Source organism: the organism of the source record quoted next, unplaced genomic scaffold (assembly GCF_019419815.1).
Source record: "Pyrus x bretschneideri cultivar Hongxiangsu unplaced genomic scaffold, Pyrus_bretschneideri_v1 Contig6, whole genome shotgun sequence".
NCBI lineage: Eukaryota > Viridiplantae > Streptophyta > Magnoliopsida > Rosales > Rosaceae > Pyrus > Pyrus x bretschneideri.
This window is the reverse complement of record NW_025999798.1, coordinates 10,370,977-10,440,405: the sequence shown is the minus strand read 5'-3', so window position 1 is coordinate 10,440,405 and position 69,429 is coordinate 10,370,977. Positions and strand designations below refer to the sequence as shown.

At 35.9% G+C, this 69,429-nt stretch overlaps 4 protein-coding genes and 1 long non-coding RNA gene across 6 annotated transcripts in view; 2 read left to right on the top strand and 3 right to left on the bottom strand.

Annotated features, from left to right (window-relative positions):
- Nucleotides 1-5,314, bottom strand: part of LOC103935986 — an 8,435-nt gene extending 3,121 nt beyond the window's left edge. Inside the window, exons 1-4 of the mRNA XM_009345821.3 lie at nucleotides 2,478-5,314; nucleotides 1,542-1,674; nucleotides 1,335-1,423; nucleotides 1-77 (exon numbers count right to left, since the gene is read on the bottom strand). The exon at nucleotides 1-77 is cut by the window's left edge and continues 147 nt beyond it. Of these exons, the coding sequence (XP_009344096.2) occupies nucleotides 1-77; nucleotides 1,335-1,423; nucleotides 1,542-1,674; nucleotides 2,478-4,640 (2,462 nt within the window). The 5' untranslated portion in view covers nucleotides 4,641-5,314. The remainder of the gene's footprint in view (nucleotides 78-1,334; nucleotides 1,424-1,541; nucleotides 1,675-2,477) is intronic.
- Nucleotides 5,315-26,425: 21,111 nt separating this feature from the next.
- On the bottom strand, nucleotides 26,426-30,188 carry LOC103935985 (probable serine/threonine-protein kinase WNK9). 2 transcript variants are annotated; one of them, XM_009345820.3, is made up of 7 exons: nucleotides 29,679-30,187; nucleotides 29,515-29,552; nucleotides 29,031-29,258; nucleotides 28,700-28,920; nucleotides 28,321-28,478; nucleotides 27,799-28,237; nucleotides 26,426-27,714 (listed from the first exon to the last, which is right to left on the bottom strand). In XM_009345820.3, exons 1-7 carry the CDS (start codon nucleotides 29,751-29,753, stop codon nucleotides 26,660-26,662), a joined length of 2,214 nt encoding a protein of 737 aa, XP_009344095.2. In that variant the 5' UTR covers nucleotides 29,754-30,187; the 3' UTR covers nucleotides 26,426-26,659. The 2 variants fall into 2 exon arrangements, with proteins under 2 accessions (XP_009344095.2, XP_048427830.1); XM_048571873.1 differs by lacking the exon at nucleotides 29,515-29,552 and having other exon boundaries at nucleotides 29,679-30,188.
- A 14,403-nt stretch (nucleotides 30,189-44,591) lies between these two features.
- On the top strand, nucleotides 44,592-49,014 carry LOC103935984 (5'-nucleotidase SurE). The gene is made up of 10 exons (XM_009345818.3): nucleotides 44,592-44,758; nucleotides 44,868-44,962; nucleotides 45,078-45,142; nucleotides 45,241-45,284; nucleotides 45,739-45,816; nucleotides 46,033-46,186; nucleotides 46,991-47,158; nucleotides 48,407-48,466; nucleotides 48,549-48,676; nucleotides 48,754-49,014. The coding sequence occupies exons 1-9, from the start codon at nucleotides 44,613-44,615 to the stop codon at nucleotides 48,657-48,659; spliced, it is 921 nt and encodes a 306-aa protein (XP_009344093.2). The 5' UTR covers nucleotides 44,592-44,612; the 3' UTR covers nucleotides 48,660-48,676; nucleotides 48,754-49,014.
- A 2,554-nt stretch (nucleotides 49,015-51,568) lies between these two features.
- Nucleotides 51,569-52,387, bottom strand: LOC125471656. The gene is made up of 2 exons (XR_007253754.1): nucleotides 52,138-52,387; nucleotides 51,569-51,905 (listed from the first exon to the last, which is right to left on the bottom strand). It is a non-coding gene; the product is annotated as an uncharacterized LOC125471656 (long non-coding RNA).
- A 12,140-nt stretch (nucleotides 52,388-64,527) lies between these two features.
- LOC103935983 lies at nucleotides 64,528-68,563 on the top strand. The gene is made up of 7 exons (XM_009345817.3): nucleotides 64,528-64,828; nucleotides 64,996-65,113; nucleotides 65,417-65,505; nucleotides 65,598-65,644; nucleotides 65,770-65,858; nucleotides 66,321-66,454; nucleotides 67,231-68,563. Exons 1-7 carry the CDS (start codon nucleotides 64,721-64,723, stop codon nucleotides 67,939-67,941), a joined length of 1,296 nt encoding a protein of 431 aa, XP_009344092.2. The 5' UTR covers nucleotides 64,528-64,720; the 3' UTR covers nucleotides 67,942-68,563.
- The last annotated feature ends 866 nt before the right edge of the window (nucleotides 68,564-69,429 follow it).

The window sequence follows — 69,429 nt, the reverse complement described above, 5'->3', positions numbered from 1 at the left end:
CTATGAACAAGTGTCCATGAAAATCCTGCTTCTAGTTCATGTTTGACCCCAAGATACTTCTTCAAATTCTCAAAAAGCTAAAGAAAAACAAAATTAAAGTTAAACAGTGAATTAAAAAGAGAACAAAAGTTACAAGAGGTTGCATGGGAAGAAAAATGTCATTTGTACATCAATCTAAAACATATGAGATTTTGTTAAGGAAAAAGGTCATAACAGGAAAATAATAACATGATTATTTCACAAACGATTTACCAACATTTACAGTTTTATAACACTTCATAACTTGACATTTAGGTAATTGATAAAAAAAAATTAACACTTTGCTTAATTTAAAAAATGCCTTCATGACTGACGAGGATGAAAATGTCAATATCCATGGAAATACTGATCATTCATATCTGCAGAAATATTGACATTGATGGAAACATCGGTAACAAAAACAAGGAGAAATTTCTTTAAAATATGAAAGTTGTGAATAAACTTTAAGATCGATGAAGCATCAATTTCACGGTAATCAAATCCCCAGTTATTGAAAAGCAAGAACATTTAAATCTAACACACAGTAACCAGACATCAAGAAACATTCATTTTCTTCCTCTCTGTTTTCTACTTTAGTACTTATTCTTCCTCTACTTCTGTTCACACTGGATGTGGTAGTTGGGTTTCTAGGGGCAAACCAAAAGCTACATTTGATCCTTCTACAGCTTTGGCTGATGGAAATATCATTGACGTTTCCACCAAAAAATCCGTCTTCCTCACATCTTTGAGCCCGAAATCAAACTAAAATTATACATGTTCCATTGGAATTTGGACAGAACTTTAGGGATCAACCCCTCAAACCCCTGAAATCCCGATATATCAATTTTGTCATCCTTGGTGGACGACATTTTGTCTCGTGACTTGATGTTTGCATAGAGGTTATATTTTTAGGTTACATTTTACATCAATTCAATCCTCAAGAATAGAACTGTGGCTGCTATAGAGATGAAAAGGAATCTCTCTAGGGCAATTAATGCTGGCCAGGGATAAATGGGAGATGGTTTGGCCAATGGCAATGACAATAACAAAGAGTAATAATGCTTGATATTTTTCAAGGTGACAAACCACATGTATTGTGGTCAACTACCTATTACGTGACAGACCTACATATATGGGAAGGCGTGTGATAACTGAAACAAAATATGGCCGGAAATTATTAGAAATTTAGGTATTACCCCCAACTGGACATTATTAGTTTATAATTTCATATCTAAGAACTTCGATACTTACAGTCGGACCTCATGCGCATACATATCAAGTAAATAAAATTTCTGAAACCACAAATGAAGTGATACCTCTCTGCATTTCTGCCCACAGAATGAAGAGTCTAAACTAGGAGGATCAGCAGGACTACCATCCATCTCCTGACAGCATGATATGTGACCTGCAAAAGCAGAAAATCATATTTCAAGCAGTGCATCTGAAAGCAGTGGAAAGAAATAAAAAAAACCATATGTGCAGATGCCAAGAATTTCAAAAGCAAGGAAACAAATGATGAGTACATTTTTTGCCACAGAGGCAGCAAGTGAGCAGTGCATCAACAGTTGTATCATCCTCTTCAACAACATTCTCATTTGCTAACCCACAAAATTTGCATGTACAATTTGGGCAGTGCCAATCACCTGGAGGAAGCATCTGCAATGAGAAAAAAAAGTATTAATACCTAATCATGAGTGTACAATCAGAATGAAATTATTTTGCAAGTTCACAAAACTTAAAAGGAAAAAAAATTGACAAATACTAACACTGTCTTAGCTTGCATTTTGGAGTAAACTGGATCAAATTTGTATCCACAACTTTCAGAGCCAAAACACATCTAAACAAGATTTTCCTTTCCAAAATTTACATGCAATATCTTTGAATTGATGACATGGTACTCTGAACAACTAAAATTACAACTGAAACACAAAAGCTCAATCATAACAGCAAAGTAGTTTAAGCATGACTGCAAAAAGGCAGTCTCCCTCTCCAAACATATATGAGTTACAATCCTGATAAAGAGCATCAGAAGTGTTTGGAGTGTTTGGAGCTAACTCAGATCATTCAACCTCTCTCTCCATTGATCCATAAAATTCAAGTATTATGCTACCCGTGTCTTCCCCCAAAAAAAAAAAAGAAAGGTACCTGTGTCAAGACTTAAGAAGAATGATTTCCCATGCCACAAAAAGACACAACAAATGCCACAATGCATATACAAAATTAAAGATGTTACTACAGCCTTCATCAAAATAAAAATAAAAAGAAAAAGATGTTACTACAATCTCTAAACCTTTTCTTTCAAAAGTAAACCTCACTTCACCGGACTTCATAGGTAGAAGGGAAAAATTAACCCAATGACCCAAAATATATGACAAAAGAAGATGATTGTAGAAAATGGACTGTTGAAAATATACAGCGCCAACATATGCTGCACTCTGCAGAAAAATAATGCGACATACCCGTATATTCAAGCAGCTCAGATGAAATGTTGATGGACAGCTATCGCAACAGATCAAATCCCCGCCATCCCCACAGATGCCACAAGTATCATCATCTGGATCGTCACCGTCGACTTCTACGGAGTGGAAGCCAATGTGTTCAGTAACCTTTTGTCTATTCCATGCATCTAATTGACACTGCAGAAGGGAAACGCCAGAGTCCAAACATATATTTTGAAATGGCTGGCGCAACTTGCTTCCTGCATGAATCTCAAATTTTGAAGTTGTGAGGATTTTACTACAGCAACCGCAGTGAATTCCATCTCTTGTAATCCACCCCTCCAGCATTACTTTAGTCCTTCGGCGATTCATATACTGCACCTTTTGACTCAATTGAACAGTTCCTGAGTCAATCAGCCAGGAAAGCAACGTCCGTTTCCCAGTATATGGAACAAAGCCATCACTTTCCGAGTTGACCCCATAATTAGAACCACGTACCAACAAAGTACACCTTCCAAGCTTTCTACTTTTCCTTTCATGTGGCATATGCGAACTTGATCCTGAAGACGGTTTTTCAATACTTTCGTGTGGATGATTTGAGTTCACATTGGCCAAACCATTTTCACTCATTTTCCCCTTGAACGACTTACCACCCTGCTTTAAGTAGGTGCTTAGTTTCTCCTCATAACTAACACTATCCATGCTCTCTGGATCACGCTTGATACTTGCGGATCTTTTCATACGGACTCCTCTCGCATTTTCACCCTCAGCATCAGCCCTTTGCTTCCTTTTCATTTCTTTCTCAATCTTCTTTCGAGTTTTCCTTGTTAATTGGCTGAGTACATCATCAGTTATAGGTTGAACCCCACTAGGTTTAGCCTCATTTTCCTCCTCATTCAATTGCTTTTGAAGCGCATCATAAGCCTTAATGATGGACCAGTAAGCTGTACCTGCTGGGTTAATGTACACAGCATCTAGATAGTCTCTGTTCCTTCTAGGCCTATAATCTATTGTCCAGCCTGCACTCAGAAGCATCTCTCGTATTCGTTCACGTAGTTTTTGCTTTTCCGTGCCACTACCACGTTTAACTTTACCTTCTTTGATTCTGGATGGAGTCTTTTCACATGAAGGAGCACCTTCATCTTTGCAAACCACCCTCTTCACAGGTTTAGAGGCTTCCACACTCTTTGGTCCTAGTTTCAATGATGTATCACTATCCTCTGAATCCCAGTCCGAGCCCTTACTGTTCAAAGAAGGCAATGATTTTCGCACATTCGGATGGTTTTTCACTGTCCTAACCACTGAAACTGGTTTCTCAATAAGCTTTGGTTCAGAGTAAAATGGAGGGATAATAGCACTTTTCGCAATATTGTCACTCAGAGCCTTTCTATTTTCTTCAGATTTGCGAAAATTATAGTTCTCCAGTGGCCCACCTGCATTCTTTTTCTTCTTCACCATGACCTTCAAAACACCATTTTTACCCTGCAGCCTAATGGATTCCTCTGATTGACCTGTGAACTTGTCTCTCAATAAGGGTAGCTGAGCTCCATCCCTATTCATCTCAAACCTACCCCTGTCAGTATGATCTCGGTTCAAGCTAGTTGTCCTGTCAAAGTACAAATTCTTCCTCTTGTCAACTACATGTCTTCTTGAACCACTTTCAAATTCCCTCTTAATGCCACTTAGTGGCACAGGAATCGCTCCTGAAAACCTTCTCCCCCCAAACTCACCCACCCCATCATTAAACCGTTTCCTTCTCGAAATCTCTGCATCATACTCATCGAATTCGTACACCTCCAACTTACTTCTCTTTCCACCACTCTCATCCAAATAACCTTTACCAATCATGCCATCCTCGCTACGCCTAACCGGATCAAATCTCTCCCGCTTTTGACTAAATTCACTATCTTCAGCAATGCCCTTATCTACAGCTCTTAAACCATTGGAAACCCGTATAGTTTCAGGTTCCACCTTTCTACGAGGAGGTATCTCATCACTAGACCCCGAATCGCTCAAGACCAACCTCGACCTCTTCTTGTCCTTGGGTTCAAAAACCTTCCGAGCACTCGAAGAACCAACAGCACCACTCAACCCCTCGGGTTTCTTCCTCACAATTAAACAACCAGAAGAATTTTTCTTCACCAAAACCCCAGAAGGGCCAACAGATCTCACACCTTCGTCCATCTACATCAACCGCCCGAAACCAAAAAACCCTAATTTTTCAAAACCCCGCCCTTCAATTCATCCCAAACCAAGCAAAATCCGACACAGAAACCCTAATTCTCTCACAGCAAAAATCCCCTAATCAAAACCCACCAGATCTGTACCAAAATATCATAAATGCTTATACTTCAATCTCACAAATCCCAAAAACGACACCGTCCAATTGAAAGGGCAAAGGAAGATTTCACAAAAATCTTACCTCACCGGAGAGTATGGAACTCCGCCGATTGAAGACGTCCGATCGCCGTCGCAATTCTTCGAATCAGAGAGGGAGGGGAAGGTTCAGACGGAGAGAGAGAGAGGGGGAGAGAGAGAGAGAGAGAAGGGGCTGGGTTTGGATTGTAAATATATGCAATTGCCACTTTGTAAATTACAAAATCACAGCCCTTCTTCCCTGTATTTATTTTATATTTCCATTTTTCCTCCTTTTATTTTTTCCCCTTTTTTCTGCAGATTTTGCATTTATGCGTTTACATTAATTTTCCCAGATTTCCCTCCAAATCTTCACACGAATGTGGGGCGCGACTTCATGAACGGTGCATGATGCGTCCACGTCGGATGAATCTACAGCGTCTGTTGGTCGGGCACATGACGTGGCGGGATTGGAGTGGGAGCGGGACACGGGATCGAAAGCTGTTTTTACAGTTTGATTCCTACTTTATGTTGTTTGTTTTGGATTCTCGTATGGAGTTCACGTATTTGTTAGGTTTATCAGCCTCGTTTTTTCACCAAGGAACTAAAATACGACGTCGACCAATGTCGTATATCTTGTTTAGAGAGAGAAAAACAAGTAAAACTTTAACCTGCGTTCCACGCGCGAAACAGAGAGGGGAGTGAGCGCGTGGGGGAGAATGCATAGGCAATTGGGATCTTCTGCTATTGGATAAAAATTTAAAAGGCTTTATAGCCAAAATGGTCTCAAAGATTTGCATAACACATCACTTTGGTCCCTGAGATTATCCACCATCCATTATTTTGGTCATTCTGTTAAAACCTCCGTTAAGTGGTCCCGGAGCTCATACCGAAAACTAAGATTTTTGGCTAGAAATTTGGGCAATTTTCAAATCTTCGTAACTCAATCGTTTCTTAACCAAATTCGACCTATAATATATCAAAATGAAGATAGGAAAATGTTGAACAAAATTATACCAACTTAGAAGCTCAATGGTTGCCAAAGATGGCTAGAAAATAGCATGAAAGGTGACTGGTCCATGGGAAAACAAGAAACTCGCCGGATACTAGGTAAACTTTAAACGTTCATAACTTCTTCAATACTGAACAAAATCGAGTGATTCAAACATGAAAATCATACTTCTCGACGAGACGAAGAGAATGGTACATTTCTCGGTGGCTAATTTGTCGTGGTTTGGCAAAAAAAATAGTCTAAAAGATGATTGATCCGTGAGAAAATTGGAAAACTCACCAGAAACTGGGTAAATTTTAAACGTTCATAACTTCTTCAATACTCAACGAAATCGAATGATTCAAAATCGAAAATCATACTTCTCCACAAGACAAAGAGAATGGTAGCTTTCTCGATAGCTAGGTAACATTCTCTTCGTCTCATCGAGAAGTATGATTTTCTTTTTTGAATCACTCGATTTCGTTGAGTATTGAAAAAGTTATGAACGTTTAAAGTTTACCAATTTTACGGTGAGTTTTCCAGTTTTCCCATGGACCAGTCAACTTTCAAGCTATTTTCCGGCCATGTCCGGCAACCATTGGGCTTCCAAATAGGTATAATCTTGTTCAACACTTTCCTATCTTCATTTTGATATATTATGGGTCGAATTTGGTTAAGAAACGATTGAGTTACGAAGTTTTGAAATTTGCCCAAACTTCCGGCCAAAAATCTCAGTTTTCAGTATGAGCTCTGAGACCACTTAACGGAGTTTTTAACGGAATGACCAAAATAATGGATGGTGGACAATCTCAGGGACCATTTCTATTGATTTTCAATCTCAGATACCAAAGTGATGTGTTAGGTTGAAATCCATTTTATTTTTTCTATATTTTTAAGCATTTTTTTATAACTTTTTATTAAATTAATTAATATGGACCATTGGATTTCAAAAAGGTTGAAATCCAACATGTCACATCTTGGCCTGGGCCGCCACCACATCTTGGGCTCGACTCCACCGTAGCATGATATTTTTCGCTTTGGGCCCTTACCACACCCTTACGGTTTTGTTTATGAGAACTCACATGAGAACTTCTCAGTGGGTCACCCATTCTGAGAATACTTTCGCCCGAAATCGCTTAACTTCAGAGTTCCAATGAAACCCGAAGCCAGTGAGCTCCCAAAAGACCTCATGTTAGGTAAAGATGAGAATATACATATAAGGTTTATATGTTCCATTCCCCTGGGCTATGTGGGATGTTACCCAACAGCCCAAAAGTGGACACGTGGCCAATGGTAACTTCATCTGACATTTTCAATTTTTTTTTTTAAATCTGGAAGGCGCTCCCACATGTGCATGTTTCCCACGCGCCAACTGCAAAATAATTTCCCTTACATGGCTGACGTCATGTGGCTCAGTTTCTTACTTAGTCCATTTTGTGTTGGGCTCAAAGCTGGCCTCCACTTTGGGCCAGCTAATTGGATGGGGTAGAGTGGATTTTTGGGGGGCTAGGGGAAAAATGGGCTATTGCCCAGCTCATTTGTTAGGGGTGGATTTGCTTTAATGAAGTGAGATAAAGGTTTAAAAGTTAAAAAATTGTCTAATTTGTCTAGAAATTCATCTCCAACCGATGGCTGGCTATAATTCTATAGAGCCCACTAGGCCATTATTTAGCCAAATGGGCATCATGCTGGCCAAATGTAGCCCTTCTCTTAGCCTCTTTTTTTGGGGCCCAGCTCCTCAGTTTCAATAATTTATTTAAATTCAACGGCTACATTTGAAAACATCAAATGGTAGTTTAATTACATTAACCCATAAAATTTAAAGTATAAACTTAAAACTAATAAATTATTAAGAAACTATGTTTAGCCTCTTCGGTTGGAGATGGTATATGAGTGTGCTCTGGTAGTATTCATTTTAAAATAACTTTTTACAAGGTTAGTGGTATTCCTCTTCACTTGGAAGTGAGAGGTCTTAGGTTCAATCTCGTGAATGGCGAATTCGATATTAAATTAGGCTACCCATTGTGTAGTTTAGCCAAACTCCCCTCCCCTCAATGTAAGAATATCAATGTACTAAAAAAAAAAAAAAATCTTTTTACAGGTATAAAATTTTGCATGAGATTATGTTTAGCCTTTTCTATGAGATAGCCTAAGCTTCTCTCAGTTTTGTTCTAGGCCTTGTTTAGGTAAAAGAACTAAGGCCTCGTTTGGCAGCTCGGACTGTATTGACTATTTCAGTCGGATATGATAGATAGTTGTCGGATAGTACTGAGTAAATTAGTCGGGCGTTTGGTGTTGTGTCGGATTAATTTGTCCATCAAATAATATGTCGGACTATAATAATTTAAAAAAAAAATACATAATAATTGTTGTTAAAATGAAAAAAAGGGAGAAAAACAGAAGGAAAAAAAAAGTAATTAAACATCATTAAGACAAAATTAAAAAGAAAATTTAGGGAAAAAAAAAAAAAGAAAGGTGAAAAACCCTGGAGTTTTCCCGGCTTGTCTTCCTTTCTTCACCATCTTGCCCACGCTTCAAATTCCACCCTCCCATACGAACCCACTTCCTTATATTTTCAATCACCCAAAACCCACATCGATTCACCAACCAAAACAACTACTAATTAAATTGAAGATCCAAATTGATGAAGAAAAGAAATCAATTTGTGGCATGGTCCAAGTCAACCGAAGCCGTCGGAGCTGGATCCAACACTGTCGGCGGCGAAATATGACTGAGCTGCTAAGCATGTTGTTGTTGACGATCAATCGGGCTTCTTGATCTCAACTACCTCTTCGTCCACATCTTCATGCTTTGACGTTGACGACTGAAACGTGACGGAACAGGAAGCGGCGACCAATTGTAGAGGAGTGGCTGTCGGCATTAAGAACTCGTCAAGGAACTTCTGGTGAAGATGGAGTGGATTCGCCAAGGAGCAGATCTGTGAAACCGAAGAAAGGAAGCAATTGTGATTTTGTTTAGCACCCCCGACTAATAATACCAAGCTTTTGGGTTGTATTAATTGTCCGGTGTCAGCCGTACTAAATTTGGTGCATGTATAATTAAGCAGGTGTCTATTTAGTACGAGAGTGCACCAAACAACTGCTACCGTATTATTAATCATATCCGATGCTTAATATGATGTGCTAAACGAGGCTTAAGAAGTTGCAGGCTTTTTTTTAGTTGGTGATTGATTGGCATCATAAAGGTTTTTTTTTTTTTTTTTTTAATTTTTATTTTTGAGTTTTGCACTCTCTCATTTTTTATTTTTTATTTTTTTATGTCTTAACAGTTGAAATCTGACTAAATCTCAACCTTTTTTATTTTATTTTTAATCAACTGGAACACCGAGGTCATGGATCATAATCATTCACGTTTCATCCAAGCTTGATTTTCATATTTTAGATTATTTTTCAAGTCTAGTTTTGCCATCGTATTGTATGAGGATGAGGATGATTCATATTGGAAACTCTTCTAAAAATGAAAGAGATGTACTAATAACCTACGAATGCATATCAAAATCCTTCCAAATAAACACTATTTAAATGATGGCTATTCTCCTCTTTGTATTTCTATATATAAATAATAAAAAATAGCCGTACTCGTCATGACTAGTACTCACTGAATTATTAGCCTTGTGATGTAATGGTTTGAACCCATGCTACGCATTTTTGTTTTGGTTCACATGTGTTAGTGATAGAAGGAAAAATGCATGGGAAAAAAAGAGAAATGAAGAGTGAATAAAGGATGGTGAGAGAGATGAGAAGAAATGTACAAGAAAATGCACACAAAAAATAAAAAAATCAAATACAACTTTAAGTTCCACTTTCAAGATTTTGTTTTCAATTTTTCTTGTTTATTATCTTCACTCGCTCATCACTCTTCTTATTCTCTCATTTCTCTCACATACTTTCATTTATCTAAACACACAAATTAAAAATTAAAACTAAAAGCTTAAAATAAAATGGTTACCAAACAGATGCTCAACTAATAAAGGGTGTTTTGGGGTTGAGTGTGTAGGTATAGCTACAAGGTAATGTCGTACACACACATCTTTTAACCTCTCATGCACCCCTTATTATTTTTTGCTATTTGATATTCTTCAATTCTTTCGATTTGATAGTCGAATATTGAAAAGAGTGCTTGAAAGATAAAAAATGATGTGTAGATAGCACTGCCACCCTAGTTAAAACTTCCCTTTATTATAGACCATCCTCATGAGACGTTTTTGCTGCACTATTTTAGGGCTCACTACAACTCAAATTTTTTTTTTTGAACAAACGATGTGGGCAAGCTTCACAATTGGCTACAACTCGATTTTAGTTTTACTCAATTTTTCTCATACAGTTGAGTATTATCTTTTAAAAATTGTTCAAATCAACTCATTAAATTTCTTCGAATTCTTGAGCACACATCCAATTAATATTTACTATAATTTTTTGTTGTCCTAACTCCGATTTCCACTTGACTAAACTGAAGGCTGACTATATCAAAATTAGGCCACCAACTCCAACTTGGAAGTTGAAAAATTTGGCTTGATAGTACCAGTTTCTGGTAAATTTACTAGTAGTTGATGTAGCTTAGCTTCCCTTATGCTGGCCACCACTATCAACGCCTCGTCTGCCTTCCACACACCAAATAAGTGAAACAAAAAACCTGTTGTGGAGATTTGAAAAGAAATATCTAAGGCCACGTTTTTTTTTTTTGGTCAAACTATAGATTTGTTAAATTAGATGTTAAATTAGGGAGCTAACAAGGTTTAAACCCACACTATTGTGCAATGACAACATTATTCTCTACCACTGTGATAGAGGGCCACTTGCATATCTAAGGCCACGTTTGTTTGGTGGAAACTACGATATGGAATAAGAGAAATAAATTCTCATAACAATTCGGCAAGCAAGCCAGTATTATTTGGTGTGAACCTGAAAGCGGTTAACAACTCATGAGAGAGCATTTTGTATTCCTTACTCAAAGTAGTTAAGAGCATTTATCCCATACATTGGAGCCCTTAGTTCGATTCCCCCTCCTCCAATAGCTTGTCTTATATAAAACAACAGAAATATGTGCAGGCAACTTATCAACTATGAAAAACATGGTATACAAGATCGCAAACTACACCAAAGAGTCGAGAAGAATTTTGGTCGCATTAGGAATGGTTTATGATCTCTTATTCACAAGTTCAAATCACTTATTGCTTGCCTTATCGAGAGCTTAAACATTTTGGAGTACAGAGAGGAGAAGAGCATTTCGATTCAAGTTAGTACAATTTCTACATTTGGTTTACAATTTTATATAGTTTGAATGTGATTCAGTTACTTGAGTAGATCGCGGAACTATGAATTTAGTTATGGATTACACATAGATCATGATGCATTGCCAGTGGAAACAGTATCCTAAATTGAGCAATATAATTAAATCTTTAGTATTTTTTTCATAGATTAATTGTCAAAATACTAATGAAAACAAAAAAAATGCTCGTGGTCATACATTTGTTCAAATACTGAACACTTGTATCCTCAAGAACATAAATCGGAGGGAAGAAATAGTAGAGAACAGACAGATATATCGCTCGAGTGTTGCTTAGCTCCAGGTTTTTTAGACCTGGTTTGGTACTGAGGTGATTCTGAAAAAAGCTGGTATCAAAAAAAGCTGGAAGCTGTTTTTGTGTTTGGTAAACATTCAGCTTCAGCTTTTTTTCATAGTTTTGTGTGAAAAAAAAGCCAAAAACAAGAAGCTGCAAAACTCAGCTTTGAAAAATCGGTTTTTTTTCACATCTGTTTTACATTAAAGTTTACCAAACACTATAATACTGTTTTTTTTTTCAAAAGCACTTTTACGAAAAAGTTTACCAAACACTCTGCTGCTTTATTTCATAGCCGCTTATTCTCACAGCACAGCAGAATCATCTTTTTTTCAAAGCACAACAATACCAAACCAGCCCTTAGTATGCCATAGTCGGTCGAGACTACTGTCAGCATGTCCCTAACAAAGAGGACAAAATATCAGACACAGACCTAATGGACTCTCAATGTGCAAATGTCTTCAAAGTATAACTTGAAATGTATATACAGACTAAATAAACACATAAAATTGACACATGACGATCAAGTGAAATTCTACGGTGGGAACTAGGAGTTTGAATTGATGCCATGTTCTTGGTGGCTTTTCATCTCTCAAAGCCATGTTTTAATTACACGCCTGGAAACAATAATATTGGTATTAAGTATCTATTCTACCAGTGTATTGTAATCTCTCTATTTAAAGGACTTAATATGTATATTTAAGGGAGACTTGAATGGATTAAAATATATTGCTTTGTGCAACTGAAGAGAGCATTTTTCTTCTTCTCAAATCAAGCATTTGGCTTGGTCGTGTGAACAAATCCATGATTAATAACTTCGAGCGAGATCCGTTACTTTTGGTTGAGTGATTTCCAAGTCATCTATCCCTCGTCTTTCCATAACCTCTTGGTTTGTCCAACATCAAAGACAAACTTGAAGATTCAGAAATTAGGGAAGAAAAAGAAGGTACCTTTGGTAAAACCGTAGCAGTAACGGCGGAGCGGATGAGATTGAGAGGAGGAGGAGGCGACTCTGGCTGAAGACCGAGAGGGAAACGAAAGGATTTCTTTCTGCTGTTCGCGCCTTTTTTTTTTAATTTAATTTTATTCCCTTTTTTTTATTTTTTACCACATTATCTAGTCAAGGCCCAAATGCCTCGTACCAAGGAAACTAACCGGCCCAATCCATCTGTAAAGGAACATATTGGATCATAACTCAGAAGCCCAATATACTTCTACCGAAATCAGAAAAAGCTTTATTCCTTCAAAAGGAGAAAGAAGTCGATGTAAAGGGAACACATCCAATTTTACACCTTTACAAGGTTCCGATCGTTAGAACTCTCCTAAAAAAATAGTGGTTAGTTAGTACCTTATTATCGTTCAAAAAAAGAGTTAGCACCTTATTAATTACCATTTGGCATTTACCATATAGGCACTCTTCCAAGAGAAAACTTGGCTTTTCAAGGATTAAGAAGAACTCTTCTTAAAACACCTCGTGGTCTATTCACAATATTTCATGTTTATGATCAGAAATGTTCATATTATAAATTACTATTTAAACATCAACTCCAAAAAAATCAATTAAAACTAAGATTGTTTAGTCATTAAACTGTTTAAAATTAGATGGACAGATTTAGTAAAAGCATTACGAATTTTCTATCTATATACCACAATTAATTAACTAAATAATCTTGGTTTAATTTATTTTTTATTTTTTGCAGATATGGTCTTTACAAAGTAGTTATAATATGAATAATTCTAATCATAAGCACAAAATTCTATACATAGGGCACAAAATATTTTGGGAAGAACTTCTCCTTAACGTTAAGGAGCCAAACTCTCCTCCTCCTTCCGTCCTATTAAGATATAAGCCGGTGAGGTCTTGACGCTTTACCCGTGTTTTGTTTTAAAATAACAGAGAGGCAATTGCAATAAAATAGGGGCTAAATACAAAGAGTTTGGATGAGCACATCAACCCCAAATATAGTAGGGTTCATGCCCTAAACATTAACAATAATAATAAACACAAAGGCATAAATAATGAGGAAAAATTAACATAATATCGGTGCCTGTGGGAGTGGAGCACTATATCCCCATATCCCATTCGTGTGCCAAATAGTGTTACAATTTTTTCCATTCTTATTTTGAGTAAACATCTTGACCACCGACAAAAAAGGTTGGTATTAGGTTATAAGGTAAGTGGTAGGAATGATTAATTTTTACCATTTGGCTGTATAAATGATTATTTTTTAGTAATGACGATATATAGATCATATATATTGACGACATAACGATAACATACACAAACCTAATTATTATACAACCAAATATCAAAAAGTAATCACTCCTCTTAATATTCTGGAAAGTTCTTTACCCGCATAACAAAGAGATTTTAGACTTGACTAAAGAGATTTTAGAGATGCCGCTTCCATTTGGTGAGGACAATGACATGTTTATTTGGAAAGCTTCTACGTTTGGAGTCTTTTCGTTTTCTGATGGCTATGAAATTATTCGTCATCGATTTCATGTTAAGAGTTGGGCTTCCATTATTTGGCGTCCTTTCATTCCACCTCGCTACTCTATTTTAATTTGGAATATTCTTTTCAAAAAGCTCCCAATGGAGGATTAACTTCAGCGATGGGGCATTCCACTGATTCCAATATGTCAACTATGCTACAAGAATTCTAAATCTATTGAACACTTATTTTTTAGCTGTGAATTTGCACAATGTTCTAGGTGTTGGCTAGCTACCCAATTTGGCACAATTCTTCCACTTATGGGTTCCTTCACATATTTATGGTTTTCTTTTGTGTCAAAGTAGTTTTCTCCACAACTTCGCAATATCTGGCTAACTTCAGGGTTTTTCTTGCTAATGGCTATTTGAAAGATGCGTAACAAAGTGAAGTTTGAAAGTAAGCCCCCTTTTTCATGCCTTTGCCATTCTATTTTGGCCTAGATTAGGCATGTTGGAGTTTTCACCCTTGGTTAGGTACGAGGTATTTTGGATAAGCAACTTTTAGTCTCTCTTGGAATTTTGGTTGAGTTTTGTAAAGCTCATTCTACAGTCCATGTTCTTTGGCATCCCCTCCATCTTCTTGGGTCAAAGTGAATACTGATGGGCCTTGTTAAAGGTAACCCAGGTCATGCGGCTTGTGGTGGGGTTTTCCGAGATTCTATGAGTTATTTTCTTGGTGGTTTCTCCCTAAGCTTGGGGCATCGTACTTCTTTTTATGAGAAGTTTATGCTGTCATCCTTACTATAGAGTTAGCTAACGCGCGGAGATGGAAAAATTTATGGCTGGAAAGTGACTTCCAGCGTGATATCTTGTTTTGCTTCTGGATTTTTCTCTCCTCCTTGTCACTCCACACACGTTGGAAAAAATTGTATTTTTCAATGGCAAAACATGGTATTCTATTGCTCTCATATATTTCGAGAATGGAATGCAGTTGTTGACAAATTAGCCAATTTAGGGCTTCTCTCATCTTCACTTATTTGACATGCCTCTCCTCCTAATGAGATTCTTCATATTCTGCACTCGGATTTTTTGGGCGTGCCACCCTACAGGTTTCTCCCCTTCTTGAGGTGTGATTTTCATTTTTACCTAATCTTTTTGGATTTTCCTTTTCATTTTGCAGTTTGTATTGTAGGTTCTTACCTTTTAGTTTTATATAGGGGTTTGGGTTCCACCCAATCTTTTTCTTGTATTTCTTTTCCAAGATAGGTAAGGTCTATGTGTAAGGTTTTCTTTGGTGAGCAAGATCAAACACCAAATCATGCAATAACACAAGTAATATGAACTACATATGAAGTAAGGCTTAATTAGGGTTGTAACTGGATACCAACCATTTGGAGGGAAAAATATAAGAAACTAATTTGAAATCAAAATGATGCGGTTATGGTTTCTCTGACAATTGATTGCAACTACTCACTTAATGGGAGGAAGCAGTTGCAATGCTGACATATATATATATATATATATATATATATATATATATATATATATATATATATGCTTGGTCCCTCTTCTCGGTGGTCTGTCCCTGTTCCATATAGATTGGTTTGTCCCATTGAAAACTGGAGAACTCTAATGTGATTGCAAGAGAAGAGAAGGTTAATCATTCTTCCAGTAATTAACTTTTCAAGTGCTAAAGATGGTTGCGAATTCAGGTGAGGTTTGTCAACCTTGTATATGAGAGATTAGGGTTGATATATGTTCATTTAATGTCCATGCATAGCATAGGTTTACTAAGTATAAACATGCAAGGGTCTGATGGTACTGATCTCTAAAAGGACAACATGTGGTATCAGAGTTGGTCCCTTCAAATCTAATTATGTTATATATATATATATATATGTATGTATGTATGTATGTATGTATATATAAATGTATGATGATGATGATGAACTTTCCGCTGTTGTGAAAATCTGCAATAACTTGCATTGCAGTAAATGATATACCAATATCATAAATATATGTGTTGAATTTTGAGTACTGATATCATGTAATATACTTAACTCTTACACCAAAGTGTTTGAATAAGTATAAAGATTATATGCATTCATAAAGAGTACTACAAATAGCAGTTCATAATATTATCAAGTTAAGAAATTTCCAAAGAAATTTATTTACTGGGATTGTTATGAATTGATGTATAGTGAGTGATGAAATTAAGTGCTCGTGTGATACTTCTTGCCTAAAGGTGTAGTATTACATAAGATTATGTCTTTTATACTTGGCTATGCAATGAAGTTGAAATTCATATGCTTTATAGATAGTTTGTTTCCCAAAGGTGTACTTGGTTTCATAGTTTAAGTGTGACAAGACAATTAAGACTAGTTCTTGTTTACAATACTTATGAATTTTCAATCCAAATGTCTCATGATGCAGGGTTAAATATGCTTAACCTTGTTAACATTGAGAAGTTGAATAGTACCAACTTCAACACTTGGAAGCAACAAATTGAAATGAACTTAGGAATGCTCGAGTTCAACATCACTTTCAAGACTCCTCAACCAATAACTTTAGTTGATGGAAGCACTGCTCAAGAAAGGGAACACTTTGCCAAATGGGAAAGAGCCAATCATGTCTCTTCTCATTATGCAGAATGTAATGGAAGAACAAATCAGACGTGGTATATCTAGTTGTGACTTAGCCAAAGACTATATGGCTAGGATTGAGGAAAAGTTTAAGAAGTCTGACAAGGTAGAAGTGGGTGCATCACTTTCTGCACTTATCAACAGCAAGTATGATGGGTCAAGTAATGTACGTGAGCATTTGTTGAAGATGGTGAATATTTACAACAAACTGAATGCAATGGAAATTGGTATCACTGATCAATTTCTGGTGCATATAGTTTTATACTCTTTATAAGGAGAGTATGACCAGATCAAGGTCAACTACAACACTCAAAAGGAAACATGGAGTATTAATGAACTCATTACCATATGTTGTCAAGAGAAATAGAGGTTGAAGAAGTCCAAAGCTGAAAGAATGGAACCGGCTAATCTTGTCAATACTGGTAAAGGCAAAGGGAAAATGATTATGGGGAACAAAAATGATAATTATAAGGGCAACAAAGCATCTGAATCTTGAACCACTCCAAATGTTGCAATTGGTCCCAAGAAACAAATCAAAGGTTCTGGTGTATCTCTCAAAATTGTTGGAGCCTTTATCTTACTTGGTTTACAGGTTCAAAAACTCATTTTAAAAAGTGTTATCACTGTCAATCTATTAAACATTTAAGGAAGACTTGCCCAAATTTTAAAGCATGGTTAATCAAGAAAGGTATGACTGTTTTTGATGTTTTTGTTACTGTGGAATCAAATATGGTTTTTGTACTTCAAAACTCTTGGTGGTTTGACACTGGATGTTCCATCCATATAACGAATTCTTTGTAGGGATTTCAAAGCCATAAGGAGACAAGTAGAGAGTCCTATAATGTTTATGTTGGGAATGTAAATAAAGTCATGGTTGAAGCAGTTAGTACTCTCATGTTGAAATTGTCATCTGGTTATATTTTAGCATTAAACAATGTATTTTATGTACCTTCACTTAGAAGGAATTCGTTTTCAGTGATTCAGTTTGTTAAAAATGGTTTCTCTTATATTGGAGATTCCAATCAAATAAAATTTTATCTTAAGAACCAGTTTGACAATGCTATTGGCTATGCTTTACCAAATGGTGACCTTTGGCAAATTGAATGTTCATATTATCATGATTGTTTCAATATAGTGCATTCTACACCAAAGAGAATGCTCACTAATGATACATCTTCCATGCTTTGGCATCGAAGATTGCGGCATATCTCCAAAGACAGAATGTTGAGAATTAAGAAGGATGGTATGTTGTCAAATGTTAACCTTGATGTCTTCAAGGATTGCATAGATTGCTTTAAGGGCAAGACCACTAATTTAACCAACAAGAACAAAGCTAAAAGAAGCAGTGATATCTTGGAGATCATTCACACATATATATGTGGTCCATTTCCAACAAAAAGAATATGTGGACACTTTTACTTCCTTCTCTTTATTGATGACTTTTCAAGATATACTTGTTTTTTATCTCTAAAAAATCTCAAACTTTAAACTGTTTTAAAATTTTCAAAGTTGAGGTTGAAAAACAATTAAATAAGCAAATCAAAATAGTGATATCTGATGGTGGAGGTGAATTCTTTGGGAGATACATAAAACAAGGGCAACTCAAGAGACCATTTGCATTGTATTTGCAGTAAAAAGGTATAGTGGCTCAATATACAACCCCAAGCACACCATCACATAATAGAGTATCTGAGATAAGAAATAGAACTCTTAAAGACATGGTGAGGAGCATGTTTTCATATGCACATCTTCCAAAAATTTTATGAGGTGAAGCCATCAAAACAGCCAATTACATACTCAATAGAGTGCCAACCAAAGCTGCCAGTTTCACACCTTTTGAAGCTTGGACAGGAAGGAAACCTAGTTTTTGCGCATTGTGAAGCCATGCTTTACAATCCAAATGAAAGAAAATTGGATTTGAAGACAACAACTTGTTACTTTGTTGGTTATGCTAAAAGATCCAAGGGATTTCGATTTTATTGCCCATAATCTCACACTAGACTTGTAGAGACCCACAATGCAAAGTTTATTGAAGATGACAGTTGTGATGAAGTTAGCTCCAAGTATTCGAATAATTTTGAGGAAGAAAATGAGTTTGCATGTACCAATTTGCCTTTTGAAAATCATGGTTCAATGTTAAAATTGCCAGTTCCCATGTTAACTCTATTTGTTGACACTTTGACTGCACACATTTCTTTCTCTGCATCTATTGTATCAGTGAGTAATATTTAGCCCTCTTTACCCTTATCACAACCATTTCTTGATACTAATGATACGAATATTGAGTGGCCTAGTGCTAGTACTACATTAGTTTCATTGTAGGCTTCATAATCAGTAGCCAGTGCTCAAACTTTGCAATCCACAAGAAAGTCTTCTAGACAAAGAAGGCCAACAATATCAGTGATTCAGATGATCTAATCACTTATCAAGAGGCAATGACAGGTACTCATGCTTCTTTTTGACTTGCAGCAATGGTTGATAAATTAAATTCTATGTTAAGTAATAACATATGAAGTTTAGTGGAACCAACACCAGAAATTAAGGCTATAAGCTGCAAATGAGTGTTCAAAACTAAAAGAGATTCAAAAGGAAACGTAGAGAGACATAAGGCAAGGCTTGTGGCTAAAGGATTTACTTAAAAGGAAGGTGTGGATTTCACTAAACATTTTCCCCCGTTTCCACCAAAGACTCATTTCGTGTGATTATGACATTGATTGCACAATTCAACTTAGAACTTCATCAAATGGATGTTAAAACAACAATGGAGATGTGGCAATTGGTAAAGGAGACAAACTCTCTACCAAGCAAGGTCCCATAACTAAATTCGAGATTCAACATATGAAGGACAAACCTTATGCGTCGTTGGTTGGCAGTGTGATGTATGCTCAAGTTTGTACCAGACTAGATCTTGCATTTGCATTAAGTGTTTTGGGAAGGTTTCAATCGAATCCACGACTTTCTCATTAGAATGCTGGAAAGAAAATACTCAGGTACTTAAAGAAGACACAATCTTATGTATTGTGTTACCACTATGTTGAAGATCTAGAATTAACATGTTATATTGATGTTGATCTTGGAGGATGTGTTGATGATATAATGTTAACTAGTGGTTAAGTTTTTATGTTAGCTGCATGTGCAGTTTCATGGAGAAGTAAGAAGCAATAAACGAAGACAGTGTCAACAATAGAGTCTGAGTATATTGAGTGTTTCGAGGCAAGGAGACAAGCAAACTGGTTAAACAATTTGATTTATCATATGAAAGTAGTTAGAAGCATTGAAAGGCCATTGAAGACCTTCTGTGATAATACATCTGCAGTGTTCTTCGCCAAGAACAATAAGAGTTATGAAGCATCAAGGTTGATGGATATTAAGTATCTAAAGGTGCAGGATAAAGTGAAAGAAAGTATTATAGACATTAAGCACATCAACACTCGTGATATAATAGTCGATCCTCTAACAAAAGCTATATATGTTACAAGTTTCAATAATCATGTTACATGTATGGGTTTACATAACTCATTTGATTAAGTTTGAATGTGGAAGTGAGACAATTATGGTCAATGTCTTGCCATTTTATGATGTATTATGAATGTACTTAATTGACTTAATGATTATAATGAATCAGTACAACATCAAATTATGTCAGGTGCATGTGTTAATTCTTGCAAGTTTCACATGTATGAGATATTCATTTAATATCTCAAGACCAAAGAAATGTGGGAGCACAATTAGTATACTATAATGATCCCAACTAAGGTTTCCTCATTGGCAATGCTTATATTTGATATGATCAGTTGTGATTTTAGAAGACCTGATGCAAACTTTAATATCAACTTTTCTAAAGTTCGTCTGATGTATTGAAGGATAAGTAGTCATAAGTCATTTTTGCTTAATAGCTCAGTGATCACATGTTACCTGTTTAATGCAGCAATGTTAGAGTGTTTAATCTTGCTCATGTGGGAGAATGTAAGGTTTTCTTTGGTGAGCAAGATCAAACAGTAATATGAGCTATATAAGAAGTAAGACTTAATTAGGGTTGTAACCGGATAACAACCATTTGGAGGGAAAACTATAAGAAACTAATTTGAAATTAGAATGATGCAGTTATGGTTTATTTAACAACTGATTGCAATTGCTCACGTAATGGGAGGAAGTAGTTGCAATGTTGATATATATATATATATGCTTGGTCCCTTTTCTCGGTGGTATGTCCTTGTTCCATATAGATTGGTTTGCCTCATTGAAAACTAGAGAACTCTAACGTGATTACAAGAGAAGAGAAGGCTAATCATTCTTTTAGGAATTAACTCTTCAAGTGCTGAAGATGGTTGCGAATTCAGGTTAGGTTTGTCAACCTTGTATACGAGTGTGGATGCAAATTTCTTCCTCCTTGATCTTGGACAAAATTGCACCTACAAAACAAATAACACCTTAGGTCAAGGCCAATAGCCTTGCGCACCCATAATGAATGGGGGGGCTTTGGCCGAAGAACCTCCAATGCCAAAGTTAGAATTTACAGAGAAAAGTGTTTGAGAGTTTTGGAGAATTTTAGCAAAAGTATGAACCTAGCTTTTTAGAGAAAAATGGGTTCAATATATAGAGCATAGCCGGTCCCCTTTGGAGAAAAGGTGGCCGGCCCTTTGGGGTATTTTTGGTGTGTAATGGGTGATAATTTTTGTAATGGGTGATTAATTGGTATAATGGGTGATTAATGGATTAATTAGGAAATAAATCCATTAATTAACCAATTAGCCTAATTTTTATGGAATGTTTTAAAGGTTATGGAATGATTGTTTTGTAGAGAATATGGAATGAGGAATGATGAAATAATTTTGAATTTGTTACCTTCTTTGGGCACTTTTGACTTGGTTGATGGATGATTCTCAGTATACCTCAAGGGTATTTTTGTCCTCTTTTATCCAAAAATCCATGTGTCGCCTTGTGATTATTTTTGGCTCCACAACGAGAGATTAAGGTTAATGCATGTTCATTTAATGTCCATGCACAGCGTAGGTTTACTGAGTATAAACATGCAAGGGTATGATGGTATCGATCTCTAAAAGGCCAACACTATGTCCCTCCTCTTGTTCTTGTATTTTCTTTTTCAAGAGGGGTAAAGTGTATATCACCCCCCCCAACCAAAAAACCTTTTCTTATATTTTGTTTTTCTTGCTTTATAAGAGGTAATGTTTATGTCCCTTCTGACTACATGTAACTTCTTTTTTCATATCAACAAATTTTCCACGTTCCGTCGATGTTAAAAAAAAAAAAAAAAAAAAAAAAAAAGAGGAGAAATTAGATTTTCATCCTTCCTTTTGCTACTTCATTGATTAAAATCCTATTCATTTTCAATTTTTTATCAAGGTCCTTGGGTATTAATAACATCATTAATTATTTCAATAATAATTTTTTTTTATTTCTAAATATATTCATTTAATGTTAAAAATGTTACATGTGACATCCCACATCGCCCAGGGGAGTGATCCTTAAATGTATATTCCAATCCCTACCTAGCACGAGGCCTTTTGGGAGCTCACTGGCTTCGGGTTCCGTAGGAACTCCGAAGTTAAGCGAGAGAGGGCTAGAGCAATCCCATGATGGGTGACCCACTGGGAAGTTGCTCGTGAGTTCCCAAAAACAAAACCGTGAGGGAATGGTAAGCCCAAAGCGGACAATATCGTGCTACGGTGGTGGAGCGGGTCCGGGAAGTGATCCGCCCCGGGGCGGGATGTGACATTACAATTAGTATATTTATATTTATAAATAAATTTTTATCATATATTTTTAGTTTTAGTTTGTACCCATTTTTAATTTGTACCAATTTTCTTTTCAGTTTTAATTTGTACCCATATATTAATTTCTTTTTGTGCCCATATTTTTTAAAGTTTATTTGTATTTGTACCCATATATTTTTTTATTTGTACTTTTTATTTTGCTAAATGTACCCATGCTAATTATATGTACCCATTCGTGTAAAACTTTTAAATCTTAAAATGTGCTCATTCTTAAATATACCAATTTGTTATATGTAAAATGTACAATTTTTTATATAAAATCTATTCAATTTTTTTCTAATCCATTTTTAAACTTAGGGTAAAGTACAAAAAACTACTTCAACTATTGGGGTCACGACAGTTTCATACCTCATCTTTTAAAATTGACAATGTCATACCGCATCTTACGAATTTGTGACAATGTCATACCTCCGTCAATTTTTCTGTTAGTTTTTCTGTTAAATGCTGACGTGGCAAAAGACGGGGACCACTTTCTATTAAAAATTAATAAAATATTATTAAAAACTAAAAAAAATATTTAATATTTTTTAAATATTAAAATAATAAATAAAAGTAAAATTTAAAAAAAAAAGGGGTAAAGTACAAAAAACTACCTCAATTATTGGGATCACGACAGTTTCATACCTCATCTTTTAAAATTGACAATGTCATACCGCATCTTACGAATTTATGACAATGTCATACCTCCGTCAATTTTTCTGTTAAATGCTGACATGGCTTGATTCGTGACCTACTTTCTATTAAAAAATTATTAAAAACTAAAAAACAATTATTTAATATTTTTTAAATATTAAAATAATAATAATAAAAAGCAGAAAAAAAAAAAAAAAAAAAAAAACCCTCATTTCGTCCCTCCCCTCCCCCCTCCTCCCTCCTCTCCCCATCTTCATCTTCTTCCCCCACCTGCAAATCCCAACAAAAAAAAAAAAAAAAAAAATCCAATTTGTCTTCCCCCCACACCCACACTTTTCTCCCTCATGCAACCCAGGAAAAAAAAAAAAAAAAAAAAAAAAAAACCTAAATCCCGTCGGCGGGAAGATGGGTGCGCAGAGAAGGTGGAGGATGGATGAAAGTGGTGGATTTGGGGTTTGATGGGTTTTCAAATTTTTTTTTTTATTTTTTCCTTCTTTTTTTCCTCCTCTTCTTCTTCCTCCTTCTTCTTCCGCAGGGGAGTTGATGGTTTAAAAATAAAAAATAAAAAATAAAAAAAAATTTCCTTCCTCCTTTTTATCCTCCTCTTCTTCTTCTTCCTCATTCTCCTTCTCCCTTCTTCTTCTTCCGCGCCGACAGGGGGAATTTTTTTTTTTTTTTTCCCTTCCTCCTTTTTTTCCTCTTCTTCTTCTTCCTCCTCCTCCTCCTCCTTCTCCTTCTTGTTCTTCTGCAGGGGGTTGTTGGGTTTTCAAAATTTTTTTATTTTTTTGGGTTTGCAGGTGGGGGGGAAGAAAATGAAGATGGGAAGAAGAGAGAGGAGGGGGGACGGGGAGGGGAGGGACAAACTGATAGTTTTTTTTTCCTCTGCTTTTTATTATTATTTTAATATTTAAAAAATATTAAATAATTGTTTTTTAGTTTTTAATAATTTTTTAATAGAAAGTATGTCTCGAATCAAGCCACGTCAGCACTTAACAGAAAAACTAACAGAAAAATTGACAGAGGTATGACATTGTCACAAATTTGTAAGATGCGATATGACATTGTCAATTTTAAAAGATGAGGTATGAAACTGTCGTGACCCCAATAGTTGAGATAGTTTTTTGTACTTTACCCTTTTTTTTTTTTAATTTTACTTTTATTTATTATTTTAATATTTAAAAAATATTAAATATTTTTTTTAGTTTTTAATAATATTTTATTAATTTTTTAATAGAAAGTGGTCCCCGTCTCTTGGCACGTCAGCATTTAACAGAAAAACTAACAGAAAAATTGACGGAGGTATGGCATTGTCACAAATTCGTACGATGCGGTATGACATTGTCAATTTTAAAAGATGAGGTATGAAACTGTCGTGACCCCAATAGTTGAGGTAGTTTTTTGTACTTTACCCTTAAACTTATATGGGTACATTCTTTTTTCTTTGATTTTAAAATGTATCCATGTCAAGTTTAATCGAAGAAATTTACTAATGTTATTAAGCCTAATATCTTCTTCTTTTATTTATTTATTTATTTATTTATTTATTTTGTGATTTTGAAGAATGTACCCATGTTTTGATACAATTAATTTTTTGGTTAATTTTGATGAATGTACCCATGTTTATACACACACACACACACAATAGTATATTTATATTTTAATATTTTTAATCCCATAAATTATGGTTTTTTTTATTTAAAATCTCATTTATATAAACAACTAAAATTTCTAATTTTTAATTTAAAAAATATAGTAACGTACATAGAAATAAATTATCACATTAATTTCAGGAATCTTGATCAAAAATTAAAAATCAACAAGATTTCAATAAAAGAATATTCATAACTAAGAACCGTATTCAAAGTCTTCCAAAAAAAAAACATGCATAACAAAGGTTCTAATAGTGCGCTTGTGTGGTTAACGTCACCGACTCTGGAATTCTGACATTGTTTTCTTGATCACCTGTTGGTGCGGAAAAGTCATAGAAGTTTAATGGGAAAGTGGGGAGGTTTGGGGCTGACGAGGATGACAGGAGCTGGACATATACTCAATGCGTCGTAATGGTGATGGTGGTGGTAATGGTTGTGATGGTGGTCAATAATTTCTTTTCTGTACGGTCAAGCTTTACTTTTCATTATTATTGTTATTATTATTATTATTATTTTTTTCCGGGCTGATACTTAACCCACTCCACATGGGAGGCTGTTTTGAGAGAACTTTTAAAAGAGTGATGAGAAATGGAATCTGTCTACGTGTGAAAGTGCTTATCGTACAATCACGTTTTCTATAGCTCGTAAGGCAGAAAGCCGTTTCAATGTTTTCAATTTTCATGCTGCACGCGGGGGGATAGATATGCAATCATGCAAACATTGGTTACCAAAGTGAAACGAAAGCCTGATACACTCAACAACGTTTTTAATAATGCATCATTGTGCTCTGGATTATGGTTTACTTACTGATCTTCGATTTGTGTTGGCAATCGCGTATTCATGAGTTTTTCGTGGTGAGGCAAGATTAGAGATGTTCAAACACTGATTTTCAAGAGAAGGTCGGAAGTATTCCTTACCACAATATCTAGTTTCTAAAATAACTATTTCCAACACTTATACTAGCATTTTGTCGAACACCTTGCTCAAATGACACATATCCTCGAAGAGTACGTTAATGTAATGTGAGGCAACTTCAAGGATACTACAAAATGGCAAACATTGGCAATAGCCAAACATGGGCAATAGCCTTCACTTGCCCTAGTGTACATCCGTCATTAAATACTAAAATTGCAGCAGAGAGTTACTGTTTTTCATATTTAACCTCAACGTAACTTTTAAATAGTCCTTGAATATGGTTACGATCAATAGTCATTTGGTGTAGTGATACCTGATTTGGAGGAAATGCTCATCCTCAAATATCATAGCACAAGTTGACAACTTGGTGAGGCCAAAATTCACATGGCGCCACAGTGAGGTCCATGATACTTAAACCAGTGGAGCTATATGGTAGACTCTCAGCTGGACCATTCTACTTTTGTTCTTTAAAACCAGCAACCATCCCACAGTCCTCTTAAAGTGGTATTTTTTTAGGAGCTTTTACCTTATGTAAAGAAGAAAAAGAAAAGGAAGGTTGGGTGGAGGAAAGGGAAGTAGATCATCAACAACAGACAAAATTGTAGCTGTTGCCTGTTGGTCTACTGACCTAGTATTCCTCTAGGTGCTATACTAAGTTACATACATTGTTGTCTCATTTTAGGCGGCTTAAGCTTTTGTAATCTAATATCATCGGAATAAGAAACAAGATACCATTCCTCTAGTGGTCGTCTAACATTCTTGACATTTTTTGGTATTGGGAGTAAGTATTGGGAACTTGTCTCAATGACCAGAAGAACTTGCATGTCACGAGGTATATTCATTTGTAAATGCATTCTATAGACCAGAAAGAAATGTATCAACTAATTTACTCCCATCACTGATTCACTATCATCTGCAGTCATCATAAATCACATTAACTCTTATCTCCTTCCTTCTGAGATATGAGACACAAATTCATGTAATCAAGCCTTGTTACTTTCATGTTAGTGGGTAATGTTCATTGATTCAATTGTTTTACCTGGAATTGTTTCAAAACCTACAAGCTGTAAATTACATCTCTGCTTGTACTGTTGTACAAGTAATATCCATCACATTCGTTTTTCGTATCGGTGAAAAGAGGCAGCTGCTAGTATTATTTGAGGGTGTGGTGTAAACCTGGTGACAGAAATAGAGAAGTTGGCAGGCCCTTAAACATCTATAGCATCGACCGGTAGAGAAGTTGCCCGGTGAAGGGAGTGTGGAAGCAATGCACCAATGTAGAAACTCTTTGCAGTGATGATTTGTTCAGGACTGTAAGCCCCATCAAATGCCTCGTGATTTTGGACACCAGGGCTTGCCAAATGTTTCTTTTCAGCATCCACCGGAGAATATGTGAAATGCTTCCCCGAGGAAAACGATTTCAAGGAAGGTTTTTTGTTTTCTTTCGTCCGCTGGGACGAAGCCGAGGACATTGAAACTCCATTTGTTTCCCTGTTCCCTGAGTGATTTGAATTTGGACTTAGGCTTGAAGCTTTCGGTCTAGCTCCAAGCTGTTGGTCCCTAATCTCCCTCAACTGCATTTGATACGTTGCTTTGAGCCATCGTAGTTCTTGACGAAGCTCGTTCTCATAATCATCTAACCGATCAGAACTGGCTGAAAGTTTCTCTGAGAAAGATTTTCTTGCTTTCGAATCGCTCTGGTTGTCCATCATTATAATTCTCTCTTCCTTACCAAAGTTTGTTACATCCAATGCTTCATGATTTTCGTTGCATTGGATATCACTGGAATCTCCTGAACCTTGTGAGCTTAATTCCGGTCCTTCTCTTTGAGCCCAGATATCAGCATAGTGCAAGCCATCAGAATGGTTTGATGTTCTAGGTGCACCTGTAAGACTATGCTCTGCGCCTTCAACTTGGTATGTAATCTCTTCGAAACGTCCATGGACAGCAGCTGATCCGTGTTTTGAGCACTGAAGAACTTGGAGGTGCTTGACGCCTGGAATATCTGGTGATGCATAATCCAAAATGGAACCATACGAAGCACAATTTTGACAAAAACTTGCATTATTGCAATGGGGAATTTCTTCTATGCCACATCCCTTAATCCACTCCGGTACCAAGGTAGTAATTTCACCATCAATCATCTCTGCTATTTTTGTAACATCTTGGTCTGTGATATCAAGCTCAGAAACCATCTCTCTGGCAACACTCAATGCCGTGTCATTCTCAGTATCAAAAGGGAAATAGATGTTTCGGATGCGGCCTGAAGAGAAAAGGAACGTTTAGTTTCATTTCAGAATTTACAGGACACAACAGCACATGTATGCAGTTAGACTGAAACTTTTACCTTCTTTATCTGCAATTCTGAGCCTTAAAAAGATGCCATCGTCTTCTTTCCGCCTCCCCTTGATTGTGAGGTCAACATCTCCCAAATGCTCATCCTCTTGACAAGCGAAGAGATCAATTTCGCTCAATCCATAATCAATCGGATTGTAGTCCAAATCATTTTCTGTTTCGTAACCAAGATAATTGCCATGCCCGTTGCTCAAAGAGCTGTTACTTTGATGAAGTGAAGAGTGAGGTTGTCTTAAGAGAGGCCCTATTTCATACATATCTCTTTGATACTCTATTGGCCTTAAATCGTATCCGTAGTCATCAACCTGGAGAAAAGGGTCTCTCAAAAGCTCCCTAGCAGAAAGCCTATGAGAGACGGTCACTAAGCATTTCTCAACAAAACGCCGCACCTCAGGATCCTTCACCTTGAACAGGGCTTCTGGCCTTTTCCCCTATGTCAAAAATTAAATACATAAATCATTTGGAAGAAACAAAAACCAACCAGAAAATTAACTTGAGAGTTCAGAGTTCCTACATTGATAACTTTCTTATAGATTTGAGCAGGATGAGTGCATTCGCTATATGGATATTCAAAGGTAACCATCTCCAAGATGCACATCCCAAAAGAATAAATGTCAACCAACTCATTGTATTCCTCTTCGTAAACCTCTGGAGCCATGAACTCCGGTGTTCCTGAGCAAGCGGAAAGAAACCAAAGGAAAAGAGAGAGAAACAAGACAAAGATGAGATGATCTCAAAGAACAAAAACTCTATCAAATTAGTTCATTAGAGAAAAACAAATATCCGGAAGTTCGTTATGAACAATGGCATATGCTTGAAGAACGTCAAATTGTCAAGCAATTCTACATATTCTAATCACTGAAAAGACATTCAAGCACCTAGAAATGACCTACCAACACAACGATCAGCGTGGGATTTACGGAGGACAGCAGCGAGGCCAAGATCACCAATCTTGACCTCACCTTGGTTTCCATTGATGAAAATGTTGTCACACTTGAGATCTCTGTGGATCACAGGAGGGTCATGGCTGTGAAGATAGAGAAGCCCTTTCAAAATCTGCCTGCACCAATGCTTCACTGCCCTGATATTAACTCTCTTGTGTTTTAGCCTATACCTACACACAGAAACCAATAAAAAATAAAAAGAAAGAAAACCCCCACATTGAATAATCAAAAAAAATTTACAGTCTCGGACCAGAAAACAAAGGGTGAAACTGAAACTTACTGCCTGAGAGTACCAGAAGTAAACATCTCAGTAACAAAGTTGATATTTCTGTTGGTACTATCAACCCAAGAGGAGTAAAACTTCATGATATTGTTGTGTTTCAAGGTCTTGAGTAGATGAATTTCGCGGTATAGCCTCTCGAGATCCTCAGGGTTTCTCAGAAAATCATAAAGCTTCACCTGATTCCATGCCACTTCAATCCCTTCATACTCATCAAAGGCCCTATATCTGCAAAAACCAACACAAATTATGAACAAAAATACATTTTTTTTTTTTACACAAAAATTCATACTTGGGCATCAATTTGAAAAAGGTTTTGAATTTAACCACATAAAAATATATACTTGTGCATAAATTCAAAAGGGTTTTGACTGAACAAACCACATACAAATTCAAACTTCTACGGTATTTTGAGAGGGTTTTGATTAAACCACATAAAAAGTCAAACTTATGCATTAATTTGAAAAGGGTATTGAAACCATACACTGTTTTTGAAGCTCCTTTGCCAAGAACTTCATTGTACTGCCAAAAAAAAAAAAAAAAAAAACAGCAAACTTGGGAGTTAAAAACAAAATTATAAACTAACCCAAATAGCAAAAAGGCATGAAAATTGAAAACAAATTAGAGGAAAGGAGAAGAGGAGCTTACTCTTCCATATCTTCCAGTAGGATCAACCTCTACAAACTCAGAGAATTCTTCTTCAGAAGCAGTACCACCATTCATTCCTTTTTTATTTTAACCTATTACTTTCTCTATGTTAAACTGTTTCTTCTCACCATATATATCAAATCTTGTTATCTCAATCAATACAGAGTCACAGGTAGAGAGAGAAAGAGAGAGAGAGAGAGAGAGAGAGAGAGAGAGAGAGAGAGATGAATCATCCAATGCTAATGGAGGCTGATATGGTAATGAATATTAATAATAAAATGGAGGGAAGAAATAGAATGGTGGTTGTTTATTGTGGAGGGAAGAAGAGGAAAGCAGAGATCCTTGGAGAGTCCATCAGGAGGAGGACAAAGATAATTGCCAACTACAACAAACAACTACTCAGAAACAACAGGCCCCAAAACCACAGAACCTGACAAAACAAAGAAAACCCATCTCCCTTTCACCTTCCTGTCCTTCTCTATCTCTTCACGAGCTGCAGTTAAAACATTTAAACCAACTACTTGAACGACATGGACCAACCAACCAAGCTTCCTAACTTTTAATTTTTATCTTCTTTTCTTTAACGTATATATTATGGAAGCGATATCCAAAACCAAACAATCTTTTCTTATTCTGCATACATTTATTTAATTTTTATTTTAAATAATTTCTTAATTAAATTTAAAGGCTAAAAATTAATAAACTTTTTTGATATATTGGAGTTTGTTGAAAAATATAGTGGGTAATGAATGCCCACAGTATTGAAGACCTTGTCATAGCATTGAAAACATTGCCACATTATTGAAAACCTTGGCAGAATATTGATATGTGGAGATCATTTGTCAAAGGTGTGGTGTAATTATACAAAATGTAATAATACGGAGTTGCTCTATAAATAGAGCACTCCGACTACTATCAATAGAGACAGAGCACAGAGAAAAAAAAAATGAGGGAAGAGAAAGAGAGGAAGAGGAAAGGAGAGAATACATAGAGTCATCTTTGTACTCCTATTATTCCAAATTATAATGAAAGCATCACTGCTACCCGATGACGTACTCCAGTCACACTGATTGTAGAGGAACCTCGTAAATTTTGTGTCTTATTTTATTTATTCCACTGTACACACATCGTCGATTTTACAACACGTTATCAGCACGAAAAGCTCTCATGTCAGTGGAAAGCACAACGCCATAAATCCGGTGAAGCACAATCCACCTCTCACCTCAGAATAAAAGGTATGTCCATTTTTCGTCTCTCCCACTGCGCCAGAAGCGCCCCATCGAATTCCGGTGAGAATTAAAATTTACGACCTGAAGTCGTCACGAGATGAGAAAACTCGTACCTGACAACTGGTTTTCAGAGATCCAGAAGAATCTCATCAGACTTGGAAACCCAGATCACGTTGTTTTCGACGGATCTTGAGAACTCTCATGAATACTTGGTTGTTTGAGATGGTGATGGCAAGAATGAATCCACACATGCCTCCCTCTCTTGTGCCTTCGTCAACCACACTGTCATCTATGTCTTTGTAGGGAGGTTTTTGCTTAACGATGCCATGTTCCCTGGGTCATGCAAGAACAACGCCAGTCTCTAGTAGCCTTTTTGGATTGAATTGAATTTGGACAACCTCCATAACTGCCCAGCTGGCCTTGTGTTTCGAGACTGGCAGAGACAGAGAAGGAAGAAAAATAATAGAAAATGGGGATTGATGGAATGGCAAGGCACATGTGAAGAAGAAAAAAAAGGGATGTTGACTGCAACATAAGAAAAATATATATATATAAAAGGATTTGAATGGTGCATGACACCATTTGGTCAACATAATATAAATGGTTTCTGTTGGTGCATGGCACCATGCTACAGGAATAAGAAAAGTAACAATAATAAGGTTTGAATAAGTGCTGACAAAAAAAAGAAAAATAATAAATAAAATGAGGTATGATACTTCTTGTTATTTATGTGAATTGGTGTTGATTTAAAACCCTTTCACAAGTTCTATTTACTTTAAAGCAATTTATTTATCATGGACGGTTTTACCGCCTACTGCTTTAAGTTTTGATTTATGTGAATGGTGCTGAATTAAAGCCTTTGTCAAAAGCTTTATTTACTTAAATGCAATTTATTCATTATGGCTAGAATTACCGCCTATTGCTTTAATTTATTTATTGTACTTCTTTTTGTTACGATGAGTACATACTGGACCCGAAGTTCCTTGATCAGATCAAAACCTGCAGTTTCTTGATCCTCATCAAATAAAAATGATTGGACCTGAAGTTCCATCAAACAAAAAGATCGGGCATGAAGTCCCTTGATCCTCAAGATCAGGATATGAAGTTCCTTGATAAGTACTTTAAGTTTGAAGTGCCACAGCGCCTCAACTTAATTGCAATAAAAGCCATAAGAATCTCAATCTACAGACTATTAAATAAGGACCAGAAGTTCCTTATGTCCATACTAAAAAATGGTTTCGCAGAACATTTATTAAGCGGATAAAATTGATTACCCGCGTTCTGCTGATAAAAATGAAATTGCCAAATTTTCTACATGGGACATGTCATTTTACATGATGCATTATTGATTTGGATGAGACCTGTTGACAACCATCAATACTTCTCAGTACAACTCATGTTTGGGAACCAGCCAAACATTATACATTTACGAGTTTTTGGTTGTGTTATCTATGTGCCTATTGCATTGCCACAACATACTAAAATGAAACATCATTGCGAATTAGGCATTGATGTTGAACATCATCTATCATTCAACATTTGAAACCCTTGATTGAGGATATATTTACCGTATGGTTTGTGGACTGTCATTTTGATAAGACAATTTTCCTGCTGTTAGGGGGAGAAAATAACTTCGTTTCAAAAGAACGATGAACAAATATCATTTCAGAAGAATAATGAGAAAAAACCGTTCCAGAAGAACGAAAAGAATTTGTCTTATTTTGATTCATGAAGCAATCAATATACAAACGAAGTTAGAATAATTGAATGATGCAACGATATGCAAATCAAATGCCAGATGCATTTAATGATGCAACGAAAGTGATGAAATCACATATACTTGCTGCAAATGTGCCTACAAGAATTAATGTCCCTGTTGGACAAAATAATATGGTAGCAAATGATTTATCTGTTACACGCCTGAAGCGTGGCAGATCCTCAAACTCAAAAGGTTCAGTCATTCGAAAGAAGAAGAATATGACACTACTGAACTATTGCATAACTGTCGCATGCCATACACATGACAGTTGCCGCAAGGATACTTGTCCCGAAAAGGTCAATCCGCGTGCATGGGAATATTGATGTCTCATGCATGAAGCATGATAGATGTATAGGTTCCAATGACTCAACTCCCGGAAGTGGAGATTAAAATCCAAGCTCTATAACGCTCAAGAGGAGGTTATGATCCGCATTCTCTAAATTATGACTATCCTGGAAAAGATAGTGTAATGCCCTTGAAGAGGCAATGGATATCCCAAAAGAAATGAAAAGCTTTTATGCATGCGCATGCACATGAGAATATGAGATCACAGATTGATGATAACCAATGGTAATTTTGGTTTTTACAAGTAGCTACTAAATTCATCAATGAGCTATGGTGATATTGAGTCCCGTTCTTTTTCCATCAACAAAATTATGGGCCAAAATGGAAAAAGGCAATTCCATTACAATTTTGTAAGAACGTGGAAAAATAGGCCTATATACTTGGATATCATACAAATAGCTAAAATATGTTGAACCTAGAAGGTTACATATGGGCATTTGTAATACCATGAAATACATCCACATGATATGATACAAGGTTAGAAACGAGTTCATATAAATGGAGAATTATATACGAAGGGTTATGAGTCGCCCACATCATATCTCCATAAGTAAATCCCTCAAATATACATGGAAGCGAATTGCTCTGTATAAATTCTAAAGGAAAATGTGTCATGAAATGTAGAAAATCCCTGAATGATTCAAATTGCTTGAAGAAATCCCCGGAAGGGTAAAGCATAAAATATGTACTCAATACCAATGGATGATATAAATTGTCTTAGTTGTGACATCCCACATCGTCTAGGGGAGTGATCCTTATATGTATATTCTCATCTCTACCAAGCACGAGGCCTTTTGGGAGCTCACTGGCTTCAGGTTCCGTAGGAACTCCGAAGTTAAGCGAGAAAGGGGCTAGAGCAATCCCATGATGGGTGACCCACTGGGAAGTTGCTCGTGAGTTCCCAAAAACAAAACCGTAAGGGAATGGTAAGCCCAAAGCGGACAATATCGTGCTACGGTGGTGGAGCGGGCGCGGGAAGTGATCCGCCCCGGGATGTGACAATTTGGTATCAGAGCCAATCCTTGGCCGGAAATGTGCCGACGAGGACGTTGGGCCCCTAAGGGGGGTGGATTGTGACATCCCACATCGCCCAGGGGAGTGATCCTTATATGTATATTCCCATCTCTACCTAGCACGAGGCCTTTTGGGAGCTCACTGGCTTCAGGTTCCGTAGGAACTCCGAAGTTAAGCGAGAAAGGGGCTAGAGCAATCCCATGATGGGTGACCCACTGGGAAGTTGCTCGTGAGTTCCCAAAAACAAAACCGTGAGGGAATGGTAAGCCCAAAGCGGATAATATCGTGCTACAGTGGTGGAGCGGGCCTGGAAAGTGACATTAGTGAGTACTTTCATTATGGTATTGTTGCAACATACTAAAATCTCTTGCAAGAGTTGATGATATTAAATTGGGACTCCTGAAGAGTCAAGAAATATTATAAAGTGTTGAGAGAAATATTGTCTCGAACTGCAGAATCGAACAATATGCCAACACGAATCTTATCCATGATATTTATGACATTAAAGAATCATATGGATTGAAGATTATGAGTTGAATGCTCAAATGATTTAGACACTAAGAATGATCATTTATCTTTGCGAGGGTAAAGATAAATTGATATTTGGTCCAGAAGTACCACATCTTAGTAAAATATATGCTTTATTGTATTTAACACAATACACTGAATGAAATAAAGCTTATCTCTGAGAAATTACATACAAATGAGTTAAAACAAACAAATAGGAGGGAACCTTCACAAAGGTTGCTCATGTGAAGCATCAGTACTCGGAAGTACCCCAGAAGGGGGAGACACCAGAAGTTGATTATTTGGAGTCTCAATACTTGATGGAACTCTAGACAGCTAAGACAATAGATGTCTTTGGAATAAAGACTCGAACCCCCGATTGTCATTTTGAGTCCGACCTTCGGATTCTAGTAGCTGGTCGAGCTTTCTTTTCATGCTCGTAGAGTAATTATTTGCAAGCATGTGTAACACTCTATTCTCATGCTTGAGCCCTCTAATCTCTTGTTTCAGACTTGCAACCTTAGCCATTAATGATTCAACTTGGTGAGTTCGAGCAAGTAGGCGGTGGCCCATATTGGATACAGAGCCCGCACATTGAACACTGAGAGCCAATGAGTCTTGAACGGCCGCTTCATCAGACCGGTGTGAAAGGATTCTGTTATCCTTTGGAGTGAGAAGATTCCTAACTACCACTGTAGCGGTTATGTTATTCTTCATCACAGAGTCCCTAACCGTAAGAGGACCATTAGAAGATGAGAAGGACGGGCGCCATATGTTATCCTGACGCTGCTCGTCTGTATCAATCTTGAGACTCAAATCTAAGCAAATGTTAGATGGCAAGCCATTTTCAGAAATGATGAAGGAAGTCAGATAAAATCTCAGAAGTGCAAGAAAGGGAAATTTCTGCAGGCAAAAATTTCTGAGTGTTTATGAACAAAATTGATATCTCTATAAAAGGAGGGGCAACAGGACCACTTATTCAAAAATCGAAGAGACACCGATTTTCAAATTTCAAAAGCTGGATTTCCCTGCATGACGTATGTCAACATTTCTCAGACGCAATCTCAGCTCTTGGATATCACGTGCAACTTTGTCAAAGATCTCTGATAAAGTTGAAAACGCGTGAATCTTACAGTTCTAATTACACCACAGTTGCTGACAAGAGTAAAGGCACAGCACTACTACCTGCTATTGGGAAATCCATATATATGTCAACCTCTGTCCTCCATAGCAAGGCAGAACTGAAAAATATCTAACTCTTCCTCATCTCCGAGAATGCATCTTTCACAAAATATCTTGAAATACTCAGTTTTCTTTCTCTCCGAGAATACCTCTACAAACAAATCACACCAGAGTAAGAGTATCTCATATCATCAGGGACGAGAGCAAGAGTATCTCATATCATGCAATCTCCCTGTCCTTTCCTTTATCCTTGTTCTTTCCTGCCAAGACAAGGACAGAGAAAGCAATAATGCAAGGTTTGCATTCCACTCCTGTATCAGAAGACAAATACTACAAGAGAAGATGTCAAACCTGCATAATGAAAATACCACTTCTGCAAGTGGAGCAAGTAAGTCAAGTGAAAATGATACATTGAAGCATGTGGAGACAACCACAACAAACACATGTCAGTTCATCCCCGACAAAGACTAAGATCACTTGTCACATGAAACTCCTTATGATCCAATTTCATTCAAGATCAAGCCTAGACGGTCTTTGAAGAAATCACAAGTCCGATTCAAGATCAAGTGTCCACCACCCTTGAATCAAATTCAGCTCCAGATGAAATAGGTAAATTCAGACCTTTGGATGAAGTCTAGCAGAAGGCCCTCCAACCCAGTTCAAGAACAAGTCTGTGGAAAGTTAACAACAAGTAAAACACCTCATTCGGCAACTATCATCGTTAAAAGACTAAAGCAGCAGGATCAATGATCAGCCTAAATAATTTAAAATCAGGGGGAGATACGCATCAAGGGGGAGCATCCAAAAAAAAAAAGATCAAGATCTTAACGAGGTAACTCATGTTGATATGTGGGCATCCAAGGGGGAGTGTTGAAAAATATAGTGGGTAATGAATGCCCACATTATTGAAGACCTTGTCATAGCATTGAAAACATTGCCACATTATTGAAAACCTTGGCAGAATATTGATATGTGGAGATCATTTGTCAAAGGTGTGGTGTAATTATACAAAATGTAATAATACGGAGTTGCTCTATAAATAGAGCACTCCGACTACTATCAATAGAGACAGAGCACAGAGGAAAAAAAAATGAGTGAAGAGAAAGAGAGGAAGAGGAGAGGAGAGAATACATAGAGTCATCTTTGTACTCCTATTATTCCAAATTATAATGAAAGCATCACTGCTACCCGAGGACGTACTCCAGTCACACTGACTGTAGAGGAACCTCGTAAATTTTGTGTCTTATTTTATTTATTCCACTGTACACATATCGTCGATTTTACAACAGAGTTTATTTTTATTTTTATTTTTTATCACCACCATGAAGTTGTGGCACAGTTTTCATGAGTGTGGTTTAATTTGAAGGAGAATTATCTACTCTCCTAATCTTTCTACTCTTCTTTACCCTCTTATTTGAATGGTCGTAGTTAAGCCACGTCAACATCTGATATTGATTTTTTTTATAGAGATAATAAGACAAAAAGTAATGTATGAGAGGAGGGGATGAAAAAGAATGAGAATAAGAAAGTAGAGAATTCTCCTCCATTTAATTTATATGCTACACAAATTTCGAAACTAATACTTATCTAACAATAGTTAATGTAGCGGTAAAATGTGGTGAGCAAAATGTTGGACCAGGATCCTTTCCTAATCTAAGGATGAGGATCCTCATGACCAAGGGATGTGGACCGTTGGATGAAAATCCAACGGTTATAATTATTATAACTTTAAAGGGACTCCCTGTTTGTAGCCGTTGGATTTTCATCCAACGACCCACATCTTTTGATCATGAGGATCCTCATCTTTAGATTAGGAGAGCATCCTTATCCCAAAATGCTCACAACAAAGTTGACACATATGGAGGTGAGCCCTATCATTTTATATGTTGGTTTCGTATGTATTGAAGAGTGTCAATATACATTCAGTTTTCCGTCTAAATAACTGCTTCAGCCGAAAGTAAATAAAAATGTACAAGAAGAGACAAATAGTATGTGAAAGTTTCGTCTATTATGTACAGAATTGATTTATTATGTAAATGTGCTATTTTATGGTTTTGTGGCACAAATGAGAATGTGGAACCTTTTCATTTCGGGGAAAGTTTTAAATTTAAATCACGAAAATCTTGTGAAAGACTTTATAGTTGGAAAATGGTGGGTGTGATGAGGACTTCACTCTGGTCCTACAGAAAACTTCATACTATGCTCTTTTTTTCCCCTGTTCATCTTATATTGGCTTGTTCTATTTTATCGACCTATTTGACCATATTTTAGAATGACTAAAAGTATTTATTTGGCTAAAAAAACGCATTTGGGAAGTTGGTAGAAAATGTTCTGAGTTATAAAAGTACTTTTAGGAATCACATGAACCTTTTTATAAACATTTTGTTATATTTTAAATACCGCTTATTCAATAAGCACTTGCTTCTACAAAAGTACTTTTATATATTAGGCTCGATTTGAAAACAAAGGCTAAACAGGGTGTGAAAAACAATCTCCTCTTATCTCTTGTATTTTGTTGTACCTTTCGGGTATTAAATATATTTTCCTTTTCTTTTATAATGACATTGAATATGGGTTCTAATTTACGTTCAATCGTACAGTCCTCTTTCCAACTCTTCCATCGTCTTGGTTGTTAATTTTTAATAGGTTCGAATTGAACTTCAAATTGTAGCCTAAACTGAAATCAAGTAATAACCAAGCAAACATTTTATGATTCTCTAACTATATTCCTAACCTTTTAACCGCTAAAGATTTAACAATTAAAAAGTCTGAAATATCTTATACTCCGAAGCAGAAGCACGTAGAAACCTCACGATTGCATGGCATGTGATTTATATGATAAAAAGTCGATGCGTCTGTACTTTTGCGTCAAGGCCTGCAGTGAATGAATATTGGTCCCCATGCAATGCAGGCCCTGCGTGCCAAATATTGTTAGGTGAATGATACCATCTATATAACAGAAGCTACCGTTCGCAAAACTAATAAGTCTACACAAAAACCTAACCAGAGCATATAATTGAGTATACGTTCCGTCCATGTACTGCTGCGGGCAAAAGGAGCAAAGACTGGAGATGCACATGCATGGGAGTCCTACATATTCAACCAAATTCAAGACTAGTTATGGCTTAGCTTTTGTGTTGCAATCATATTTAATTTTGGTGTTTTAGCGCGCGTGTCAATAAAAATGACATTTTAGACTCATATTATCTTGTGGTAGATTTGTATTGTGAAGTTTTCAACTCATAAATGATGCATATATATACATGAATTTAACTAAGTTGGTTAGAGCAGTATCACTAAGGGTGTGTTTACGCATCCGTAATCAAAATGAAAATAAGGAATCCGATTCCGATTACGGATAACTCTTGTGTTTACTACAATTTAGAGGAATCAAAAGTGTGTGGGACCCACACGAAAAATGGAATTCAATTCTTGAAATTGGAGGAATTGGACTCCCTCCATGGGTGAGGTATTTGGATTCCGGGATGGTGAAGGAATCGGGAATGCATTTCTTCTTTCCTATTATGCCCTCTCATCAACAGGCTTCGCATATGCTTCGACAGACACAACACTGCTGAGTGTTGGAACTGGGAAGATGAATTTGAACTAGCATCCCAGACTTCCCCAGAAAACTTCCATTTTTATTCTGATCGTGACTATGGTCTTCCATTGAGTGTTGGATCCTTCTACAAGCCCTTAAAGAAATAGCCATTTTAGCCAATTCTAAAGTTAATCTCCAATAGATGTATAAATACTTCAAAATCTTTTTCTGGACATCCACCCTCCCGTTGTAGTTCCACATCTTACACAACCCAGCAACCCTTTCCGGCTCTCTCCCGCCCCAACCTCCCATGCTGCAAATTCTTCTTCTTCGTGTTGAATAAAGTCCCAATTCAAATGACCTACAAAAATATCACTGAACACACAACAAAAATTAAAGATTCGAAGATAAGAAATACAAAATAAACAAGGATTTTAATTGGGGTGGGTTAAGGTTGAAGAAGATTGAGAAGATGCAGGTGTGGCGGTGGTGGGTGCTTCCAAGTGAGGGAGAAAGAGGAGAGTTGATCGGGGAGAGAGAGAGAGAAAGAGGTGAAAATAATTTGGGTATTGGATATGAAAATAATTTGGGCATTGGATCTGAGTCCATTTTAAAGTAACTAATGAAAATGTGATTAAAAATAAATATAGATGAAATAAAAATAAAGAACTAAAGGGCATTTTAGTAATTATATTGATTTCTATTCCGATTCAAGTGAATTAGTAAACAACTGATATGAATTTCATTTCATTTTTACTCCGATTCCAGAACATTTAAGTAAATAGCTTCAACAGGAATCCAATTCTGACTCCTCCTCAATCCAATTCCTCCACAATTCAATTCCTCCTCAATTCAATTCCTCTATTTTGATTACGGTTACGTAAACGTGCCATTACCATTAAGTTTGAATATTTCTTTCCATAGTTTAGATGAATTGAGTCTAAAATTTATTTCACTTGAGTCACATAATACAATGAAATATGAGTTAGGAGATTATATTAGTGGAGACTTAACCTTATAAATTCTTAGCTCTTTGTGTAAGTTACACACTTATTTTTGTGTTTCTAATTTAAATGAATTTAGTTTGTGAAATTTTATTTGTACCCAACTATTCTCATTCTACACTCAATTTTAATATTTTTACACCTAAACTCTCAATTTTTATCCTTATAAAAAAGTGCAGCACTACTAAAAAAACTTTATGATGTTTTGGTTAGTAACTTTGTAAATACTATCTGTTTAATTTCTTTTAAATTTGTGATATGCCTCTTCTCACATGAAATACGAACTCCGCCACTAATGAGTATGTGTTGGGATCGCGTTCGACGCAACTTTTGTTAGCGGAGAAGATGGCAAAGCTAAAGTTGAGAGGGAGTCACGTGGTGGTTGTTTGGGTGGTGGCGCGATGTCTGGTGGGGGATGGGTTTTCAGCAGTCGTGTTGAAAATGGGAGTAGAATGATTATTTTGTGTTACGGTAAAATGGGAATTGCAAATAATATTTTTTTTGTTAATGTATAAAAATAAGGGAAATGAATCATCTCCGGATTCTTTTCCACCTAATCCACCTAGTCCGGAATCCGAGCCGTTGAAATTTAATCAAACGGCTACAGTTATTATTACTTTTAGAGAGGTTCCCTGTTTGTAGCCGTTGAATCAAATTTCAAGTCTCAGACTAAATGAATTAGGTGGAAAGGGATCCGGAGTGAATTCCTTTCCAAAAATAGGCCCCCATGATTGCTGTCCTTCGTCTGCTTTGTTGATCATATGTTCGTTTTTGGTCCTCTATAATATAAAACTACATGATTTGCCAAAGGTAGAACAACATTTTGAAGTTCTCTATTAGGATCTTTGTTGTATTATGTGTACGCTTGTTTCCTTGATTTTACACGGTATTTATAACTGTTCTATTTGTCTCATCAACCATTTTGGAATGTTTGTTTGGTTCTTTTAATAAATTTATAATATGAGGAGGAGCAGGTGTTGTATTTATTTTTAAGTTGCAAGTGAAAAGAACAAAAACATGAGAAGTTCGCATACAACATTGACACGCATCGCACTGCATACAAGATAATTTGTATCGGTTCTCACTTGGTGATTTGTGATACGATTTTATAAAACCTTAGACCTGGAGATGTTTTGTTTTGTTTTGTTTCATCACGAGATTAAGTAGAGAGTATATATAGTTCTTAATTAATAATCGTGAGTCATGCTGGTTTTTGTTTTGTGTTTTATGGTCGAAACGAATCATGCTGCAGGCCTGCAGCAGATTGGCATCTGTGTTGAATTGTTAATGTCATGGTACCATGAGCCAATGGGGGGGACACCACTCCTTTATTGAACACACAACCACCACTCCTTTACAAAATTGGATGTTGAGAGTAGTTGAAAATTGGATGTTGAGAGTAACTAATCAACTAATTAGATCCTTTCCCAAACAGCCACTCAATGTTACAGTCTAATAGTATTTTTCTTCCCTAGTAAGTGAGAGATCTTATGTTCAATTATCGTCAAAGACGAATTTAAACTATATTATTGCTAACCCCTTGTGAGCTCACTCCTCCACCCCTTAGACCTACTCCAACTCTTGGAGTAAAACTCAAATTTTAGGTTCTAAACTTACCCTAACTTGATTCAACTTGGGGCAAATATGAGTTTTAACCCAAAACTTATTTCTAGGACAAATTTAGACTAGGATTCCCCTGGGTTAGTGAGGCTGCCCCACCATATATGTGTATTTTTTTTAGTTTTAAATTTATAAATTCGTTCAATCCAACTACTAAGATCTAATATGATTAAATCCAATAGTAAAAGAAAGGCTTAAATGTTAAAATGGTCCCTATGTTTTAGTCATTGGGTCAATTTAGTCCTTATGCTTTCAATTTAGCCAATTTGGTCATTGTGTTTATCTCCGTTAGCCAATTTAGACAATTTGGTTATTATAACTTATTTATAAAATTATAATTTATTTGATTTAAAATATTTAAAAATAAAATTAAATTAAAAATTAAAAGTTAAAAGAAAAAGTATTCTCCTCTCAACTCTCCGACCTCTTCCCTAACATTACCCCCTCTCTTTTCTATGTCACAACCTTAATCATTTTTCAGATTGGAAGTTTTATCTCTTATGTGTTATTTCTCATTGGTTTACATTTTCTGTAAAGAGAAAAGGTAATTATATCTCATACGATTTTTATTATGAATTTTTAAAAGAGATTGGATGAAATGTCCTTAATTGGTTAACAGAGAAACACGAGGACTAAGTTAGCCAAATTGAAAACACGGGGACTAAAGTGGTCATATGGCTATAACATAGGGACTATTGTGACATTTAAGCCTACAAAAAAGATCTAATGGTCCAAATTTAATCCAACGGCTCAAGTAATTAAAAAAATATTCTTTGCTCAAGTAATTTAAAAACAATTTTTTTTTATATGTATTTCATATTCTTTCATACTGTTCTACGAGTTTCATGGTGTCCGTTTAGTGATTTTCAATATTTTTGAGTTTAAAATGTTAGATTTTAACCTAGGAGTTGGAGATGATTTTAGTGTAGATAATATCATTTGTTAAAAACCAATAAATTAAGTACGTGTAGGTACACAAATAAATTGGACCACAAGCAGCTCTAAGCAGTCTTCAAAAATGCGAAGCCTACACCGTAGTGGAAGTTGGTCCAATATGATAAAAGCAGATGACACTTTATTACCGTTTTAGTTTGGTTTAGGTCAAGACATGCATGTGACGTGTGACCTTATGGCGGGATTCGAAGTAGAATTGAATAAGTTCAAAGCCAGCCGTGCTCCTTGAAGTTCCTTAGACAACCCAAAACCCCAATTCAATCATAGAAGAAAATAAAATCCAAAGTCCAACCTTCGGAGAAAATGAGAGAAAGAGATAGGGACCATCGCATTTTGGCCCTTTCACCAACGAATTGGTTCTAGAGCCGATCTTAGAAGTGGAGGTCCTAATTGAGGGGCTAAGATGTTGTGGAAGGGCAGCAGACACTGAAGTGAGCAAAGGCCTCGTTGTAAGCTTGGTGGTGCAAGTGCTCGAACTCAAGGATTAGATTGTCGTAATTGAAAATAAAAAATTGGAGAGCAGAGGAGGAAGCTGATTGAGACTGAGTGTGAAAGTCATCTTCATGTGGAGGAGGTCGAAAAAATTTTGGGGGTTCTGAACTAAATGAAGGTTGTCTGTGAGAGTATAAAAGAGGAAGAGAAAGGGATCGTGCTGCATGCCATGGCTGGCTGTGCTTGGGTTAGGATGTGATGGGTTAGGTTTCTGTGGTTTTGGATTATCTTTTATACTATATAAAGGACAAAGATGACGGTAAAAGACATTCGAGCCTTTTGTTTTTTGGTTTTTTTTTTTTTTTTTTAAGAAAACTTTATTTTAAGGGTGTATTAGTATTTTCATATCAACTTTTAGTTATAATTATTAAAAATTTAAAATGATAGTTAAAATTCTATTTAGAGTCTAAAATTTGATTATTTTTTCAAATTTCCCAATCAAATTACCTGGACGCGCTTGCGCTTTTACCAAAACGGCGTCAACGTACAGCATCGACCTTGAATGGTCCGCTTGGACAGAACGCAGCCGCCAGTGTTGTGACTCTCTCTAGTCCTTTTGCTCCTCTTTACTCTTTCATGAATTATATGCCATTTTAAAAATAAATAAATAAAAACTGTAGAGGAATATTCCTTCTGTATAAATAAAGTAAGGTGTAATTAGATTATTAGTCTCGTGGTTATACGGTAATTGAAAGATAATTTAAGTGGTAAAAAAAAAATTAGAATTTAAGCTCGTGTAATGAAGTTTTTTAGTTTTTATATACTAACAATTAACGGGGAGTTGACGAAATTTTCAAACTTGGGCCTAAATCCTAACGACTTCACCACAGAAGTTTAAATCCTAATTTTTTACCATAAGAGTTATCTTTCAACTACTACACTATCACGATGAAGACTAATAATCCAACTAGACCTAAAAGTAAAACTGACCACAATATTTACCTACTCTCTCAAATGAATGAGTTATGACACATAGTATTATGGTCTAATTATATTCTTATTCACTTATAAGTGAAAATTTTTATATTGGAATCTTGCCAAAGTGCCAACTATAGATAATATATTTTGTTAAAAAAATAGAAGTATTATTGAAATATTTGAGTTGGATACTTGGATTCTCATTTGCTCTTTGAAAGGTCAAAAAGGTCAAAAGGAAAAACTTTTTATATGATGTGCGGTGTGCCCGACACAGTTGCAGTTCATACTTCCGTTTTTTACTCTCGCTCTATCTTTAGCAGTCTATTCTTCTCCCCCAAATTCCGAAACCAAAATTCAGAGAACAAGGAAATGGAAAACGCCACTGTCATCTCCGGCGACAAGCCTACCGTGATGGTGACCAATGACGACGGAATTGAAGGGCCAGGACTTCTCGCTCTCGTCCATGTCCTCGTCTCCACCCATCGCTTCAATGTTCTCGTCTGTGCCCCCGACTCGTACGTAAAAGAAAAGAATTAAACATTTAAATGCTCTTCAGTCTTCACTTCCTCCAATCAAAATCCAATCCTTCATTTTTGCTGATTCAAAATTCGTATGCCTTTGCAGGGAGAAGTCAGCAGTGAGTCACTGCATCACATGGCGCCATCCGATTGCTGCCAAGAAAGTGCATATCGATGGAGCAACAGCGTATGCTGTTTCTGGTATGGAAAACCCCAGAATGTTTTTTCCAGTTTTTTTTCCAAAGTGATTACTTCCCTTTTCACCCAGAAAGGTAAAAGGTAAACAAGCTTTGTTCTTGATCAACTCTGTTTGCAGGATCTCCAGCTGATTGTGCTTCTTTGGGTGTTTCCAAAACGCTTTTTCCTACAATTCCTGACCTGGTAAATATTTTTTACTTCTGCACTGTTGCCTTTGATCACATTTCTTATCTGGGGTTTTTCTGATTTGTAATTACATGTGTTACTGTTTATACACACAGGTAATCAGTGGTATAAACAAGGGCAGCAACTGCGGTTATCACATGTTAGTAATCTTTTGTCTTCTGTTTCCTGTCGATAATTAGTTATCATTTTTTAAGATTTTGTCTCAAAATTATCACATTTAAACACAAAGATATGTGTAAGTTGCATCAGCTTTGGCCAGTGAAACTGAAATGATTATCTTTTAATTGTTGAAACCCAATGTAATTCTATACTAACTATTTGCTTTCGAAAAGATTTGGGTTTCCAAAAGATGGTATGGTGAGGAAAGTAGAATGATTTTATTCCAAGCACAACTTCTCACAAAGATGTAATCTTTTCCCAAAAAGTTATGAAGATCTATTATTTTGATGAATAAAAGACAAACACCCAATAGTTTTGTTCTCGAGAGTAGCCTACAAATCTAGTTGTCCCTAAAAATTTCAAATTGCTAGTTTTATTTTCTTGCTTCTTTCAGCCCATAACATTATTAATAAAGTTCTTTATTGTAACTGTAGTGTTTACTCTGGAACGGTGGCTGGTGCTCGCGAGGCCTTTTTCAACGGTGTTCCTGCAATATCTGTATCATATGATTGGTAAGTGTACCGGTTTGATGGTTTATTGCTTGATGAACAATATTTTCTCTGCACATGAAGATGAATCTCAATGAACATTTCAAATTGTTAGGGCCGGTATTATATTTTTCTCGTAATTTTATTCTTTCCTTTTTTTACTTGGAGAAAAAGCAAATTCTTGTGTGTTTTTACCTATTTTAATCTCCTGTATGACTACATTGAGTTCTGGCCGTACAGGGTTGGAGGTAAGAGCAATATTAATGATTTCACAATTGCTGCCGAGGCTTGCTTACCCATCATAAATGGAGTACTGGTGGAATTAAGAAACAAAACCTATCCTCAAAGATGTTTCTTGAATGTAGATCTGCCATGTAATGTTGCTAATCATAAGGTAAATTTCTGGATGCATGCTGTGTGTCTGTAATATTCAGTATAGCAACCCTCGTCAAATGCAGTTTCTCCTTAACAACTACAGTTGCCAACTTGCACGCCTACTTTGTCTTTTCTCTTTTCCAATGTGCTTGTATTGAGTCATTTTAAGACTCACTATACTGCAGAAGACAAAACTCAATGATAAGCGCAGTGGTATTTGTGCATGAACATGCTTATCCAGGTTATTTCACTACTGAAGTAATTTGTATCAGTAGCTTTTCTTTCTTTCCTTTCCTTCTTTGTCTCTCGTTTTCTTTTACTCTGAATACCTTTCAATGCAAGATTTGTAGGCAGTTTGTTTATTGTTATATGATTTAGTTATCGTTACTAGATTGCGCTTAAGTTTGGTTTTCTCTTAGGATATGGTCGGGTGAGGGACTTCCAAATTCCAAGGCATTTAGGCAAAGTGAAGAAGAAATGGACAGAAAGTTAAGACAGGAGGAATTAGAAATGCACCTCATGAGCATTGTATGAGATAGAGATTTGTAAATGATTCCAAGTAGTCATTTTCAAATTCCTCTATCATGCCTTTTATAATGCTAATGTGGTGCATGTCTAATCCCCCTGTCAAGCTTTTTGTGGTCCATTTCTTCATCACTATGCCTAAATCTCTTGGAATTTCGAAGTTCCTCACCCAAACATACCCTTAGTGAAATGGATGCTGCTTCCAGTTTTATGACAGGAGCATTATCCCTTATATTATCCATTGATTTTAACATATGGCTTTGCAATATTGTTCTCTTCTTCTCTTGTGCCTTAATAGGGGTATAAGCTCACTAAGCAAGGTAAAAGTATAATAAAAATGGGGTGGAGGCAAGTTACTTCTGACTCGGAAGGTGGGAAAATGTTGTCAACAATGGTAAATTCAATTGCGTCAGCTGAAATTGCTACATCAACCACACCAGCTGAAAATCCTTATTTCGCGAGAGAAGTGGGTCCTTTTCTCTTTCTTTCTGCTTTACTGTATTCTAGGCTGTTTCCCTTTTCCATTGCTTTTGTTTTCTTTTAAATAAAACTTGATTAGCTGTTTACCTCCTTATCATTTCTTCCTTAGAAACATAATAATTGGCTTCTTGTTAGTTCTCTTGGTTACATCATTGAATGAGAAATCTCGAATCCAAACTGATGAAGGAATTAGATAATCAAGCAGTGCAGTCTTTGGTGTCTTTTTGTTGGTGCTAGTCTGTGTTCTTCTTTAGAAACTAGTCTAAAAGTACACCATCTAGAATTTTGGGTTTTCTCCATCTTTCATACGGAAAACTATCATTTCCTTGAAGAAAGTTACTTTGAGAGTTTTTAAAAAGTGGCCATGGGGTTATTGGTGCTCTTGTAATTGTATATTTGGTTGAAACAACTATCGGTTAATCTGAACCTTTTTGGAGTACACCAATGTGGGTGGTTGACGAACACATTTGATGCTTTTGTTCTTCCTTTAAAGGGAACTGCAATTGTTGAATTGAGGCATCTTCGAATACCAGCTAATATGGGGAGAAGGGTGGTCAGGGGCCTTATTTATAAAACTCAAATTTAAGCATTGAATGATAAATTGTAGTGTTAAAGTTTTGTAGTCTTTGAAATTGTTTAGTGCTAAATCTGGGTTATCGATGCTGAAATTTGAAGTGCTGTAAATTTAGAACTGATTTAAGTACACTTTTTTGGTTAATAGTTGAAAATAGTTCCGAGTAAGGGAAAGCTGGTGCTAATTGCTTACAACTAGATAAGAAGGCTGATAATTTGGTGGTTGTGGTCTTGGTGGTGGAAGGTGGTGCTGCCAATGACTGATGGTAGACGCATGTATTTGGCTATGTCTGAACATGAGGTGGTAATGATGGTGGCAATACTGGTATTAGTGGCAGTTGTTGCCAAAAGGATAGTAAGGAGGGAAATGATGGTAATAATGTATAGGGTTTAAACAGCATTCAGTTCAAGGTTAAGATTTTGGATGATGGAAGTAAGGATGATAAAACTTTCATTCCGTAATATTTTTCATTCCGCAACATGCAATACTTTCTGAGATATTTTCGTGTGTTTGATTTCCTTTCTCTCGTTCTTTTGATTGTAGTTGACTTGAGTGAATGAGTTGCACAAATCTGATGCTGTTTAGAGCAGCCAAAATTAAAGGGAATGTTTTCCTGGTTTGTGTGCATCATTTCAGGGTAATCTATTTCCAATTTTGCAGGTAAGGGGTGCCCAAGTTGATGAGGATGATAATGACCACCGCTTTCTTCAAGAAGGATATGTGCGTATCATTTTAGTTTCTGCAGACGTATCTTTGTAGTTTGCATGACTATACACTAACACAATACTCACGATTTGATCAGATTACTGTCACTCCTCTTGGTGTCATCTCTAATGCTGAGATAGACTGCCAGACCTACTTCAAAGAGTGGCTTCCAACCGTGGTTGAGCGCCCCTCTCCATCGGCTTTATAAAGCTATTAAACGACCTGGTTAGTATAACACAGTAAAGTTTTCATAAGTCTGAAATTCTTTTATATTTGTTAATTTTGAACCTTATAATTTTTAGGTACTTGTGTGATCAAACCTGGTCTTTGCACTGCTTTTACGAATTAGTATGAAAGTGTTATGTACATTGAGGGCCTGGAATTAATTCGTTGCCAATTGAGTCTCCGTGTCACTAAAACGCTTGCAAAGTTTCTCAGGTATTATTTTCGGCTATGCAGCCGTAGTGAGGCAACTCACCATAATACACATGAACAATTGTCTTACACAAGTATTTTCCAGTGATTAGAATGACTTATAATATACGGATATACTGTTATAAAGATATGTGTACATGTATAAGTTTAAATATTTTTATTTTATTAGTATAAGACAGTGTATGAAATGCCATGTAAATTGTTCTCCGTAATTAGAGTCGAATTTTGCGAAAATATTGAGGGATGGGACTTTAGGAGATTTGTCGTGCCCTATTTAACGTGTTGAAGTTGTATTTGCCCAAGGTGCAAAAAAGTTCTAAAAATATCTAAATCTAGTAAAAAAGATTAGACTAAATCGCACTACTTTATTAGCAGATATTAGTGGCCTGAAAGTGGCTGTTGCCACCAACTCGACCAGGTGTCTTGTGTTTCCAACGCACACTTATAAAAAACCAAAAAGAAGGAAATAATTACATCTCGAAAGGCCACTTCATCGGAAATTAGTCATTAAGGTTTCGAGTCACACATAAAAGCAATGACCTAAAGACAGTTTGATTACTGCTTTTTAATCATCCATGGACCAGGTCGGTGGACACCAAGATTTAGTATGTTACTAGCAAAGTGTTCGCGCGATGTGTTGGTGTTTAAGATGCTTTGGAAATATATGTATACAAGAAACAGAAGTTATAGAAACTAGACTTACAAACATAAGCTCATAGTTATCAAAAGATTGGTATCCTACCTGCAATGCCTTGTTGAATGTTGAAAAAGTTTCACACTGCCTTGAAATATCAGACGCATGATGGGTTATTCCAAGGACGTTATCTTGTCTGGAATACCTTGGTGATTGTTGAAAAAGTTTCACTCCGCCTTGAAATTTTAGGCATGGAGTAGATCATTCGAGGACGTTATCCTGTTCGAAATGCCCTTGTCTGTTTGAAATTAAAAACTAAAGACACTCAGTACTACGGTCTGGTAGTATTCCTTTTCACTTATAAGTGAGAGCTCGTAGGTTCGAATCTCGTTGATGGCGAATTTGATACCAAATTAGGTTGCTCATTATGTGGTTTAGCCGAACTCCTTCTCTCTTTAGTATAAGATATATCGTTGTAAAAAAAAAAAAAAAAAAAGTTTAAAACTAAAGGAAATGTTTCAAAGTAGCAAGATGCGGACAACAATTTGAGTGCTGATACCGTCCGGCTCGAACTACACACAAACTGAGAAAACCAACAAAGTTCAGTTTTGCAGTAAGTTACAGAATATAACACAAAAACTAACTGAAAACAAGAAAGCATCGTAGTATATCACGAATTCTAAAACATAAACCTACAAAAATAAAAAAAATTTAGGTTTGCAGTAAATTATGAATTTTAAAACAACCAAAGATCAAGAAAATTCAGTTTTGCAATAAATTATGAATCCCAAAACAAAAAATTTAGCCTTCTCTCTATTTCCTTAGCTAGCCACCGTGCTCTTAAAATTCCTCTATCTCCTATATCTCATAAAGAGAAGTACATGCATGTCCATTTCAGCTCTAAAAACCAAAAGAAAATATTAGGGTTTCTTAGTTTCTTATCCAAATCCACCAATTTGAATCAAATCTCTGCAGCCCAGCTTGAAATCCATCTCAAATCCCCTCCACGAACAAGAATCTTACAACATGCATGAAGAGGAATCAAATAAAAACTCAAATTCCAAATTCTCAAATCTGGAAGTTGAAAATTTCGAGAAGCTACATACCTTGAGGAGAGGAAGAGATTGATACCCTATCCGATGTTGGGGGTGGTCAAGATTGACCGAGATCGACAATAAATCACTTAAATTCGTCGACTAGTTAGGAGCTCGACACGAATCTATAGCTTTCGACCTTGCATGATTTCGTAGATTATTTTTAATTAGCAGTTTTTAATTTTTTTAATTTTGTTAATTAAAAAACAAAAACCTGAAAAACCAAATTTTAAAGACTCAAGAAAGAGTTTTCAATTTTTATTTTTAAATTGAAAGTAGTTATCAAATGAGTTTTAATTTTTTAATTAAAAAATAAAATTGTTATCAAACAGTCATAAAATTAACTACATATTGATCCAAATCTATAACCTTTATATTCTATTATTTCGATCACTTAGTAAAGGATCCACGACATCGCAAATTTCAAATATAAAACTACACATCAAAGTTCCTCACTACTTTTTTTCTAGAATCAGTCAGTCAATAAATCACATTATTAAAGATTGCTTGACATTTTTGTGCAATCATAAACTACTTTACTGATTTGATATTTTTAGTTTCTAAAAAAATATAGGACACGTAAATCATGTAGGTTGTCCCATCCATTCGTTGATAGACAAACTGAAGAAACAAAAAGAGCCACCTCAACCACTGGAAATAGACAAAACAACAAAAAAAAGGGACTTGGATCCTCTCCTGAGCCTAAGGAGAGGATCCTCCTGACTAAGAACTGTGGATTGTTGAATTTTTATCTAACAGCTATAAATAGAGGGGTCATTTTAAAGTTATAATAATTATAACCGTTGGATAAAAATCCAAATGGCCCAGAGTTCTGATTGTAATATTTTGCTGCTTTCACATACGAAATATGTCGTTTCGTTTCAGAAAAGCATACTGCATATCTGATTATGTAGAAGAAAGATTCATTCAGCTTTGAAGCCATTCAAAAACTCCTAAATCACAAGAAAGGCAAAATATTTCAATGCATTGCATTTACAGGTAACTGGAAAAAAAAAATACTGGACAAAGACCTTTTACATGTACCCCAGTATAAAAAATGTATATATACACACATAAGTACATAAATAGGATGTATACTTGGCAGCACGAAATCACTCTCACTCATATACTATGGAGAACAATGGAGCCTTCATATGAATTCATGCTTTTGGTGGTGGTAAAGAAGGTGTGGTATGTGTATGGGCCTCCACTAGTATTGACCACAGGACATGCACATCCTCGCAGGGGCAGGATTTTACATCCTCATACAGAATGTAAATTCCTCTTCCTGCTACAAACAACCACAAAGAGATCCAAATATTAGTTATCGCAATAGATTGTAGATCTTAAAAAGGCTTGTGTGTGCGTGCGCGACAGTTTCAAGAAGACACTGATATTGTGCAGAAGGCTCAAAAGTGGAGGGAAATGCAGGTTGGGTGCATGAACATGAAACTAGAACGCGTAGTTGAGCGTGCAGAAGTATGGAGAAAATGTAAGGGTTGGAGAAAGTGATGAGAACTTACTTTTCTTCGGACCGGAATGGAGGCGAAACCACATCTTCTTAAGAGGAGAGAAGAGGGAGTGCAGCCACCCCATTTTCAGAAGAGGGTGTGACGCGCATGTAGGTGAAACCAAATGAGAAGAAGAAAAATAAACAAAAAGAGACAAAGAAACGGAATGAGAGAAATGAAATGTAGGTATTGCTTAGAGAAGGGGTGAAGTTTTTAAAGTCACTGTTTTCTAAGACAATTTTTACTTTCATTCCCTTTGCAATGCAGGCCAGTCACGTGTATCACATGTTGCTCTTGCTGCCATGTCTTTGTCAAACCCTCGCCCTTTTATATCTTATAACACAAGGAGCCACTCGGCCACCCTCACCAATCACATTTGCTTTTCTACACACTTCTACACAGAGCTCTCTCTCTTTCTCTCTCTCTCTCTCTCTCTCTCTCTCTCTCTCTCTCTCTCTCTCTCTTGTGAATTGAGTTCCTTATGCCTCAAGCCACATTTTCCTATTCACGCACTCCTTTTCAGCTCTTTACTTTTTTCACATTCTGTTTATTATTATCTATTGATTCTCCTTTGATTTATTCATTCCAAAGGCTAAAACTAAACAGAAATATGCATAAAAAATAAAAATAAGTTTACGGAAATCAGTTCCCTTTTTTGTTTTACCATTTTAGGTCACTTCTTGCGTTTTAAGTAAACCCCCAAGCTTCTTATTGGACTCACGTACAAGGTCTGTGTCTTCAGTACCTCAACCTGTCCCATACTCCAATTTGGTTGCCCTAGAAGTGTCTCAGACCATGGTTTCCTAGCTGACTCATCAACCCCTTGGTTCCATACCATTCTTAATTTGCTTTTGATTAGTCCTAACTTTCTAATTAGGGATATGACCTTCATGATTGAATAGCACATTCTTCAAACTAATAAATAAGAAGCAGAAAACATAATCTCCTCTTCTCATAGGTAAGAAATGGCCTTTAGCATCTTAATCATATATGTCTCTGTTATGATCAATCGGTCTAAGTAATTTGCCTCATTCACATCTAGGTCATGAATGTTTGGAATCCATATTATGTAATGAGACATTGCTTTTGAAATAAAAAATAAATAAAAGTTATAAAACTGCTTTTGGTCTAATTCTTGGGCAATAATTGAGTTGGGGCTTACTATAAAATAAACATCAGCTACGTAACACATTAGCCTTTCCTATTCATTCAATCCATTAAGTTCTTCAATTTGGTTTTTAAAACAGTTAAATTTTGTTCCATTCTTCCCAAGGTGATCAATAATGAGGATTTCAGTCTAGCCCAATCACAGAAGTACCATCTTCTGCAGACCACTCCAAAACTCTTTCCCAGCTGCTATTCTTCCGATGTCGCTGCATTGGGCTTTTTTATTTTATCAAAGTCATTGGACCTTAAGCCCGTAATCACTAAACTGGCTCCTATAATAGGCCTACAGAAAGCCCAACACTTCTTTTGAAATACAGTAGTTGATTTGCTACTTTTATTTTTGTAAATAAAATATATTAAAAAAAAAAAAAAGGAAACTATACAAAACAAGCAGCATAAGCTGCAGCCACCAGAAACAAATAACGTTGCATCAAAGCAATAGCAGCAACAGGAGGAAAGTACAAAACCCCAAGGGTAGGGCAACAAATGGGGACATTCCATTCTCGCAAAATAGTGGTTTTTCTACTTTAGTATATGCTTATTGTAAGTCTTAAATTCCACTTATGTAATTTGATTTGTAAAGTAATACGATATGGTGGAGGATCCTTAATTCTGAATACAAATTATAATAATTTGGTATGAAACTAGCCATCCACGAGAATTAACTTTAAAATCTTCATAGTACAATAATATGATTCGTGAAGAATCTTTTGTTTTTTGTTTTTTGCTAGACAAATATTTCTATTTGTAATTGGTAATAAGAAACACAAAATATATACATAGTTTACTTTTCCTCTATGAAGAGTAGGTAGTGTATGTGCCAGAACACTTTTAAGGAAAGTTCAAGTTCTACTCTAAATTAATTAGCAATATGGGCATAAGAGTATATCTGTTTATACGGATACGTGAGATATCTTATACTTTTATGTGAGACATTTCTTCATGTATGACGAATATAACACGTAAACAACACTAATTCGATATGGTGGAGCACTTGGGGTCGTTAAGCTTCATATGTGGGCTAACCAGACTTAGATACTATGAACGTAGTTGAGGTTTAACCATGAAACCAAATGACAGTATGAAGAATAACTTAATTTCTTATACGCACATACAATATTTCGTAAACTTTCAATGTAGAACAGTTCTTCACACACTAACAAAAAAATTGAGTCAGATTCGATGGATTTGGGTTGCCCTTGCACCATTGGTTGAGTTAATCCTACCAATTAAGGCCAAAGCATATAAAATGAAAGTAATTTGTATCGAATGAATAACCACTACCGTGCTTCCCGCTGTAATAATGTTATGTTATGCGTAAGTTTCTTTTCAGATACACATGTACCAATACGATGCATGCATAATCTAGACTATGAACCTACGGTTCAATCAGTGTCCTTGAAACCAGACCAATCCTCTGGTCCAAGAGAAAATTTTCATTATGACCGAAACACGAAAAGTACACTATGTGTTTTTATATAAGTGTTGAAATTTTTTATTTTTTAAGTTATTAAAATTTCCCTAGGCCAAGGCAAAAGCTCAGCTGATAGAACCAATACAATCATCTGTAAGACTGACTGAGAGATCGTCTACAGTAAAAGGATTTCCAATAATTATTGATTTTCACACAGGGTTTCAATCATTTCATCCAAAATCCGGAAATAAAGATGCTCCATCTCCACTCCCAAAGTTTGACCTCGCCATATCTCATACAAGTTACAAGATGATGTAATTTACTTTTACCATTTAGACATGCAGCCCTCATTCGGCGGGGTACCTGCATTCGCCATGTGCTTGGAAATGACCTGCAATGTTTACGACAATGCATACTTGATTCATGGGCTTCTCACTTCTTCATGGTAAAAAAGTAATACAAACATGAGTAAAAGAGCTAGTAGAATAATTAAAGGCATGTTAGCAAATACGAATTGGAATCGTTATAACCTTTTAGTTTCTTGCGTTTATTATAATGTGTACAAAAATGAACATAAAACACTGGTTTAATTTGCACTTTGTGAGTAGAAAGACCAAATATAAATTTGGTTCTTGGGTGCAAAGATTAAAATAAAAACAATTATACCTCATATATACTACAATTAACGGTGTTATGATTTTGTACCTACAACTTTTGGAGTGCTTGGGTAATGTTACAGAAGGAAATTGTTTGTGGGTTCTAGTTGGGTTTGTATACAATAGTGAGCAGTGCAGATTTAGATGTTCAAATTTGAAAATTAAATTAACTGACATATTTGGTGTGCGTGATTTAAATTTGAGATAATTTTGAGGTTAATCAGGAGTTGGATAATCTGGAGATTTTAGTGGCAAGGCTAGTAATTTAAGGTACATAAATGTATGTCACTAAGATGAGTTATGACAATGTGATAAATAGAGGACTTGAATCAAAGTTTTGAACTAAATAAGGCATGAGTTTCTATCATTTGATCATGAGAGACTGAAAAGTAAGTGTCTCTAGAATTATTTTAATTCTTAACCTTTCATGTATTTATTTTTTTGAAATGAAACGATAGCAATTTTATTTGAACACGTTAGCTTGTAATGTGTTTATCAGCTCATATGGTATATGAAAAAATTGTAGATTTTCCTTCAAATTCGTAATTGAATAAATTAAAAAATAAAAAAAATAAAAAAGTAAAAAAGTAAAAAGCTAGAAGAACTAGTTGATCTGATTCACTTTCTTTCCTTTATTCTGATTTCTTCAGTTCTTTACTTCTAATTCATGTTAAGTAAATATGTCATCAATTTATTAATTTAGACCATATGCATAAATTCGTTTCCTCCATCTCAGTATCACTTGTAAAAAGCGCACACGCAACAACATAAAGAAATATTGAGATATTGGAGTCAAATCATCTAAATGTTACAAGTTCCTTTTTGTCTAATCACACCAATTCATCAGACCAAGTGAAAAGGTTAATAAGTTAACTTACTATCATTACCAAATTCACTTTTACTTGAATTGTTGTCTCAATTCAACCATATCCTTACATGATTTCAGTTTAACGGTAGTTTTACTATTCTCCATGTCAATTCATCAACATATTAGCCAATGGATTCTATAGAACATGATATCATATAAGAGAATGTTGATGAAATGAAAATGTGAATTTGTAGCATGAATTAACTTGTACGGTTGTAAGTTTCCTTGATTGCCCTAATCAATGTAACACTTTTCATGGAAATTAATCAAATATTAATATATTTTTCATTCCATTAACGTCAAGTCGACTTATCAAATTTTAAATCATTCCAAAAAAATCTCATTACTTCAAGTTTTAAGAATTTATTTGCCTGTTGCTACTTGAATAATGTTTGACTATTCAAAGATGAGTAGGAATTCCTACTTAAAATTTTTCAAAATTGTTCGTTGTCAATTCATAGAATTTCGTATTTATAATTAGAACCGTTGATATTATAAATCACTCTATAAAGATCGTCTCTGCAAAAAATCAATTAAACTAAGGTCATTTAGTCATTAAACTGTTTAAAAACAAATGAACGATATTGGTAAAAGCATTACGAACCGTCAATGTATTTGCTACAATAGATTGACTAAACGACTGCTACAATAAATTGACTAAACGACCTTAGTTTAAATTTTTTTTTTATATAGAGATGACCTTTACAGTGTGATTCATAATATGAACAGTTCTAATCATAAGCACAAAACTCAAAGATTAAAACTCCAAGAGTTTTGAGTAGAGTTCCTACTCCTCTTTGAGTAGTCAAGTATTATTCTTGCTACTTGGTACTATGATTTAATGATATTTATTTTCACTTACAACTTATAAGTGGAAGGTCTTGTCAGTTGTCACTTAACGCTGTAGTGTAGTAGCATTCCTCTTCATTTAACAATGAGATGTCTTAAGTTCAAATCTCATGATGAATGACAAGTTCGAAGTTTAATTGTTTCACCTTCATTACTTTCATCTTCATGTTGAATGTTCTTATCTTCACTAAATCGTTATCCTAGTATAAAAAAATTCAGTAGTAAATTGGTTCTCTTACATCATTTAAAATTGAATACTAACAGTATGGTTTTAGAATCTTTTTCTATAAAAAATTGATGGAGAGATACTAATTAAAATCCCTTCAGAGTCGAAACACTATATCGAATATTAGTGAATACAATGCATGCCAGCAAGTTGCACACACACATTAATAAAAAAGAAGAAGTAGGATTTGTAGAAGGAAAACAATTTCTAATTTTGTGTATGAAATTATGAATCATAACACATCAGTCGTCAACTAAATAGTACAAAAGAATTACATAAAAAAACTTGTTGCATTGCATCCAATAATTTTTTTAATTATCGATCTTCGCAGTTAATACTATGAGGGTTCTGATCCACTTAGGGTTCTATCCACTTCTCCTCTATATTTCTTTCGTTATTTATTTTGGGTATGATCAAATCTCCAGAAAGGTGGTGTAGAAACAAAGGTGTCATGACAAACTAGGCAGTATGGTATATAAAAATGTCTTGTTCTCAATGGAAGAGTCATTGCGATGAAGTCGCAAATTAGGACAAAGGGTCCCAACTACCATGTGAAATTGCTGCAGAGAGTCCATTATATGATATAATTATGTGTTTTGTCGTCAACAATTAAAATAGCAGCTGAGATAGGAACCCACAAATGGCTAATGGTTCCTTTCAAGGATTTCAAGACAGAAAAGTCGGTGCGTTGTGCCACCAAAGTCTAATCCGAGACGACGCATCATGCATTGGCCATACCACTTCACACTTCCATCAGCTTTTGGCCATATTTTAACTTTCACAAACGTCACTTACATTCAAACAACACAATAGTCGCTAGTTGGTTGATTTTTTTTCTTAGAGTAGGAGAGGAAAAATATCACTTACTAAGTAATCAAAGTGGAGTTTAGTAAAAAACAAATTTTGGTTTTGAATTTGAATTTTTGAGAAAAATGACCAACTCTATCCCATATTGAACCCATGACATTCTTGCACGTAGTGAAATTGTTTATATGTACCCAAACAAAACTGATATTACATGTACTTTCACTTTCTTCAACAGCCGGAGAGTGTTGGGAGTATAAATTCTACATCAAGAAATTAAAGAATTTTATAAGATATTAGACTATTCATCATAATAAAAAAATTTATCATATTAATTACTACTTAGTTTTATTGTGAAACATGATCTTCTTCATGACAAGAAGATATGAAATTGTGGTTTTGGGGCCCCCCGCGGGGCAGGGGGGGTGGGGGTGGAGGTGAAGCACGTATCGTCCTGACACATCTGTTTAATATCGGAGAAACTTTTATATTTCATCCAAACCAATGTTTGACAATCCCTAAAGTTTCATTCTAAATTTCCATTGAAAGCAATTGATATCACTATTCGATATATCTATCAATATTTCCACAAACTTGCATATCGATATTTTCACCGATATCAATAAACACTACTTATATTACACAAAAATTTAATCCAACTCCGATATCATACTATATTACTAGTCTTATCAGAAAAAAAGAGCATATTATCTAGTTCAATCACATGGTCTTTGTTAACATGAATCCCTGTCTGACCTAACTTCACTCTTGTCATGTCACCATTTTCAAGGAAGACTCGTTAACTGGGGATTAAACTACCGTTGGATAGAGGGCTCGTTGGTTGGAGACTAGATTACCGTATTTTGGATGGTGGACTTGTTGACAAGGGACTAGATTATTGTGGGATGGAAGACTCTTTGGTTGGGGACTAGATCATCGTTATATGGAAGAGACCCTTTGGCACATGATTGATCACATTTTCCAAGTGGCCAACTATCTAGTGGTCGGCTCTCAAGTGGTCAGCTCTCTAGTGGTCAGCTCTCTAAGGATGACCACCTCTTCCGAGTGCAGACTGTTAAACCAAACCAAACCAAACTAAAATAAAATTCAATGTTGATTTTGGTTTTACTCCAAAATCACACCGCACTGAACCATGCCCAACCCTAGCTGTTAGGCAAGATCGACGATACCCCTTGAGAAGAAAAACCAGAATCAAATTACAAAAATATATTTAAACGTACAAATACACGTACATATATATGCCCAATACACCACTGTTCTTTTCGAGCTTGGGTATATGCTTGCCATGAACAGTTGATATCCGTACCCGGCCACTGGTTGAAAAAGGATAAATTGTTTCGTTCGTGCAGATTGCTATCTATCTGGAGACTTGGTCTAGTTTCATCGAGACAAAGTCACAAAGCTGCTTGCAACTTCTACCCTGATAAGTTAGAAAGTTAGGACAAACAAAAAAGGCCCTACCCCCACCCGTCGATATGGCAAATTGCCTAGGCCCTCCCTTCCCCAATATTTTAGCAGACAAACTGTTCACCTTTTCACCCCGTTTCTCGTTTTATATGAATATTTGGGTTATATGAATATTTAGGGAGAGAGAGTACGAGCCAGAGAGGAAAGCAGTAAGATTATATATATTTTTTTTTTTGAGTAATGTTATTCACATCATGTTTTTGTACCATATTTTTATATCCTCTTAGCTGACATTTGATATGGATAGCCACATCATTTGAATTAATTAGATTTTTAAATTTACTTCATTATTTAATAAACTAATAATTAAGAAAAACTAGTTAATTAAATAATGATTGCGGTATAGGAAGTCTTTTTCCTTCATTTCCTTGGGTTTTGCAATTTTTTCAAATGATGTGGCTGTCCACATCAGATGTCATCTAAGGTGGTATAGAAATATGATATAAAAATATGATATGAATAACATTATTCTTTTTTGAATTTAAAACGTAATGATTATTTTATATCATATTGTTTTGGACCTCAGGTTTAAAGGACTTGGGTGCATTCTGTTGCGCATTGTGTCTTTTATTTATTTATTTTTCTAGAAGGAAATAATGTTTTGTGACAAAAAAGGTTGGTGTTTCAAAATTTGAATCACAAAAAAGGGTTAGGTGTGAAATGGTCCAATAGAGAATGTACTAGGAGACCACTTTAATTAGTAAACTAGGGCCACGTGGGACGAATTTGAAGCAACAACATCATATTCCTTTGATCCCCACCGTCATAATATCATGCTCAACTATAACAAGTATCAAAATCATAAGCATGCATACAATGTTGTTTTTTTTTTTTTTTAGAAAATATATAAATTAATTAAAAAAAATGATTAGAAATAGAAAGGGAAAGAGAGTTGGGTAAAGTGTGCGGAAAGAATCTCTCGCACATTTGAACGTGGACAACGAAACAAATCTTTCACTAAACATTAATTTTGTTACATTATTTTAATTATCACGATAAAGCTTACAACTTCATCTTTGGAAACCCCAAATTACCAGCCTACATTGCGCTTGATTTAGATTTAACTAAACTTATATGTATTTGCCCAACCTTAACTTTGTACGTCCTTTTAGTTAAGCGACGAGCAATGGCTTTTACATATGGAGCCCAACGATCTTCTCTCTTTGTGCGTGTGTTAGACAAATCTGTCCATAATTATATGATTCTTAATCTTGTGAGGATCCATGGAGAAATACTATGTTAAATAGTTGACATGTTATGCTGCTAATATCATAATTAAAGATCGTTGATTATGAAGAATTACCGACTGAATATGCATACACTTCCATCGATATAATATGCGAGTACGGGAAGAATTGGTTTCGCGTAGAAAAGTAATTATGAAATCTCGCAAGACTTATAAGGACTAGGTTTATTCTCCGTATTATTGCTAATTAGGTTTGGGATTGAGACCTCGTCTGCTTTCATCGTATACTAGATATTTTTTGTTGGACAGATGATGTTGTTTGTATTTGACCTAATCCAACAATAGTAATTTATAAGTGAACAACATAACATAACTATTAGATTGTCGGAGAGTATAAAAAGACAAGGGTAATGTTTCCTAACCTACGTTCTTCTGACAAACAATACTGGTGAGAAAAGTTGATAATTATAGGTGGAATATATAAGGAGGCACGCGCATAGCATCAATTTTTAAGCTCCTTTTGACTTCTTTCATTCGAAACTGGGCAAGCGGCTAACTTAGTAATCACTACTGCTACTACTTCTAGAGGAGATCGAAGCATAAAGAAACAAAGTACAACACAATTTAAAATTGAGGGAGGACAAATGGATAATTAATTATTGAAAAGCGATCAAGGGGTTTGATTAAGGACTTGGACACGTGAAGAATGTCGGCGACAATGTGGGTATCTATATATATATGCAATTGCCAAGTGTGAAGAAGAAAAATTCTCCGCCGTAACAACAACGGACTTGGATATTGTATGATATTTATGGACGGCAAGTATCAAGGTTTTGACTTCATGGGACTAAGTGTTTTGTTTTAATATGTGCATATTTATGTTCTTTGTTTGCTCACAACATTGTTCCGGAAATTGTGGTGTAAATCAGCATATGTAGTATCATAATTCATGGACAATGCATAGTGATTGTTCCTTACATTTCTCATCTATCTACGTACTATTAGCAATAGCATAGATTAATTAACCAAAACAATATATATTCTTGTAATACGACATGTTATGCTGTCTTGTTATATATGCATGATATATTGTTTGATTTTGAGTTATAGTCTCCCTTCTTTTATGTATGGTGAAAACAACTACCAATCAACCTGTAAGTCGTAATCAGTTTGATTGATTTAGGCCAAATAACAAAAACCGAAACAAGAAATGCAAGAGGATTTATTTGGCCATATCCGATCGATATTGTCTACCACCTTCGATTGATCACCTTGATGCCAGAACTCTTCAAACACTTCTTCTCTGCTTCTATCTGATCCATCCCCACATCCAAATTCATATCCAACACTCTAATTTTGATACATAAATATCACAACACACACACACAGACACACACTCTACTGGTTTTTGGTTGATTACCTCTAATTCTTAGCATGGTACGAAAGCAAGCTATCAACGTGATTACTCTAATTCTTACCATGCACTTTTACTTTAATCGATATCAATTATCCATGTGTAAACGCGGTTGAAAAGTACGTATAGAAATGTAAACCCTCCATCCGTTGTCATGATGATGTTGGAGTCACGTCATTAGGTAAGATCTGGTATTCCTTTTTACCCATTCAACAAACGTACTACGATCGATTTTGGTTAAGAAAAGGGAGAGCAACTCAATGTTTCATCAATATGTAAAACTGGGAAAATAACAGTAAATTAGATTTGCCCTTGATTTTTATACGAAGATACTGTGTGTAAGTTTGTAACATGCAGGCGTAGGACTCGCATATACCCTCTGATCTAAATTGTTGTGTTCATGTATATATCCCGCAGTATCTGATCACATGTTGAAATTTTTGGCTTCTGTCATCAAACCCTATATCATTAGAGATTTTTCAATGTGATTAGAACATGGTAATACATTACGTATCATTATATAAATGATGAGATATATATGTTAAAAAGTTAATAAATTAAAAAATAAAAAATTTCTCACTATTTATATAAAAACACGTGGTATACTATCCGTATTTCAATCATAACCAAAACCATCCCATCCCAAGTTGCTCTAAAAAAGTGTCATCATTACAAACCCTCGATTATTAATTTACCAGACCAAAACTGGTCTCTTCGCGCAATAATTACATCCAGTACCACTGCATGCAGCCTTTTTACTCCATACAAAGTCACTGTGCCAATCATATTCAGTGTTAGTGCATATGAATCATGCATGCACGTACGGTCCTAATTCTCTACCATAAGAATAAGTGCTATGATACAAGGGATGGAGTCTTCTGATCCTCCATATTATCTGTTGCATCAAATTATCTACCTGTTTTTTGCCATCATGTGACGAAGCTAACGTATAACAAGAAAAATAGACATAATTGTATACAAAAGGTAATATAAAAAAATATATTTGCACAAGGATGTTCACGTGCATTTAAGAAAACATGAAAATTTTTTTCCCTCGTAATCTCTTTCCTTCCTTCCTCTCTTACTTGAACGGTTATAGTTAAACCACGTCAATATCTTATATTAATTTTTTTTAGAGACAAAATATGAGAGAAGAGGAGGGAAGAGGAGAGAAGATGATGGAGATAGAAGAGGAAAAAATCCTACTCCTTTAAGAAAATCAATTTCACTTTGTTTATTCGGCTCTCAGTTTAAATCCTCCCTCTTTCCAAGAATGAATCTTATTAGTTGGTTGTTACTTTGCATACTAAGACACATGATGTGAGTGATATTTTTTTCAAAAAAGAAAACAAAATATTAAAAATAGGAACAAAAGAACAAAAAATTTGAATTATATAACGGAAGGGTAAAATGTTAACATTTGTCTCTCATGCACACTAAGTACGCAAAAAGTTGTCAGTCATTGTTTCTGTTGAACTGTTAAAATCACCCCATTTCCATGAACGAATCTTACTAGTTGATTGATATTGTACATACAAAAAAACGTGAGGTGAGTGATTTTTTCGTTTAAATAGGAAATAAAACAGTTAAATTAGAAATTAAAAAAAAAACAACAATTTTGAATTCTACATTAATAGAAGGGTAAAGTACTAATCTTTGTCCTCCCACGCATGCCAATTACGCAAAAGTGAAAGTCAACCATTGTTACCGTTGGTTGTTCACACTAAATATGCTATTATTACCGTTAGTTCAGCAGTGAATTCCATATATATAACTATATAACTGATGGAAGCAAAACTCTTAATCTTAACATTAAAATTTATAATGACATATACTTGCTACATTGTCTAACATAAATGAGTGACCATCGAGCAACATGTCAGTGTCCAAATCACACAATAATGAGAGAGATATCATCCTGAAATCTATGGGGGGAGTGCCATTAAAACTGCCTCCATAAACAGTCAACTCTTGAGCCTTAGCCAACAAGTAGGCAGCCATACTTTTCTGATAAAGAAACACAGGGACAAACAGGGAAAGGTCGAGATCAGGGTAAAATTGGCAAGTAATAAAAGCAATTTAAAGGTAATTGGTGGGCGATGGGCTTGGGCCTGGACCAGCCGACGTTTTCCGTTACGAATCACTTTCGGACCCATCATTGCAAAAACTCAAATAAATATTTACAATAGCATTGACCAAAAACCAAGCAGTTGACGCGGATGGAACTTTGCTTTAATTCAAAGAAGCCCCCTTATAGTAACGGCGTTATGAGCTGTCGTTTTGCTATATATAACGCCCTCTCCGCCTCCCTTCCCCTTTATTCAACGTTATAACCCTCTCAGTTTTCAAGTTTCAACATCTTTTCCCTCTCATTATCTAATATCTCTCTCTCTCTCTCCCTCTCTCTCCCTCCTGAGTGAACATTTTAATGGTTGCGTAAATTTGAAGACTGGTATAAACGTCCGAGTGTTTTGGTGGAATTTAGTTGGTTTTTTTTATTTCATCACTGGTCCGAAATTCGAAATGGGGAAGAAAGATCACCACCCGAGAGATGAACAGAGCAAAGGAAATGCAAGAGTGGAAGCAGTTCTTCAGCTTCTGAGAAAACAAGCCCCACTCACAGTTAAACAGGTTTGGATTCTCACGTCAACTTTCAGATCTCCATTTTTAACTTCATGGGTTTTCTTAAAATTTCGATCTTAATTGGTTTTCTTATTTTTCAAACTTTAATTTAAATGTGTTTTGTCTGTTTTAATAATTTTTTATGGAATATAGGTCTCATTTTTTTGTTTTTGCAGGAGAAGTTTTGCAACACTGCTTGTGTGGAGAGGTTTTTGAAAGCAAAAGGAGATAGTGTTAAGAAGGCGGCCAAGCAACTTAGGGCTTGCCTTTCATGGAGACAGAATATTGGCACTGGTATGTAAAAACCCAGGTTTTCAATTTTCTTCTCTCTCTCTCTCTCTCTAGTTCTCTCTTTTTTTAAGTGCATATTGGTTTCTCTTTTTGTTTTGTGGTTAGCCAAAGAATCTTGCTTTTTCCACAACTTTGAATTAAACGTTAAAGTGCAAGCCCAACTCCGGCTAATGATTAATCTCACTTCTTTCCCTAATTTTTTTTTTTTTAATTTATTTTTTCGAACCACAAAAAAGGAGAAAAAAAATAAAGTTGAAATCTGTTTTGATTATTTTATTTTAATTTTTCATGTTTTTGAACACACAGAGAACTTGATAGCAGATGAGTTCTCAGCTGAGCTCGCTGAAGGTGTTGCCTACGTGTCTGGCCACGATGAAGAATCCAGGCCAGTTGTGGTAAATTACCATTTCACTCCTTTTTTTCCCCTTTTAATCTTTTGTTTTTGTATTTTTTAACCTCACATTTTTGTTCTTATTTTTTTTCACAGATTTTCAGGATTAAACAAGATTACCAGAAGTTCCATTCACAAAAACTGTGAGTAAACAAACTCCAGAAAAGCCTTTTTAATTAATATTTCCTTATTTTTTTTGAAATTATTTAATTCTTCATGCAAGCTTTTTTTATTTCTGAAATTAATTTTCCATTTTTGTAAATTTAAGGTTCACTCGCTTGTTGGTATTCACGCTGGAGGTGGCGATTCAGTCCATGCCAAAAAACGTAGAGCAGTTCGTCCTCCTTTTCGACGCAAGTAAGGACCCCTACTCCCAATTCCCAAACTTACCCTTCATAAATCCAACGAACACACCCTAATCCCGAAGGCCAATTTAGTCATTCAACATCATTCTACATTAGAAACTGCACGATATGGTTGGAACAGCGTAGTTAATGAGAGACCAGGCACGCGGCTATGTCGGAGAAGCTGAGATATCATCAGAAATTGTCCGGAATGCCCCTCAGGTGTCACGCTCTAACCCTCTTTAGCGGTCCAGGAATGTAGGGGCATTGTAGGGAATTGGAGTCCTTCCGAGAATTCGTCAATTCCAATACAGCTCGCTTTTGAATATTTTTGATCCTGCGGCAGAAGTACCCAGGATTCTACTTTTACGCCACCAGACACTAATCACTTTTTATTCTTTTAATCACTAATTAAAATATATGATTTTGAATTTAATTGTTGATTAAATTAAAACTTAATGGGATAAATTTGCAGGTTTTTTCAGGTCGGCTTCTGCTTTTATGAACTTGCTGGTGGCCGGACTGAAAATCGTGGCGGAGTACTACCCAAGACGGCTCTTCAAAGCGTTCGTAATTGACCCTCCTACAATGTTCTCATATCTTTGGAAGGTAAACAATTAATTAAATTTTCAAAAATCAAATTAACCTAACCTATATAAATTTAATTATCTAGCTCATTGGGTTGGTGGTATAAAAGTCCAATGTTACTGTATTTGTTTTGACAACTTGTGCATTCTGTGTGGTGCTGTTTGGGTACAGAACCAAAACGTACCTATAATTCTTATCCTTTTCAAGTTTAGGTCACATCCTTGTGCTGGGTTTCCCAGAATTCAAAAAAAAAAAAATACAAGTCAAGATAGCTATCATGAGCTCCTGATTGCTTGCTTGGATTCAAATTATGCCACAATTATTGCTTGTTTGCTTTCACAGAATATAATATAGCCATCAACAGTTTAAAACACTCATCCTATTTTAATACCTACGTATGTTTATTAATTGTTGAATTTAGTTTACCAGCTTAAACTGAGTTAATAATTATATATGTGTCGACGATAAGTGTTTATAAGTACTTAAAAAAATTATTTTAACATTGCTACTAGATCGAACTTTAGGTAAAGCAATATCACCATAACATTTATATACTTCAACGGGTAGCTTAAAGAATGGGATCTTAGACAGTCATGCGGTTAGCTGTTATGTTACATTTGGCTTCTAATTCTTTTCCATGCGTTACCATTAATGTGTGTCATTGTTCAATTTTTGGAGTGACCAAGTTTGTATTTAAATTTTTACTAGTTAATTTATATGACAACAAGGTAAAACTCAAAAAAAAGGTGAATGTCTTTAGTGTGACCGTTCTTGTTTAATTGGATTGTACTTTGTAGGGTGTTCGACCGTTTGTTGAGCTATCAACGGCTACGATGATTGTATCATCTCTAGACTTTGAGGAGTCGTTGGATTTCAGTGACTTCTCAAATTACCCGCGAGCCTCGTCCCTCCGATTCGACCCCGCCTCAATCAAATCAACGGCCAAGGTCGGCTCTTGCTCATCCTCTCGTTTCTCCTTCACTGTCGCTCAGCATCAGTTCGACTCTCTCAAGCCTTGGTACCTCAGCCTCACAGACACGTCCGCATCCAAAGTAGGTCCCACCACACCCTCCCCGCTGGGACCCGCGCTCATCTCTCCGCTAAACGCCCGGTCCTTCTCCTTCGCATCCCCCGCCGCCAGAACACCACGTGGAACAATCCACGGCTATGGCAACTCCGCTGCCATGAGAAAAAGCCTGTTCCCGTCGACCCCACTACCCCAACGGTGCTCCGGCAGCGAGCCCAGCAGAACCCCTCACCACAACCAGCCACCGCGGACCCCACGCCCCTCGTTCCTCCAATCGCCGGCCACGTTCTTCCGCAGGGAGAGCCACGCCAGCAGGACGGAGAAGTCCCGGGAGTCCTTCGCGCCGTTCTTGAAGTTCTACAGGAGGCCGTACGACGAGATGATCTACAGGTCAAAGATGCGGCCCCCACTGGGCGGACTCATCTCCATCGTCTCTCCCCACATCAGACGCCGCCACGTGTCCGTATCACAACGGTTCTGAACCCAAAGAAAGGGCAGAGAAGTACATAGATTTTATTAAATTAACAAGGAGTCTCCTTTGACGCGATCAGTAATAATTGATTAATTATTTCTCAAAGGAAAGAAATTCTCATCGGATCTCTTTCACTAAATCTACCTATCACTTAATTCGGATCTTTGAAATTTGATCAAATGGCTAAAGTTTATAACTTTTAAATAGGTCCTTTACTTTTAGCCGTTTGATATAATTTTAAGAGCTCGGATTGATTGATTGGGTAGATTTGGTGAAAGGAATCCGGAGATAATTCTTTCACAAAGTCCAACTCTCCTCGTGCATTAAAGTACTGAGACGACGACGTACTAGGCAAGCTGTGAGAGATTGTGCACCACTGTCTAATTTTGAAATGTGTAGGGGTTCTAATTCTAATTTTTCACAAAGTCTTAAGTTTTTAGGGTTTCGAAGGGCAACAAAGCTTGGGAACAAGATAGCGTGGTCGACACGGTGAAAACTGCATTGGAACCCATATGCTGTAAAACAAGGAAGAAAAAAAGAAGAAGCCATCAAGTGATTAGGAACAAAAAAAAAGCCTTTGTTTATTTCAATTCAAACTTTGATATATATAAATGTATTTATATATTTGATCTTTTGCTGTTGTGGAATCTTTTGGGTGTTGAATTTTGAATTTTGTTTTGGAGTCTTGTTCTTGTATGATTTGGTAATTAATATTTATATGTTTTTTGTTTTTGTTTTTGGGGTCTCAAACTCTTTATATTATATTTAACGTGAGCAGAAATGTTAGGAATATGTGTCGGGTTTTGTTGTTTAAGAAGTCAAAGTGCGGTGGCTACATGCCTACATTTGTTTTTATTTTCATTTCAAGCAAAGTCGTATACTTTTTGATAGTATATCTGTATGCAAGTGGTGATGTGAGTGTGCAGGGAGTGAGTGGAGTTCTGCGAATGTAAATAGATTTTGTAAACAGGGTGGTTTTGATATATTGTATGTACATGCATATTTGGGTTGGGGGTGCGGTTTTGTCGAGTACCAATTGTCCTCAGGAGGTACCGGCGTTCGATTCCACAGGAGATGACGTTAAAGTATCGGAGTCCATCTGTTTGGAACTTATATGCCTTTTTCCAGCGCACTGTATTTTACTGAGATCGGTTTCCACTGTTGAGATTTGCAGGTCGATTCACACTTGATTTCGTATGGATTTACTGCTACAGAATATAAACTAGAGGAGTTAGTTTTGGTGAATTGTTTTCTGAAATTTTTTAGGAGCTGACATCTGGCAATCATCGTTTATATGTTTGAACTGATTATATGAAGACAAATTGGTACTGCTACTGTTGAAGGTTTAGAGTTTAGTCCATGCAGTTTTTTGGAGTTCGATTTGTGAGTATTTTGGATGAACGTGGACAGACTTGTCATATGCAGTACTTAACACTCACTTTCTTTAGGGCAATTTGAGTTTAAATATTAAGTGCTGCAGTTTTTTTTATTCAAACT

Excerpts from the sequence above, each read along its gene's own strand:
- LOC103935983 (XM_009345817.3), top strand. The coding sequence starts at position 64,721 with ATGGGGAAGAAAGATCACCACCCGAGAGATGAACAGAGCAAAGGAAAT. Across the intron at positions 64,829-64,995 it reads CCCCACTCACAGTTAAACAG|GAGAAGTTTTGCAACACTGC; the intron begins GTTTGGATTCTC and ends TTGTTTTTGCAG. Across the intron at positions 65,506-65,597 it reads AAGAATCCAGGCCAGTTGTG|ATTTTCAGGATTAAACAAGA; the intron begins GTAAATTACCAT and ends TTTTTTTCACAG.
- LOC103935984 (XM_009345818.3), top strand. The coding sequence starts at position 44,613 with ATGGAAAACGCCACTGTCATCTCCGGCGACAAGCCTACCGTGATGGTG. Across the intron at positions 45,143-45,240 it reads TTCCTACAATTCCTGACCTG|GTAATCAGTGGTATAAACAA; the intron begins GTAAATATTTTT and ends TTATACACACAG. Across the intron at positions 46,187-46,990 it reads GTAATGTTGCTAATCATAAG|GGGTATAAGCTCACTAAGCA; the intron begins GTAAATTTCTGG and ends GTGCCTTAATAG.
- LOC103935985 (XM_009345820.3), bottom strand. The coding sequence starts at position 29,753 with ATGAATGGTGGTACTGCTTCTGAAGAAGAATTCTCTGAGTTTGTAGAG. Across the intron at positions 29,259-29,514 it reads AAAGGAGCTTCAAAAACAGT|ATATAGGGCCTTTGATGAGT; the intron begins GTATGGTTTCAA and ends TGGTTTTTGCAG. Across the intron at positions 27,715-27,798 it reads CAGAATTGCAGATAAAGAAG|GCCGCATCCGAAACATCTAT; the intron begins GTAAAAGTTTCA and ends TTTTCTCTTCAG.